The 72,089-nt window shown below is 39.2% G+C and overlaps 3 protein-coding genes and 1 pseudogene across 3 annotated transcripts; 3 read left to right on the top strand and 1 right to left on the bottom strand.

The window, feature by feature from the left end:
- LOC104728282 lies at positions 13,135–13,656 on the bottom strand (annotated as a pseudogene).
- Positions 28,588–29,461, top strand: LOC104724159. The gene is made up of 2 exons (XM_010442610.2): positions 28,588–28,868; positions 28,996–29,461. Exons 1-2 carry the CDS (start codon positions 28,619–28,621, stop codon positions 29,148–29,150), a joined length of 405 nt encoding a protein of 134 aa, XP_010440912.1. The 5' UTR covers positions 28,588–28,618; the 3' UTR covers positions 29,151–29,461.
- Positions 29,169–31,035, top strand: LOC104724158. Its single transcript, XM_010442605.2, has 8 exons — positions 29,169–29,285; positions 29,517–29,754; positions 29,849–29,920; positions 30,009–30,076; positions 30,166–30,298; positions 30,386–30,466; positions 30,544–30,633; positions 30,732–31,035. The coding sequence occupies exons 1-8, from the start codon at positions 29,179–29,181 to the stop codon at positions 30,831–30,833; spliced, it is 891 nt and encodes a 296-aa protein (XP_010440907.2). The 5' UTR covers positions 29,169–29,178; the 3' UTR covers positions 30,834–31,035.
- On the top strand, positions 56,531–57,541 carry LOC104728283. The gene has a single exon (XM_010447283.1). It carries the CDS (start codon positions 56,531–56,533, stop codon positions 57,539–57,541), a length of 1,011 nt encoding a protein of 336 aa, XP_010445585.1.

A 72,089-nucleotide genomic window follows, 5' to 3' on the forward strand; every position in this document is an offset into this window, starting at 1 on the left:
AAGTAATAATGTTGTTAATCCACAAGATCAGGTGTACCCGCCTCAACAACAACAGCATGGTCAACAAAAACCTTTTGTGCCTTACAATCCGGGATTCGCCCCAAAGCAGCAGTTCCAGCAGGGATACCAAGCTCTTTCAGGACCACCACCAGGATTCCGCCCTCAACAAGTTCAACCTACTACCGCCTAGATCAAGAAATGAAGCAAATGATGCAACAACTTCTTCAGGGTCAAGCTAGGGGTTCCATGGACACTGCTAAGAAGTTTGCTGACCTTAGTCAGAGGATGGAATGTTCCTACAATGATCTGAACGTCAAATTTGAAGCTCTGAATTCGAAGATACGGTACATGGAAGGCCAATCCGCTTCTACTTCTGCACCAAAGCCTGGCCAATTCCCAGGTAAGGCTGTTCAGAACCCCAAGGAGTTTGCCAATGCCATTACGCTGAGAAATGGGAAAACATTGCCTCCCAGGCAAGGAGTTCCAGACGTCACTAAGGACAGCGAAGAATTAGATGGGGAGGATTTTGGTCAGGATGACGCCCAGATGGAGAACCCAGTCGAAGGAGTCAAAGACCCGGTTGAACCAGTGAAGCAGTCCAAACCTGAAGCTGTTAAGGAGCCTGTTGTTTCTGAAGACAGACCTGCAAGGTTCATCCCTCCACCGTACAAGCCTCCCCTACCATTTCCAGTGAGGTTCAAGAAGCAGCTTACTGAGAAGTACAAAGCCTTGTTCGAAAAACAAGTCAAGGAGATTGAGCTGAGGATGCCATTGCTGGATGCATTCGCACTTGTCCCTCACTACCAGAAATTCCTCAAAGACTTAGTGATGGAGAGATCAAAAGAAGTTCAAGGCATGGTGGTACTAAGTCTTGAGTGCAGTGCAATCATCCAGAAGAAGGTTGTACCCAAGAAGCTCAAAGATCCTGGATCATTCACTCTACCCTGCTCCATTGGACCCATGTCTTTTGAGAGGTGTTTATGTGATCTTGGCGCTTCAGTTAATCTGATGCCATTCTCTGTGGCTAAGAGGTTGGGTTTCACAAGGTTTAAGGGTTGCGACATCTCCCTCATCCTTGCAGATAGATCAGTGAGACTTCCACATGGTATTTTAGAAGACTTACCTGTCAGGATCAGAGACGTGGAAGTGCCAACCGACTTTGTGGTTCTGGAGATGGATGAAGAACCAAAAGATCCTCTGATCTTAGGAAGACCATTCCTGGCGACTGCTGGAGCCATCATTGATGTCAGAAATGGTAGGATTGATTTTAATCCGGGCGATGACTTCATCATGAAGTTTGACATCAAGGATACTTTGAAGAAGCCAACAATAGGAGGACAAGTCTTCTATATTGAAGAGATGGATAAGTTGGCTGATGAGTTGTTGGAGGAACTAGCTGAGGAGGATCATCTCAAAACTGCTCTAACTAAGGATGGAGAAGAAGGGTTCCTGCATGAGGAGACCACTTGTTACAAGAATTTGCTAGAGTCCCACAGAGAAACGGATGGATTAGAGGAATTCGATCAGCTATCTGACGCAGAGGAGGTACGTGCAGTTGAGACAGAGAGTTCAGAACTTGATACCTCCCACTCGACCGTGATCATTCCAGACTCCCATGCTGACGACTGGTCGGAACTGAAAGCTCCAAAGGTAGAACTCAAAACTCTCCCTTTCGGGCTCAGGTACGTTTTTCTGGGAACCAATTCTACTTATCCTGTCATAGTGAATTCTAAGTTGAGTGATGATGAATTGGGGATGCTAGTAACTGAGCTTAAGAAGTTTAGAAAGGCTATATGTTATTCTTTAGACGATATCAAAGGAATCTCACCTAGTCTTTGCACACATAGGATCAATCTTGAAAATGAGTCTTATGCTAGTATTGAACCCCAAAGGAGATTGAATCCTAACCTGAAGGAAGTAGTAAAGAAAGAAATTTTAAAACTGTTTGATGCTGGAGTTATCTATCCTATCTCTGATAGTACTTGGGTATCTCCAGTGCACTGTGTACCTAAAAAGGGAGGAATTACTGTCATCAAAAATGAAAAAAATGAGCTAATCCCAACTAGGACCATCACAGGACATAGGATGTGCATTGATTATAGGAAGTTGAATGCTGTTTCTAGGAAAGATCATTTCCCTTTGCCTTTCATTGATCAAATGTTAGAAAGATTAGCCAGTCATCCCTACTACTGTTTCTTTGATGGGTATAGTGGATTCTTCCAAATCCCTATCCACCCAAATGATCAGGAAAAGACAACGTTTACTTGTCCCTATGGCACTTTTGCCTACAGACGCATGCCATTTGGTTTATGCAATGCTCCTGCCACCTTTCAAAGGTGCATGACATCAATTTTCTCGGATTTCATTGAGGAGTCAGTGGAAGTGTTTATGGATGATTTCTCTGTCTACGGTTCCACTTTCTCCTCTTGTTTGTTAAATCTGTGCAGGGTATTGACGCGATGTGAGGAGATGAACTTGGTGCTGAACTGGGAGAAGTGCCACTTCATGGTTAAAGAAGGGATTGTTCTGGGACACAAGATTTCTGAGAAAGGAATTGAGGTTGACAAAGCTAAGATTGAGGTCATGGTTCAGCTTCAACCGCCTAAGACAGTGAAGGACATCAGAAGCTTTCTGGGACATGCTGGGTTTTACAGGAGATTCATTAAGGACTTCTCAAAAATTGCAAGACCTTTGACAAGGTTGCTGTGCAAGGAGGTTGAGTTCAAATTTGATGCAGCATGCTTGGAAGCTTTCAGCAAGATCAAGGAGGCCTTGGTTTCGGCACCTATAGTACAAGCTCCGAATTGGGATCATCCTTTTGAGATCATGTGTGATGCTTCAGATTTCGCAGTTGGAGCAGTTCTGGGACAGCGAATAGACAAGAAGCTTCATGTCATCTACTACGCCAGTCGCACCTTGGACGAGACTCAAGGAAGATATGCAACCACAGAGAAGGAACTCCTAGCCGTTGTGTTTGCATTTGAAAAATTCAGGAGTTACCTTGTGGGTTCGAAGGTAATAGTGTATACCGACCATGCTGCTTTGAGACACATCTACTCGAAGAAGGATACCAAACCAAGACTGTTGAGATGGATCCTGCTTCTTCAGGAGTTTGACATGGAGATAGTTGACAAGAAAGGCATAGAAAACGGAGTTGCAGATCATTTGTCTAGAATGAGGATTGAAGATTCAGTTACCATAGATGATTCAATGCCTGAGGAACAGCTTCTGGTCGCCCAGGTTTGTGAGCGGATGCATGAAACAGGGGTTGAGAACCTCAAAATCATATGCATGGCGATCACTTCTGAGACTGCACCATGGTATGCAGATGTCGTGAATTACAAGGTTTGTGGAGAAGTTCCTGATGACATGGATCCCTACAGGAAGAAGAAATTTTTCAGGGAGGTCAACTACTACTTCTGGGATGAGCCCTATCTGTACAAAAGAGGTTCTGACGGTCTGTTCCGAAGATGTATAGCAGAAGGGGAAGTGCAGGGAGTGCTTGAGCATTGTCACAGCTCCACCTATGGAGGTCACTTCACCACATTCAAGACAGCTCAGAAAGTTCTTCAGGCAAGTCTCTGGTGGCCAACCTTGTTCAAGGACGCTCACAGTTTCATCACCAAATGTGATGCTTGACAAAGGATGGGCATCATCACAAGGAGGAACGAGATGCCCCAGAATCCGATCCTGGAAGTGGAGATATTTGACGTTTGGGGGATAGACTTCATGGGACCATTCAACCCCCCATCTAATGGGAATGTCTATATTTTGGTGGCAGTTGATTATGTTTCTAAGTGGGTCGAAGCCATTGCCAGTCCTACCAATGATCACAAGGTTGTTCTGAAGCTGTTCAAAAGTATAATTTTTCCAAGGTATGGGATACCCAGAGCAGTGATCAGTGATGGTGGAACTCACTTCGTCAACAAAGTTTTTGAGAGCATGCTGAGAAAGTATGGGGTCAAGCACAAGGTGTCTACTGCGTATCACCCTCAGACCAGCGGACAGGTTGAAGTTTCGAACAAGCAGATCAAGGGTATCTTGTCAAGGATTGTTGGATTTTCGAAGAAAGATTGGTCTGTCAAGTTGGACGAGACTCTCTGGGCATACAGAACAGCGTTCAAGACGCCAATAGGACGAACACCTTTTCAGTTGATCTATGGCAAAGCATGTCATCTCCCTGTAGAGGTTGAGGATAAGGCACTTTGGGCTATCAAGTTGCTGAACTTGGACATTGATACAGCTCAGGCTAAGAGGACTCTTGATCTACATGAGTTGGAAGAAATCAGACTTGATGCCTATGAGAGCTCAAAGATTTACAAAGAGAGAACCAAAAATTTTCATGATAAGAAAATTGTTGTCAAAGAGCTCAAGGCTGGAGATCAGGTTTTGCTTTTCAACTCCAAACTTAAGTTATTTCCTGGAAAGCTTAAGTCTAGGTGGTCTGGACCGTTTGAAGTCAAGGACGTTCTGCCATTCGGAGCCATCACTCTTCTGAACAAGGATGGTAGCGAATTCACTGTAAATGGTCAGAGAGTCAAGAAATATTTAGCTAATAAAGTCCGACCAGAGGTGTTTTCTGTGCTCCTCTATGAACCGAAAAAAGCATAAAAAGCTGAAAAGTCAAGCTAGAGACTTAAAACAAGCTCACTTGGGAATGAGTCCCAAAGGTATCACTGTAAATATATTTTTTAGGACCTTTTGGTTTAAAATTTTTGCTTTTGGTTTTCTTGTGTTCAGGAATCTACAGAAGGGAGTACAGGCAACAGAAAAAATATATAGCAGTTAAAAAGGTGAGTTCAGAATCAAGTCAAGTATGAGGAGTTCTACAGAAAAGAGACAGAGGACACAGAGAAGACAAAAGCAGAGTGAAAAGAAGATTGAGGTGAAAAAAAAAAAAAAAAAATGGTCCGACTGAAGACACCCACGTGAACCTTTCCTCTTCACTCACTCCCTTACTTTTCCTTCCCACGTGAAAGCTTCCCCATTTCTTTCTTGTTCCCTCCCATCAAACACATCACTTTATGTCTCCTTTCTTCCCATCCCTCCACTACTCTTCCTTCTTTCCTGCCCTTTAAATTAAACTCTCACCTCCCTTCACTCTTCACCCCTACCAAACAAACACTCCTCTCACGACCATTATTATCCTAACTTCACTCTTCCTTTAATTATTTAGACTCTTCCATATCTCTTTCCTCACACTCTCACATCACACTCCCTCATCACTCTTTGTTTTTTTTGTTCTCACTTTGTTTCGTTTACCTCTCCTCAATCGAGCCGTCTCACTGCACACCAATCGAGCCATTTTCATTGTTGTCCCTCTTTCCGTCAACCGAGTCCTCAATCGAGTCGCCTTCCCTTCGCTGCAACACACGACTCGTCCTGCACGACACACCCTTGCTCGATTCACCGCACATCGACACGCCCGAACCGTTCGCACAGCTCAATCGAGTCAATCTCGTGACCACTCAACGTATCCGCTGCTGAATTCATCAATCGAGCCGTCTCCCTCGTTGCCTCAATCGAGCCGGTTCCACTGCACACGCTCGTCTGGTTTATCCTCCCTTTGCACTTTCAAGTTTAAAACTTCATGATTGCTTTTGTCACTTGTGCACTAACATATTGACGCTTAGCTTTGAGTTTATGATGTCTCAGCGGAGCAGAAAGAGTACTGAGCTAATAAAGGAAATGCGAGAAGCCTATGGTTGTAAGGCAGGAGAGCGCTCATCGCCTAAATCTATGATGAAGCGTTTCTTAGCAATGAAAAACATGGTCGGCGGAGTTGTTGGGGATTCAGGCCAAACAGCAAGATCAAGCAGACCAGCCAATTCGCTCACAAAGAGCAAGAGTCGCGGGAAGAGACCGGCGCAAGCTTCTAACTCAAGAGAAAAGGGCAGTGATTAGGAACAGGAGGAACCTGAGTTGCGCTCAGACCAAGCTCCCAGGAAATCTGTCAGACGGAAATCTACTGAGACGAAGGTGACTCCCAAAGAGTACTACGAACTATTCCAGCAGTGCGAATTTAGTGGAACAAGATATCCGCATCCTGAGACGATGGAGCTACTAGGGATTGGGGAGGATGTTCAGTATTTATTTCGGCGGTGCCATTTGGAGAGAATCATGAACACCCCCAAGAGTGGATACAAAGAGGAGACAATCCAGTTTCTTTCTACTTTGGAGATGCACTTGTATGCGGATGAGCCAGGCATGATGCCCGATGGAGGCCTGGGCTATCTTACATTCCGCGTTCATGGCCAGTTCTACACGCTTACTTTTAGAACCATCGAAGAGATTTTTGGATTTCCCAGTGGAACGGGGACTACACCACAGTTCGATAGGGACGAAATATCAGCACTCTGGGCGACGATTGGAAGCACGCCTACATTCACTTCGTCAAAAACAAAGGCGCTGAACCTGAGAAGCCCAATGTTGCGTTACTTCCAGAAGGCGGTGGTCAATGCATTCTATGCCAAGGAGATTAAGGGATACATCACGAATGGCGAGCTTGAAATGATTGATCTCGCGCTCAAGGGACTCTCATTCACGGCGATGGATGGCACCAAGCTGCAAGGTGACACGTCTAATACTTTCGTCTCGCTCTACCTCATCAACTACATGATGTCATACAGGACTTGGGTCTCGCCACTCAACAGCAACCACTCTCCCGGAGTGATGTGTATGGGCGGCGTGGTGACTTGGTTTCTTGAGGCAGCTGGTGTTCTGTTATCTTCCGAGCCACACCCACCACGCTGGATCGACGTGAACAACCTGCGACAGTTGCGCACTCTGGAGAGGGGTTTGAGGCAAGGACGATTGATTTACAAGTTTGTGCATCCGGAGGTCGGTTCGTCAAGATTACTCCTGCCTTACGTCGAGCTCACTACAATCTTGAGGGGTGAACATGTCGAGTTCATACCTCCCACGGATACTCTCTACAAATCTGGGGATGAGGTGCAGCGAGTAGAGGTTGCAGAAGCAGGGACAGACCCGATGGAGGAGGATACAGAAGAGTACCGCCCAGAGCAGTTCTACTTCGAGGAGTACACAGAAACAAGAATGGCTAAAGGGGTCAGAGCAGCTCATCAACGCCTCAACAAGCTTCAGCGATGGGGGAAGGCCAGAGACAAGGCTTTCAGCAGCTTCACCAAGACTATGACGAACTTTATGCGTATGTTTAGCTGCTCGACTTCCACTACCACCGTCCCCAGGTCTATCCCCGAGGACGCCAGACCCATACCAGGACGCGCCTCCACGACACTCGAGCGAACACCACCGATTCCCTCTCCAGCACGTCAATCTTCATACATGCCACGGGAGCGTCAACCTTCACCCACTCCTTCACGCCACTCGTCACACGAGTCTAGGGAGAGACAGAGATGCGGTTCGCGAGGTTCCAGAGCCTCCTCTAGTCGGTGATCCGCGCGTCGTTCTGCAGCTCGAGATGAGCATGAGGTTGAGATTGAGGTTGAGCAGCGAGTTGAACATCAGGGTGATTATCAGCCTACGGAGGTAGTTGTCTTGGCATCGGACCATGGCGAGTCCAGAGTCGATGACATGCAGTATGACGAGCAGTCGAACATGTATCAGAACACGCAAGCGGTTGAGCAGCAAGTCGACCAACCAGTTGATGTCACACCCACGGATCCCGAACAAGGCGAAGGACAGAGTCAGTTTCACGCCCCTCCTTGGGCGAGCTTGGACTCCTTCTACTACTGAGGTACTCCTACGNCCACCCTTGTCAATCCAAGTAGCTGATTCTCATCTTTGGAACAGTTCCCCGCACCCTTAACCAACCGTTCTTTCAAGCCAACTGTATTCTTGAGTGTCAGGCCTTTTCCGAGTTGAGCTTGTTAGAAAGTGTTAGGTTCTAACCGACAAGAGTAGGATCCTGTGTAGTTCTAGTTCGCGTTATCCGGACTAGTAGGACTAGGTGAGAACTCGATTTTGGGTATTGGGTATGGATTTGTGCAGAAAAGTAAAGAGGTAGAAAGTCTTTAGGAGGGGGATGTGTTTACATAGTTTACAAGTCTAGTGAAGGATTTGGGTTAAGCAAAGTAAAAAGAGTTATTGGTTCTGGGCATAAAATAAAAAGATTAGACAAAGAAAAGAAAAAAAAATGCTTAAGATGTCTAGAGTCCCTAGAAGAAAAGAAAACGAACCATAGGGATAATAAAGATTTCTNATCCTTCTGCAAATTTTTCTTACACAGGAGACTGTGTAATTTAAGTTTGCGGGAGAGTTTGAGATGATGGATCTGATCTTGTGTTCTGTGATTCTTATTTCATATTTTTGTATAATATCATGTTTGAGTCTGCATTCATTTATTTGCATAAAAAAAAAAATTGAAAAAACTTGAAAATTTCCACAAAAACAGAGTGTTCATGTAGCTTGCACTTGCATATTAGAATTGGGTCTAGTGTCATTCATATAGGGTTGTTGCATTTAGCATAGGGGTTGATGATGATTGTAACCTTGTTAGCATGTTGAATTCAATAGGATAGGATCAAGGCCCTTGTTATTAGTTCTTTGATGCTTGTTGATCGAACTTGAAAATGTAAGATTGAATCATGTTTTGAATTGATATCATTCCCTATCTACCTGAACCTAATCCTGACTTGCAATTATCATGTGATGCATTGAAGTTGAACTCATGGATACCATACACATACTTGGATTGTCTTTCACATTTTTACCACCCTTGTCAATCCAAGTAGCTGATTCCCATCTTTGGAACAGTTCCCCGCACCCTTAACCAACCGTTCTTTCAAGCCAATTGTATTCTTGAGTGTCAGGCCTTTTCCGAGTTGAGCTTGTTAGAAAGTGTTAGGTTCTAACCGACAAGAGTAGGATCCTGTGTAGTTCTAGTTCGCGTTATCCGGACTAGTAGGACTAGGTGAGAACTCGATTTTGGGTATTGGGTATGGATTTGTGCAGAAAAGTAAAGAGGTAGAAAGTCTTTAGGAGGGGGATGTGTTTACATAGTTTACAAGTCTAGTAAAGGATTTGGGTTGAGCAAAGTAAAAAGAGTTATTGGTTCTGGGCATAAAATAAAAAGATTAGACAAAGAAGAAAAAAAAGTTTAAGTTGTCTAGAGTCCCTAGAAGAAAAGAAAACGAACCATAGTGATAATAAAGATTTCCCAATCCGCTAGAATGAAAAGAAGTGAACTCCTCCTAAGACTAAGTGTAAAAAGTTAGAGATGAAGTTTCTGATGAAGGGTAGAGATAGGACCAACTTCGGTTTGGAGTGTTCTTTGGGTAGACAGGGTGCTGCTCTTGTATGTATCAGTTGGTTTCAACCTTTAGCCTTCTCTTAAGCTCAACTCCTTTTCGTGAGAGAACCTTGTTCTGTATTGATAAAACCACTTGATGAGGAGATCATCTATGTCTCTAACCTTTACCCTAGCCAAATGAGTTCAAAGACATTGCTTAGCTTGATTCACGGTTCTTTGTTAATGAATGTTAAAGGGGATGATTGATAGGATTGCATGTGTAGATTTGAAATAGAGTTCCTTCACCATGCATCATAGAACTAAAAACAAGGACCTTGATTATAACTACTCTATTCAGCATGTTTTAGGTTCTGAGACTCCATCTTCACATCTCTCTTCCATACTTTGTTCTTGATAGTTTGCTTGAGGGCAAGCAAATAATAATTTTGGGGGAGTTGATATGTCTATATTTTGCATCTCCTTAGCCTGTATTTGTCATGCATTTAGCTAGGACAACTAGTCGTTTTGCATCATTTTAGAACCTCTATTATACACTTTGCATATTTAGGAAGTTTATGCATCATCCTTGCATACATTGTACATTTCGAAGTATTTCAGGTGTTTAGGAGACGTCGGAGACGCAGACAATAGAGCCACTCTCAGCTGCACCAATCGAGCCACTCTCAGCTGCACCAATCGAGTCACTCTCGAGGCACCACTCGAGTCGCCACTCGATCCATCACTCGAGCCACCGGTAGAGGGATTCATTTTTTGACATCTTCATCAAAGTTATAGAGAGTTGAGTCATCTTTCCAATGCCGTTTATTTCAGGTCAATCGGAGGTGTGGTTCAAGAGTTATCACCGGTTTAGTGGATACATATACACCCAGCTCGAGTCGTATTACCTCCACTCGATTGCACCCCAGGGAGAGACGACACGCGACTCGGTCCGTTCCACTCGATTGCAACCCAGGGAGAGACGACATGCGACTCAATCCGCTCCACTCGATTGCACCCCAGGGAGAGACGACACGCGACTCGACCGCACATGTTTGGTTTCACACGCTTCAGGAGACTCCCGAACCGACGCTCTATCTTGTCGTTTTAAGTTTTAGGGATTCACACGTTTTTACTATATATACATTTTGTTAAGTCTTGTTGAGGACATCTTATATTTTATTCTCGTTTTGTTCTTAAGGTTCTACCTAGCCACCTAAAACGTTTGAGACTTTGTGTCCAGATATCTTTTAATCTGTTTAGTTTTTGCATTTGATTTCTTCTACAAAGTTGTTCATCTCATTCTTGTCTATCTTATTATGCTTTGTTCAATATTTTCTGGACTTATGTCTTTAGTGATGATTTCCGGATCTGAGTAGTGCTAGAGTTCTTGGGGATGGGATAGACTAGGTGGAGGATCTTACGATGTAGAGTGTTTAAGCTTTGATTTTTATGATTCCCTTCTGGACTAGTGTTAGAAATGCTAGTTTCTCTCTGATCAATTGGAACTAGGTCTTAGACATTTCCGCACCCAAAAGGTGTTCGATGAAATGTCTGACCAACTAGTGCCAGAGACTTACGTTCCTAGCCTAAGAGATTAGTTGTCTAGGACGTTTGTTGACGTGAATGAACTTGTTTGTCATGCCACGCTTGATCATGTTTCTCTAGCGAGAGCTAGGTTTGGAAGTGGTTGAGTCTGAGTAGCTTCTGTCAAGAGATTGGATTAGCTAAGTTGTGATGTTCATTGTTTAGGGATAGTTTGCTTGTGGCATGTTAAACACTCTGTAGACTAGGATACTCCACCGAAATCAATTACTCCCATCCTTAGGACTTTTATCTTTTTGATTGATATTGCATTCCTGAGACTGTTTCTTATCTTGCGGTTTTGTTCATGCTTAGACTCGTTTTCGTTTTTACTCTTGTTTACTTCTTGTCATACATTTTCGTTTCTAATTCTGTAGTTCATTTCTGTTTTTGCATTTTCATCATTCTAGGACTGTTAGACAAACACTCTTTTTATATTGGCTTGACTTGTGATTTCTTGATTGCATCTTGATTGTTAGCAACATCCCACTTGGATTGACACCTTAAGTACTATAACTGCATAATGTTAATTGAACCTGCTAGGATAGACACACAAAAATCCTAGTATTAGTGCTTAAACAAAAGAAAGGCGAAAAAAAAAAGGGGATAATAGACGTTATATGGAAACTTGTCTTTTGAAGAAAAAAGAAGTCATATCCAATAAGGAAATTTCCTGATTCAATCCTTATCCCCTATATAATAAAACGGAAGTACACAACATTTTTTTGTAAACTATATAATATGGGTTATAAGACTAATTATTTGATTATTTGATAGGTTATAGGTTATATGAGTGGTAACCATTAGTTAAATCTCAATTTCAAATCCTCTTAAAAAAGATATTCCAAAAAAAAAAAAAAAAAAATCTCTACAGAATATTTAATTAACCATATATAAACAACAAAATCTCAAAAATTAATCACTCTTCCACGGATTAAGAGCGATTTTCGATTATACTAGCAATTATATATCAAAATAACAGAAATAATTTTTATTATGATTGATTTGATAAATTTCAAAAAATTTAGGCTAATCCGCGGAATAATCATAAGAAATCTCAAAAAAAAATTCAAGTCCTCATATTTAGCATATGATTTTATTACATAATGTTTTATTCACAACAATTTTTAAAAACAACCAAATAAATTATATTTTATATAAAAATCCCCTATATAATAAAACGGAAGTACACAACATTTTTTGTATACTATATAATATGGGTTATAAGACTAATTATTTGATTATTTGATAGGTTATAGGTTATATGAGTGGTAACCATTAGTTAAATCTCTACAGAATATTTAATTAACCATATATAGACAACAAAATCTCAAAAATTAATCACTCTTCCGCGGATTAAGAGTGATTTTCGATTATACTAGCAATTATATATCAAAATAATAGAAATATTGTTTATTATGATTGATTTGATAAATTTCAAAAAAATTAGGCTAATCCGCGGAGCAATCATAAGAAATCTCAAAAAAAAAATTCAAGTCCTCATATTTAGCATATGATTTTATTGCATAATGTTTTATTCACAACAATTTTTAAAAACAACTAAATAAATTATATTTGATATAAAAATTACAATATAAATAAAAGAAAATTCAACACATGCTCTAGCACGGGTCCTAATCTAGTTATTACTAATAAAATGGACAATTTGAGCGCTCTAAGAATGTCCACATGAGCACTTCTAAAACACTTTCTCCATATGCCACATTTCCTAAAGCAAGTTTTTTTTCTTCAAAAATTGTCCAGAATAAGAAGAAACTCACTCAGCAAAGAATGCAAAAATAATAATATTTTAGGTCCAAAAATCTAATATTTATTCAGCCAAAAATCAATCCAAAAAGTTACTACTAATGAAAGAGACAAACAAAGGGGAAAGATGATGATAAACCCAGAACGAACTACATTTGAAGAGGATTAGAGTTAAGGGATGACAAAGGGTTATTTCATGGGTCATTAATTGCTTCCCATATAACTGCTTTAGTAATTTGTGCTATCAACTATGTTAATGTGAGATTTTGATGATTTATTAGTCTTCTCAAGTACTATGTGTTGCTTTGGTTTTCTTTTCTCTATCTAGTTCACGATAATATATGGTGTTGTGAGTTTGGTCAATATGTGCCATGCACATCCCATTAACGATTCTTAAATTAGTTGGTAAATAGTGCAAATGGAAAAAAGCTTCCTTCGTATTCGTGAACAAAAGTGTAAAAATCAAATTATTTAGTCTCAGTATTTAGTAATTGATTGATAAGTCATTTAGTGTAATACACATATTTTCCCAATATTTCTTCAGCTTATTCCCAATACAAGTTTTACGATTTGTCTTAGAATACTTCTTCAGCTTCTTCTTCTTTTAACTATTTAAGAAAATTTATAACTATTTAAGTTAGTATTTCTTAAATGCACGTCACAGGTGACCCAGAATACGCCATTGACAACCTTAATCTTAGCATTCTTCACATCGTAAATCGCTGGGTCAAACTTTACGAAGCCGACGTATTTGCGTCCGGAGTGGTCGTTCTGGTCCATGGCTTCTTTTGTTATGCTAAATCCAACGGGGTATCTTGGAAGTCGTAGGTGCTGGGTGAAGGAAATTCTGAACAACCCGGAATATCTACCCTGGCAATGCACGAATCCTCCTTAAAAGTCCACCGGACTGGTCCCTTGCCGCCACCGTATTCTTCGATCTCCAGTTTGTAGTTTCCTGTTGTTATTAGATAAAACGAACAAGATTAATTAATGAAACAAACAAAGATTGGTTACTGGTTAAAAGCGAAAACAAATTATAAAGAAAAGGTACCATTACTGGAGGCGGAGTTGGATGCTCTTGAGGAAGATCCACTCATTCTCGAATTAAGATGTTTTTGGAATCTGTTGATGAGTTTAAGAGTGAGTTGATTGATCTGAATATCTGACGCTAATGGCGATCATCTAGTTGCTATTTATAGACTGAAGAAGATAGATTGTGTCTCTAAAAGGGTCTAGGCTACATTATACTAGGCCAACTTGATAGGCCCATCGTGTCGAAATGTCGATCAACATAGAAGTAACAAACTAAGGAACAAAGTATGAATATTTATAATGTTTGATGACAAACGTCTCACTCACTTATCCAAAATTCTTCGGTAACTTTATCAAATCCAATGAGACTAGTTGATTACTCCCCACATTTTGACACTCGGTCAATCAAATTCTTATATATGAAATCTGGAGTAAGTAAATTGTAAGCAATTAACTATATGAATACAATATAAACTATGAAATCTCTATGACATGGAGCTATATAATATAAACTAATATATATATATATATATATATATTATGAAAATTAAGCTAGATTTTTGTTTCTTAATTTAGTTAAAACATAACCTTAGATTATTTCAATTAAGAAAAAAAACCAATATTCCTTTTTTTTATAGTTAATCTATATGTCAATCACATTAAAGTAGCTATATTATTTCAATTTTACATTAATTGCTAAAACTATATTATGAAGATGTAAGATATATATTATGTCTTATCTTGGAGAAGGTAAATCTAGCTTGATTTGTAAGATGTAAGCTTATATTCTTTAATTAAAAATCTTTTTTTTTTTTCTCTAGTTAACTTTTTTTCTTTAGAATTTATATATGGATTTAATTCTGGTGTGTCCCTATCCCAAAAATTATTTTCTATATTATCCACCTTAATTCTACATACCTCTGTATTTTCACAATAATTATAATTCTCAGTTTTTCCCTTTCTTTAGTTTCGCATTATTTAAATAAAATAGAGATATTGAATATATTTTAAAAAAAACAAAAAAACAAACCAATCACAATTCATCTCTTTCCCAACTCGACATCATCCCACGAAAAACAAAATTTCCACCATTGAAGCTCCATTGAAACTCGTTTTAGGTAATTTCTTGGTGTATTCAACTATTTTTGTTCAATTTCAACATATTTGAAACTTGTTTATAGTGTAGGTAGTGTTGATGTGTTAGGATTGTAATGTGTTCTAATTTGGGGACATTCTTAGATTTCTTATAAATACGTTTTTTATGTAAATCTTGTTAATTCTCATTTGTTCAAGTTTATTAGAGTCAGAGTACGTTTATTATTTATGGAGCTAGTGGTTGAAGAGAGCTAGATAGAAATTGGATTAGGTTTTCTCGTTTCTGCAGATTTAGGTACAACAAATATTAACTGATACAACTGGTAAAACTGAAAGAAAGCGAAAACTATTCTAATGTTAGTTTCTATTATATTTGCAGGGAGTAATGAATAATAATCTCCACACATTCATTCATTTTGATTATGGGGGAATTATTTAAACAATGAAGATGAAATACAATGGATTTCAAGAAAAGATGTTCGACATGCTCTTTTGATGAAAACACCTATTGAGCAGGTTACTTATTCTGCATTGGTTGATAAAATATGCAAAAAGATGATGGTAGCTGCAGGGACGAAGATGAAGTTTAGCTACATTCCAGTTTCATTGAATCCTAAAAATCCAATATATATCCTTGATGGTGATGGTATCATGACTCTTTATGTATGTGAAAGTGTGAACATAACGAGCTGCTCTGAAAGCTTGTATGACATTTTCTGTGATTAGTTTCTATGTAGGTGATGTTTTGTAACAGTTTTTGTTTTGGTTGTAAGACTCGATTGTTCTGTTTTTGGTTGCAAGACTGGTTTCTGCAGTTACGGTACAACTGACTGTAGCATGTACAACTAGGATACACCTAAGTTTAATTTAAAACTCGACAATTTTCATACTCGTGGTACAACTATGGTACAACTTTGAACTTTATAAGTACTAAAATTTAAAATTCAACTAAATCCATCTATTTCTATGTTAGTGAATACAAACATACACAAAACAACTATAGAGCAAATATTATGGTCACTTTGACCATGTAAATTTTATGGTCACTTTGATGGTCCTACATAAAGCAAATATTTCTAATACTTTGATGGTCACTTTGTTATTTTCATCCAAGTAATTATGTCAAAACATGTAAATCAGTTATTTTAGACATATTATCTTCTGAAATTGTATAAAATGTATTATAATTACCTAATATGAAAAGTACAACTATAAAAATTTAATTTATTGTAAGGTACTACTAGTAATAAGGTAAAAATAGTAATGTACAACTATGTTCAACCTTGTACAACTATAAGTTTGAAGTACAATTACATAAAAAATTTGGCAAAATTTTATTATTTTTCAAAACATGTGTAAAATGAGATTCATTTTATTATTTTTCACTTACCATTTAAAACATATGGTAAATGAGTTAAACGAGATTCATTTTCATCCATATTAAATTTCTTAATTTCATTTTAATTCATTTTTTACACAATTTCTTTTTAATCCATTCAAAATTCACTTTTAATACACATTTTAAATAAATATCAATAACTTATTTTTTTAAATGGTCTTAGTTGTACCTAAAATATCCCAGTTGTATCTAAAATATCTCAGTTGTACCTAAAAATCTCAGTACCAAAAACATCTAAATATCATCCATACAATACATCTAAACTAACGTCAACCAAAAAAAATACCAACATTAATCCATTACAAAAAAATACCAACAGTAATCTATCATGTGTTGCACACACAACTACAATTTACTTTGCAGGTTCACCGTTCTTCTTTCTCCTCTTTCCCTTTGTATACAGACTCTTAAGGTATTTTGAAGGTTGTCATGTTTTTCATCTTCTTAGTACAAGTCTCCAGCTTCAGCAACGTTCATCCACTGCTTATATTTTCAGTTTCCATCACATAAGTTTCTTCTCCTCTTTCTGCTTCATCTTTTTCACTAGCCACCTCATCATTTCCTGCTACTGTATTTGTTGAAGCTTCATCAGCCTCTTCCCTGGTTGCTGCTTCATCTTCTTCACCAGCCACCTCATGATGACTAGTTGTACCCATAGTTGTATCCATTGTTGTACAAGAAAACTTATTTGTACCAAAACACAAAGGTCTCTATTCCGCTCTTACACAAAAACTAACCAAAATTTCATTCTATTTAATTGTGGTAGCCATTGAGGATTCAATTGTTCTTCGTTTGATGTTGGCCGAGGATGAGAGATTTCTGATTGTGAATGAGGAGGAGTTGCTTCACCCGTTGCTATTGGCGGAGGAGATGTGATTGTTGCTAAAGGAGGAAAAGCGATTGAGGCTGGTGGAGGAGGAGCGGTTGAGGCTGTTGGAGGAGGAGCTATTGAGGCTGGCGAAGGAGGAGCTTTTTCTGTTGAAGGATTGTTCTTTCTCCTTTTCTGATAATTCACACTGTTTCTCGTTTTGGATGGCATTGACATAGCTGGGATTAACAAATGAAACATAGAAATTTTTAGAGATTTTGACTCTAATTTTGAATTTAAATCCTAGTTTACAAACCCTAATTTCAGATGAGATTTACCTTTGAAAGAGAATAAAATGAAGAAATAGATCAGATCTGATTAAGATTGTGAGAAAACAGATGAGATTTTGACTGGAGAAGAAAGAATAGATTGTTCAAAAAAGTTTTGGTTCACCGGAGAAGAAGAAAGAATCGAGAGAAAGAAAATTAAAAGATAAAGTTCAGATCCGATTTTAATGGGTAACAGGTGGATAATCCGAATTAAACTTGGTTGGATCAGTAATTAAAGATATTTGTACAAGTTTTATAGTCTTTCACCAATTTTTTCATTAAAATAAAATAAAAAATAAATCAGTTATTATAGGAAGGAGAAACCAGAAAAAAAAATTTGGGATAGGAGCACACGAGAATTAAATCCATTTATATATTGCATATTATGTTGTTACCTTCATGGTTACAGCGAAAACCAAATGATGCATGTACAACTTCCATGGGAATTGGTACAAGAATACTCTGTCGTGTTCCTGTTCCATCTCTAATCCGATTCAAAATCGTTTGCAAACAATGGTACACACTTTTCAAAAGCAAATCATTCATCAATTACAACCACTCAGTTCATGTACGTCCTCAATTTTTCATATGGACGGATTCCAAGATGTATTTGGTAAGCGTCAATCTCAGCAATGATCCAAAGATAAGGATCCATGAGTTACCTTTAGATATCCCTTATTTTAATAATGCCTTGCGTGCAAACTTCCTTCCTTGTGATGGCTTATTGTTTTGTGACTCGTGGTCATGGAAAAATAAAGCTGTGATTTGGAACCCGTGGTTAAGACAAACTAGATGGATCGAGGGTAAATACAAAGATTTCTTGTTTCGTGGCATAGGATATGATAGTGGTAAACCTAAAAATGTTTATAAAAACATAATATTGTTAAAATTGATAACACATGACAAAATCTTTAATTGTTAAAATTGACACATGTTTCAATCACATGAGTTACTAACTTTAAAAACTAAGGTTTATAAAAACATAATATTGAATACGTTATCAAATCATTAACCGATTGAAAAAATTAAGAAAGTTACATTAGTTTCTTATTTTGATTATATTATTTTCTTATATTATGTTAAACACTAATTTTAACACATTAAACCTTTTTATACTTTAATCATTTTTCTGTATACATTTATTTTTACTTTATGATTATAATAAATAACAATTGCATTTAAATTGCAAATATTTCCTTATTAATTGCACATATTTTTCTTTGAAATTATTAATTTAATAGATAATTTTGCTATTAGAATTAGTGATATAATAGATTATTTTTAATTTTATATACTTTCAACAATATTAATTTTAATCTTTTTATTTTTAGGATTTTTTAATTTTCTTATAATTATTAAACGAAATTTATTTTTACACACATAAAAATTATTTTTACACATGTGAAAATATTTCGATATACTTGACATATGTTGCAATTACATGAATTACTAACTTTGCAAACTAAAGTTTATATAATAAGATTAGTTAACAATTGTTGATGAACTAATTAAACAAAATTTCCCACGAATTAATCACCCGTAGAGATGGCCGCAGTAGTCAAGGATGACCTGGCTCCACTAGTGGCAGAAATGGCTGCAGTAGTCAAGGTTGAGCTGGTCACTCGAGGCAGAAATGGCCGCAGCCGAGGAGGAGCTGGCTTCTTTCGGTGATGATCCACTTATTGTCAATTTTTTTTTTTGTGGAGTATTGAAAACAGAGAGACAGAGGAACCAATTTTTATTTTTCTTTTTTCTTGTGTGTTCATTCCATTTGTCTTACGGGCTGTGTAAATACAGAAAATCTGGTGGGTTTGGCTCCATTTAGGGTAAGGGGAGAGATCAGTTGTAATTTAATGTATGTAATTTAATTTCTTCTTTTTTTCACTCTAATTTTTCAACATCGTTTTTTATCATAGCTTCACTGTTAAATGGAAGACCAAATGACGCATGTAATACTTCCATGGGAATATTGGTAGAAGAGATATACTCTACCGTGTTCCACCTCTATATCTTATAAGATTTAGCACCTTCTACAAACAATGGAACATTACTAGTCAAATCATAACTTCAACATTTAGGTCCAAGAGCTACAATGCGTGTACCCGAGTTAGGCAAATCTTCAGAAATTTCATAATAGCATTGGTGTAAAATATCTCAAAATAAAACTATGTCAATTTATGTAAGATACAATATACAATTCACAACAACAATCAGAAGGACGTAAAATGACTAGTAAAGAACTGTAGCGCTTAGATTAAGAACAAGGAGGCGAGCGCAAGCCCATGGAAATTCACAAAGTCAGTCAGTCAGCCCGCTAACTATATGATGGACCACACTGGTAATGGGCATGTGTTGGAGCGAAAATTTGGTCGTATAGGTTGTCTTCTGCTCTTTTTTTTCTCTTTATATGTATTCTCCTTTTCCATTTTTGTTCATCAGGCCACATTTTTCAACATAGTATGTAAATATATTCTTAGAAATATACCACTATTAAATTGGAACAGATTGAATACTCTTCAAAATTGGCGGTTGCAAAGGCAACACGAACGTGATATGTACAGTGTGTTCATATTTTCAAGACAAAATAGATATAAGTCATGATAGTTGATGATGATTTGTAGAAGGAGTAACCAAGGAGAATGTTTAAAATCTGTAAGCATGTTAAATTCAGAGATTCGATGTCGTGATTAGGAACAAATAACTAATGTATGTAACGTAAATTTTGATAAAGAATAAACCCACCAACACTTCAGTTCAAATCGTAACCGTAACCAATCGAGCTGACGTTCATAAAACGCAAGCCGATATCTCAATTGACGAAGATCTTACGGAGAGATCTCAATCAAGATGAGTACAAACACCATTGTCACAAACGAAGAAGAAACAAAGAAGAAGAAGTTACAACTAACAATTCTCAGATTTTTCTTGTTATCTTTTCACAATTGATCTTTGCTTCTCTTTATAGCTTCAGGTCTCCTTTCTGCTCCTAGCCAATCATCGGCATCCAACACACAACTCACATCTCCACCAATCATATTCTAGCAAACGTCCACGTCACCCCAGCTCATCACTTTCCTGTAACAAATCCTTCCCCTTGACCTCAAGATTGGAAAGAAAAAGAATTCATCTGGTTTGCAAGAGTTCCCCTCAGATTGTTGCACCAAGATCCCATTCATTTAAATGATTACTTGCTGCAGTTTTTAGAACCAGTCTTCTCCAAAAAGAATTTGTTGCGGTGTTTGCAACAAGTTTTAGACCTCTTCATAAGCTTGGTGAGTTGTGTATCATAATCCATACCAAGAGAAGTATCAAATTTAGTACTTCTTTGCATAGTCCACTAAATTTCCTGAAAATTTGAACCTCCAGGATGCAAACATGTCCCGTGTGATTGACTTGCAGCTAACAAGTCCATTGGAACTTCTGCTTGAGCGAAAAAATTCTGGAAATGGAACCTCCGGGATCCCAAACTCGGTTAGTTCCAAGTGAAAGANACTCTTCAAAATTGGCGGTTGCAAAGGCAACACGAACGTGATATGTACAGTGTGTTCATATTTTCAAGACAAAATAGATATAAGTCATGATAGTTGATGATGATTTGTAGAAGGAGTAACCAAGGAGAATGTTTAAAATCTGTAAGCATGTTAAATTCAGAGATTCGATGTCGTGATTAGGAACAAATAACTAATGTATGTAACGTAAATTTTGATAAAGAATAAACCCACCAACACTTCAGTTCAAATCGTAACCGTAACCAATCGAGCTGACGTTCATAAAACGCAAGCCGATATCTCAATTGACGAAGATCTTACGGAGAGATCTCAATCAAGATGAGTACAAACACCATTGTCACAAACGAAGAAGAAACAAAGAAGAAGAAGTTACAACTAACAATTCTCAGATTTTTCTTGTTATCTTTTCACAATTGATCTTTGCTTCTCTTTATAGCTTCAGGTCTCCTTTCTGCTCCTAGCCAATCATCGGCATCCAACACACAACTCACATCTCCACCAATCATATTCTAGCAAACGTCCACGTCACCCCAGCTCATCACTTTCCTGTAACAAATCCTTCCCCTTGACCTCAAGATTGGAAAGAAAAAGAATTCATCTGGTTTGCAAGAGTTCCCCTCAGATTGTTGCACCAAGATCCCATTCATTTAAATGATTACTTGCTGCAGTTTTTAGAACCAGTCTTCTCCAAAAAGAATTTGTTGCGGTGTTTGCAACAAGTTTTAGACCTCTTCATAAGCTTGGTGAGTTGTGTATCATAATCCATACCAAGAGAAGTATCAAATTTAGTACTTCTTTGCATAGTCCACTAAATTTCCTGAAAATTTGAACCTCCAGGATGCAAACATGTCCCGTGTGATTGACTTGCAGCTAACAAGTCCATTGGAACTTCTGCTTGAGCGAAAAAATTCTGGAAATGGAACCTCCGGGATCCCAAACTCGGTTAGTTCCAAGTGAAAGATAAGACTGTTTCTAAACCATACCGACTCCAACCAAAAGATGATTGGCATATGTAACAAGTGTAAGAAGCCAAACCATGTACTGATGATGAAGAGGCTGCTTAACCCACATAGAGAACCTCAATGGAAGCTGGTCGTTTTCTGAGTCACAATCATCACTAGCAGACCCTATATTCTTTATGTATTGAGACCTTTGATAACAATGCCTCTCAGCCTCCATATTTGCATGTTCTAACTTATGACACTGCTCATATTCTTTTACCATTATAAACCATCGCCAAGACCCTGAGATTACCAAACTATTTTTGAGCAACAACTTCACTCTGCTCAGGTTATATCCCCTCAAGTCCCTGTTCTTAAACTTGAATCTCCAAGATTTGGAATACTTCAGTTTCTTCATCTTCCACTGTAAGTTTAGACCTCTACGAATCTCTTGTGAATCAGGTCGAAGCAATACACACAGTGTTATTCTTCTGATCCAACTTTTAAACCACTCTCCAACTTCATCATGTAGCATTTTCTCATAATTCAGTGCTAAAACACTCTTCGCATCATTCAAATGTTTCCCCCATTTATATTCAAACATCCAAGACTTTGGAGATAGTCTTTGCTTCCCCTTTTGAGACTTGATACATGTTGACTGTTCGCAAAGCTCAACTACTGCCAATTGGAAATCATCAAGAGGTGTAGTCACAACTTCTTCTACGACCGGACTTTGATCCTTAATAACTGTATCATTGCTTGAACCCTGCAACAATCTTTCTACCATAGCTTTATACTTGAACCACCACCTCTTGGAGAACTTGCTCTTTTTGCTACTTATGACTCTTTGAATAACAAATCTGATTTGATTTAGCCACTCATTCGCCATTATAATCTTCTCATAAACTGTTTTTTCTTCATGTCCTGGATCACTCTCTGTTATCCCAAGCAGTGTACCAAGCAAACAACATCTCAGGTTAACAGCCCTGGCCACTTTGAACTTGAACCAAAGTCTTTGAAAACCTTTTCTTTCTCATAATTTGCAACAGATTCGTTTTTAGTGGCTTTGAATCAAACACTTGACGTGCCATACTAGCAGCATATGCAAGATCAAACTCTGACTTAGATCGATGTGTTATCGCAATTGCAGATGGCGAATCATTAGCAACATCCACAAATTTAATTGGCAAATCATCATCAACATCTTGAGATTCTATGGGAGACATATGGCTAAGTTCCAAGTGAGAGATTGATGATACCTGCTGATTAAGAACGGAGTATGTCGAATGATTCAGATTGTTTTCCACTGTTCGATCCTCGCTTTCAATCAATTTCGTTGGAACCTCCATTTCAATCGATTCTTTATCATTAGGAGATTGATCTTCATCACACTCTTCCGATTAAGAACTCAAACAATACAATTGAATGTTTATGGAGGAACAAAGATTCACTTCTCAACTAGCTAGGGTATAGAATGAAGAAACAACCCTAGTTCAATACTGAGGAAGACACCAAACTCTCACAGAAACACACCAAGAAGAAGAAGATGATGCAAACACACAATTTCTGATTATTCGCATAAACTTCACAATGAAATCTTCCTTCTCTATATTTCTCTATCATCCTCTTTTCTAACAAACCCTTCCAGCCACTAAGCTTCTGCCAACACATCATTCACCTCTTGGCCAATCTTCTTTCACAATTTCTCCACGTCAGCTACTCTTCATTTTCCCTACAACAAATCTCCCCTCTTTGAGACACCTTGACCACAAGGTTCATGAAATCTTCTTTTCCAAATCATAGAGTAAATCCCATGTAGCCTCTTCCACAAAACCATAGCTTCCTTCTTTAACCACATTTCCAAGTTCTGTTTTTTTTTTTTTTTTAATAGCCTCTAACAGAGAGCTTATACGCATTATTAGGTAGCCATTGAGAATTTCTTGTATCTAAACCACCAGTCTTTGCCCACTAACTATTTCCCAGAGTTAAACACAACTGTTGCTACCAAACAAGGGCCTATAGATATGCATTTCCTTAGAGTTGTTCTGCAGCCACAAGGGAGGTTCTTCTGCAGGCCCATCATTGCTTAATTCCTGCATCAGACCTTCTGATTCAATTGATTCCAGAACACTCACAGCTTTATACTTAAACCACCACCTCTTGGGAAACTTGTTCTTTTTGTTTCTCATCACTTGGAGAACAGACTGAAGCTCATAGCTTTGCGGTCTCTTCCTCCAATCCTTTTCCAAAACCATTCTCAGAACTGATTCCCCCATCACTACCTGAGGTAACATACAAGCCCCAATCTCCAAATTTGCATCGTGATTCTTCTCCAGCACATATTTGCAAGCAAAAGCCGAGACTTGAAGTCCCACACTATAACTATTTGATGATTTGCTCCGACTTTTATCTCTTGCATCTTCTGTCCAAGTGGGATTGTCACGTTTCTTATTTCTCAACTTTGTCCAAGTACTTTTGTTCCCCAAATGAGTACTAATCAGATTAGAACAAACCATTGATCACTCTTCTGTTTTCTGAATTTAAACATCCATTGCTTAATCCCTTTTGTTTTCTTTATGCTGAGAAAATTGACAGAACAGTTGGTGTGCATAGATACTTTGCACCATACTTAACTCCCTTTGTGCCCTCTCAACATCACCACCAACCTCAAATCTCTCATCACTCTTCTTTTGAACCCATATTTGCTCCAGATTCTTGTTCACCACCATATGTTTTAGAGTTTCCAATCTTAAGTTTACTTTGCTAGGTTCGATATTCCTCAAAATCTCAAGATTAAAAGCTAGTACCTGAGATTGCAGAATCGTTTCTTCCTCCAATATTTCCAAAACCGTGTTTGCATCTGCTATTGTCACTGTGTGATGCTCAGTTTCAATCGATTCTGTTGCAACCCCAAGTTCAACCAATGCTTTTTCAGCTTCGTCCCTTTCTATCCTGCAAATTCCTGATTTCTTGTGTCGCAAATGGTGATTTGGAGTTTCTAACTCCTCGTAGAAGATACAAATTGCCTTCGACCTTCGCTCTTCAATCTCTTCAAGTGATATCATCCGATGAAACTTGTTTGCGCGAGTAAACAACGGTGATTGCGATTTTGTTAGATCTAAGTAGCGTTGATCACATAATTTGGTTTTGGCTGAGGACGAATAAAATCCTCTGAAAGTTGCGGCGAGGCAGGACAAGCATCGACGTGTAGATTCTCCTCCACCGCGTTCTCTGCTCGCAACAACAACAGCAGAGCACTAATTCGTTCGCCGATCTCTACATTTTGGTCTGCGATTGTCTCTTTCAATTTCTCTAATCCCGATCCCAAAGCTCCGTTGTTTACACAAACTGTAGCTGCCATGGATTTCGAGGTCGTTTGGCTCTGATACCTTTGATAAAGATAAACGCACCAACACTTCAATTCTAATCGTAACCGTAACCAATCGAGCTGACGTTCATAAAACCCAAGCCAATATCTCAAATGACGAAGATCTTACGGAGAGATCTCAATCAAGATGAGTACAAACACCATTGTCACAAACGAAGAAGAAACAAAGAAGAAGAAGTTACAACTAACAATTCTCAGATTTTTCTTGTTATCTTTTCACAATTGATCTTTGCTTCTCTTTGTAGCTTCAGGTCTCCTTTCTGCTCCTAGCCAATCATCGGCATCCAACACACAACTCACATCTCCACCAATCATATTCTAGCAAACCTCCACGTCACCCCAACTCATCACTTTCCTGTAACGTATTTCCAGAAGATGATCAATTAATTCATTTTTAGTCAACAATATATCACGCAAAAAAAGAAACAAAATCATTGTTGCCAAACATTTTGTACTGAAATAAAAATAGAGAATCTTGAGTTTTTTTCTTTTTTTACAAAAAAAAATATGAAAACATTACGGCTTCAATTGGTGACCATATTTTAAGTAAAGAACGAGAAGGAATGTGATGCTTTGTATTCTTCTTAGCATTGTGTATTGAAAGAAAGCGGTTTCTTCTTTTCTCTCTCGTGAGCGATATCAACGAGGCAAAGCAACTGTTCATTTTTCTGGTTATTTCTGTACAATTTTGGGTTGAGTACGCTTCTGAACAAAGCAACGGACTTCTTGTGACGTTAACATTTTCCAATGGTGATGTTTTCCCATTACCATGTTTGGAGTATTTCATCTTATCGATCGATTGTATGGGCTGCGGAGTATATGGTTTTAAAGTTAAGATGAAGAACTTTTATGATGATGGTGACAAAATTCCTTGGGCGGAAGCTTTCTTTTCACCGGAACGAGTTCATCGTTATATTCATGGGAGTAGCTTTTGGTATAATCTACCACAAGTCATGGTCGTGATGGGAAGGATAACGGCGGCTAGCGGTGATGGTGTTGTTCTCTCTTTTCTTTGGTCGAGAAATTCTGCTTCTATGATAAGGAAAATTGTGGCAACTAACCGACTTCAATGCATTTGGCGTTTCAAGCATGTTATATTGAGTTTTCAAAGACAAGAATCAGAATCACTTCAACCAATATTTCAGATTTTTCATTTAACAAAAGTAATGCGAAAAACATTTTGGAGTTTCATCTTATAGCCAATTACGAGTATGTGAAGAGGGGACGTAACAGATTTTTTCTGTTAGCCTGTAAGGTTTTCGATTGCAAAGCATAGTCACTTCCACTTCTTCATCGAAATTGTGTTCAATTTCCTTTATTTGTGTCATTAGTTGTAAAAACTCTTTATGATATAATATATTTGATTTGCCAAAAAAAAAGAATGAGAAGGAATGTGATATTCCTCATCATTTCACAATTTTTTTACCATTTGATAGTAATAATTTTTCCTTTACATTCCTCTACATTCTCAAAAAAATAAAGAATAATAGAACAAAAGTGTTACTCCCCAAAATTGATGAGGAACAAATGGAACAAAAAAAAAATATTAAAATTCGTTTTTATATTTTAAAATAAATAAATAATAATTTTATTAATAATATTCAATTTTCTAATATAATAATTTTCATATTTTCATAATGTATTGATAGAAAAAATAATTTTGATATGAATTTCATGTTAAACTAATCTTAAGGCTATTTGAAAACCATATATGAATAGTAAAATAAATTTAAGAGAGTCATGTTTATATCGTAAATAAAAATTAAAAATATTTTAAATTACCTTTAAAATTGTATTGTAGGTTAATATTTAATATGACATATCTAAAATTTAATTTACAATTTTTAAAAAAAAACAAATGTAAAATTCATTGTATATACATTAGAAGTAGTATTAGTATTATTATTGAATTTGATATATTTAATATTTAATATATAATATATATCAAAAGATATTTTTATTGTTTGGTTACCATTTACTATTTAGTTCATTCTCTCCAGATTTTCTTTTCATTACTTAAAAACTGTTTATTCCATTCCACATTGTTCTTTTTGTTCCTTTTCTTTTTGTTCTTCTAATAGTTACGAGCAGGAGCCTACGTACATTTATAGTTAATAGTTTCCTTTAATTTATTCATAAAGGAGTTGCCCAATTATTCCACCCTGAAGATATAACTGTAAATACATTTTATTTTACATGCGTTTAACAAGATTTTGAAAGTAAAATCAAGGGTTGTAATATATAGAAAATGGTGTTAAAAGTTTAAATTTTTAGATAAATGTAGAATATTTTAAATATTAATAAATGATTTATACATAATTTAAATATAAATAAATACATAAAAACTTTTGAAGTAGTATTTTAATATAGTATTTTTTTACTTGGGAGATTCTTAAAAATAACACCAAGATAAGTTTTTTTTCCAAACTTAGTACAACATCTCTAAATTCCAAAATAGCACCAATTAATCTTTTAAAATTAAATCCTAAATTCAAAATACTAAACTCTACCCCTCAAAACTATACTCTAAATGTGAAATTGAGAACCCAAATCTAAAAAAAAAATTTAAAAATTAATTATAATGTGTTAAATAGTGCTATTTTTGGTAATTTATGGAATATGTGCTATAGTTATCTATAAAATTTTAGTGCTATTTTAGAATGTTTCTCTACTTTTATAATCACATCAATTACGATGATAATTTAATAACAAAAGTTGATTTTCTTTAACACTTTAATAATCAAATAAACCAGGCGTAGCCCGGATGTTTCCTAGTTGTTATGTAAATTAATAATTTAATGGGCTAGTTGACACATCATCACTTAAGTGACAAATTGATCAAAACATTTAACGATTGACTAACATTGTATGAGTCAATGTATGAATATGGGTAACGATTCGAAGTCTAGGTAGTAAATTTGAATTATGTAAGGGTTTAGGTTGAAAAACACACATATATGTTGTTTGGGTAGGAATTTACACTTTCGAAATAGTACGGGTTTAAATTTACCTTTTTCCCATACTCAATACAATCATCCCTTTAACACCGGGAAAATGGTATATTTCTACCTGTACTATTTGTAAAGTGTATATTTCTACCTGAACAAAAGAGAAGTGTATTATCCAACCTGAACTCTAATAAAATTCAAAATTACTACCGAGACTTTGAAGCGTTATCGATAATACTACATTGACACAAACACTGTTAGTCAACTGTTAAATATGAGTGATTCATATGACACATAAGCAATGATGTGACAAGAGTTTTTGAAATGAAACTCAAACGACGTCGTTTTGATTTGGAGAAAAAACTTTAATTAGGGTTCTTTTTTTGTTTTTTGATTTCACGATTCGTTTCTCTCTTTCTCTTTCTCTTCCTGCAGGAGAAAATTGCCCTAGATACAGAGAAAGAGAAAGAGAAAGAGAGAAACGAATCGTGAAATCAAAAAAAAAAAAGAACCCTAATTAAAGTTTTTTCCCCAAATCAAAACGACGTCGTTTGAGTTCCATTCCAAAAACTCTTGCCACATCATTGCTTATGTGTCATATGAATCACTCATGTTTGGGGGGAACACGATGGCTCAATCTCTATTGAATTTCTCAATCCCCAAAACTCTAATCCAGTCTCACTCCCTCCATAGCTTCAAGACACCGAAACTAAACCCTCGACGATGCTTCTTCTTACGTTGCGCAGCTTCTTCTCCCGACGGAAGCAAAACCTTAAGAACTTGCAAAAACTGCAAAACCCAATTCGATCCTCTCCTCAATCACCCACGCGCTTGTAGATTCCACACTGCTCATTTCGCTGGTACAATTTAGGGTTTTTTTAATTTCTTGAATTTGTGAAATTTGCTCTGTAATCTGGGAATTAGGGTTAATTATAATAAGTCAAGGGTTTTGAAGAAATTTTGAATTTTGGGGGTGTTTTGATTTAGGGGAGACGAAGAGGAAGTTTGAGAGTGTATACACTGGTGGAACAATGGATACACCAAATTCTGGGAAAGTGTTACAGTATTGGCATTGTTGTGGATCTGAAGATCCTTTTGATTCTGGTTGTACTGCATCTCCTCATGCAACATATGATGATTGATACAAGTTTCTTTATTAATGAAATTGACATGAAGAAGAAGAAGGAGAAAGGAAAAGGATATGGTGGAAAGTTACCTTTTTTTATGTATTCGTTTCTTGCACAGAATCAGAATCTTTTTGTATCCTTGGATTTAAGGTCTCCTCCGTAATCACATTATCTCCATGTACAAAACAACCTTTTTCGGGATATGATTCTAATTCTTGTTTTGTTTCGTCCTCCCAACTTGTAACTTTGCTTCTCAAGTTTTCTGTTTAGTTTGCTTGATTGTTATGTCTCTTCTTTTTTCCTTAATGTTTTTTGTTCATCTCTGATGTTCTCGTTGCAGATTGATTTTTCTGACATTTGGTTTCAATCATTGTTGGTAAGAATTAGGATGGGAGAACATTTAGTGTTGGTGGTTGATCGATTATTAAGCGATTCTGGTCTTGGGGCGGTAGACAAAGCAGAGCTTAAAACTGACTTGGTTAACAAAGACGGTACATCTGAATCTGTATCTGCAGGAGCAGATTTATGTGAGAGTAGATTCGAACAATGTAGGATTTGTCATGACGAAGATGAAGATTCTAACATGGATACGCCTTGTTCTTGCTCTGGAACATTAAAGGTGATGTCTTTGTTTTCCGGTTGTTTTCCGTGAACAGGATACTGTCCGAACCTGAATTCATAACCTCAATAATTCTTTCATCAACTCTTTGCAGTTTGCTCATCGTCATTGCGTCCAAAGATGGTGCAATGAGAAAGGTGATACTATATGTGAAATATGTCGTCAGGTATAAATTCTATAAAGCAACCTAATCATATAGTCTCTTGATTTGATGAAGATGAAATTTTTCTCACCAAACTTTGTTCAAATTGCAGCAATATAAACCCGGTTACACAGCTCCTCGACAACTGTTTCACTACACAGGCTTATCTATGAACTTCAGGTGTTTTTTTTATTCATCTTGCTTTGATAACCTTCTTTGTTCCTCTGCACAATGTAGTAATACCATTCTTGTTGTTGAAAACGTCCCAGGAACGATTGGGGAATCGAGGGACTAGATCTTCGTAATCCTTATTTTATAACCTGGGATGTAGCTGGTGATCATGAGCTTTACTCATTTCATAGTCCCACAAGCTTGATATGTTGCCGCATAATTGCCTTGCTAGTATGTTTCTTTCTCTCTGTCCTTGAGAACATATAGATCCAAAGTTCTGATCGATCACGCAATAATTTTTTCATCTTCATGGTGCAGTTTGTCCTTCTGCTCTTCTTGCGCCATTCTCTTCCAGTTTTACTAGGTGGAGTCGATGATTTCTCGTTAACCATGCTCATGGTAAGCTCGATAAAGGACTTCTCAAACATGCATATTACCTCTGTTTTCCTGATTTAAGATTTTGCTGTATTTTGCAGTTACCATTAGTGAGAACATTAGCAATCTTGTTGATTGTATATCTATTTGTTAAGGCATTCATTGTTATACAACGTTGCACACAAGAGAGGGTGAGAAACAACATTCTTTGAATTCTAACATATGATTCTTGGCGAGTTGAGATATCGAATATAACTTGTTCCTTTATTCTCTCGTTGTTGCAAATTAGGATACGAGACTCTCTGGTTTCTCGTCTGATGAAGAAACTGCACCGCCGCGGATATTGATGGCATTGCCGGAAAGACCCGAACTTCATGTTCCCGTAAACTAAGATGATCACTGATCAGTATTCAATATAAGTATATAACCATCTCGTTATATATATGTTTGATTTGTATGTCATGAACACACATAAATTATTTATACCCATAGAATAAATGTTGATAACCCGAGTTTGATCAGATAGATGTTATACGAGAAAATGTGATTGTAAGGAGAACTGATGCAAAAATAGTAAAAGAGTTCTTCACTTATCTTGCAGTTCAGTTATGCGTTATGTTGCTTGTTGATGGTTTGGCTTGCTTTGGAACAAGATTTGAGCGAAGTTTTTCCTGCATCAAGATTTGGATTTATTTCCCTTTCTTCCGATGATGGTTAACTTTTAATTGATTTCTTTATTACAATAAATCATCTATAAACATAAAATAAAATTACATTCGTATCTCAAACTTATAATCCCGCCACTAGAATTATTTAAAAGTCAATCCATCTTTTCCACTGGATGATTTGGATTGGATTGTTTGGATTGGTTGTGTGTGCGATTGATATCTGTATATTTTACACTCTTTCATCATGCATTTCTCATTCATTATGTTCTCTTAACTCATTGTTTTGCATTGTTTTTCGTCTCTTTTGCATAATAGCATATTTAGGTAGTATTCACATTAGTCTTGCATGCATCTTGCATATTGGAGTTGTTTGAGGTATTTTAGGAGATGTCCAAACCATCAAAAGCAAACAGGGAGCAAGAGCAGTCCAGCGACTTGATCTACACTACCCAGTGCGACCCAACCTTCCACGTCCTTGATCGAGTCGAATGAAGATTTTACTTTGGGATTCAACTCTTGAAGTCTTCATTAAAATTGTAGAGGATTGATTCATCTTTCCAATTCCATTGATTTCAAGCCAATCGGAGGCGTGGTTCAAACGTTATCACCGTTTTGGTGGATGCACGTACATTCTGAATTCCGACTCGACCGACACGCGAAGGAGAGCTCCACTCGATCAGACATGTTAGCAGCGACTCGACCAAGACGTCCCAGGAGGACTCCTGAGCACCCTCAAGACGTGACTCGATCAGCAGCTCCCAGACGACCCTTTTCGAGCTGCCACTCGATCGACGTTCTCAATCTGCCATTCGATCAAACTTCCTAGACTCCCACTCGATCGACACACTCATGACGCGACTCGATCGACGCTCTTAAACCAAAGTCCTGGATTTGTTTTGAAGACGCGTCCGAGAAGGGTTCCTGAACCGCCTTTCTATTTTGTTGTTTTATGTTTTAGGGCTTTCCATGTTTTGCTATAAATACTCTTTTAAGTCTTTACTCAAGAGATATAACTTTTATCCTAGGGTTTTTAGGTAGCCACCAAAATGTTTATGAGTTTGTAATCAAGATATCTCTTAATCCTTTTTGTTTTTGCAGTTGATTTCTTCTGCAAAATTGTTTATCTCATCTTTATCTATCTAGTCATGCTTGATTTATTGTTTTCTGGGTTTTCTATGTTTTCTGGGTTTTTGATGATGATTGTTCTTGAAGATGGGATAAATTAGGGGGGGAATCTTAGTCTAATAGGATGCCTAAGCTTAGATTGTTTGATTTTCCTTCTGGATTTGTGTTCTTACTGCTAATTTCTTACTGATCATTTGGGATTAGATCTTAAGCATCTCAGCACCCAAAAAGTGTTCCATGAGATACTTGAACAAACTAATACAAGAGATTTACATTCCTAGCCCAAGATATTGGATTTCTAGGGTGTTTATTGACGTGAATGAACTGGTTTGTCATGCTTGCTTAATCATGTTCCTCTAGCGAGAGTTAGGTTTGGAAGTGATTGAGTCTGAGTAGCTTCGGTCAAGGGATTGGATTAGCTAAGCTGTGATGTTCATTGTCTAGGGATAGCTTGATTGAGTTCTGTTAGGCATTCTAGGTAGATTAAGAGACTTCCACCGAAATTGATAACCCCATCCTTAAGGCCTCTACTTATCTGATTGTTTCTACATCTTTAAACTTGTTCTTTGTTTTTGTTGCAATAGCCTTCTCTTTTGTCTCTGCTCGTTTAGCTTGTTTTTGCTCTCTCTCGTTATTGCATTTTAGCTCTTGTTCTACACACTCGTTTTGTTCTTGCATCTCGTTCACTCTAGGTTGTTAGGCAAAAACTCATTTTGAATCTGCCTTAACTTGTGACTACTTGAATGCATCTTGATTTTTAGTAAAGTTCCCAAATTGGATTGACACCTTCTGTACTACAATTGCATTAGGTTAATTGAGACCTACTGAGAGACACACAAAAATCTTAGTATCAACTTTGCGCTGTTGCCATTTGGGATTCGTTTTGCTACATTTGAGATTTCAAATTTCGCAAGATTAAGTTCTGTTACATTTATCATTCTAACTGACTTGTTTTGGTTCTCTGCTTGTTTGTTTTGCATCTCAGGTACCTATTGATTGCAACCTTGCATGCACAACAGATCAAGAGGACATGAGAATCTCCTTCCTGCTATTGACGAAGTCAATCGGCTGCAAAGACCACGACCAGCCACTATGGAAGCTCCTCAAGGACAAAATCAGAGGCCGCGACACATTGGTGCTGGAGATGCACCAAACACTCATACTCAGCATGGTGGAATCATCCCTCCAAGGAAATCAAAAGTGGTATGATCTCCATGATACAAGGAAACAAGTTTGACGGGTTACCTATGGAGGATCCGCTCGACCATTTAGACGAGTTCGACAATCTGTGCAGTCTCACTAAGATCAACGGAGTGAGTGAAGATGGTTACAAGCTGCGCCTCTTCCCGTTCTCCCTAGGAGACAAAGCTCATCAATGGGAGAAAAACATTCCCAAGGGATCAATCACCACTTGGGATGACTGCAAGAAAGTCTTCTTGGACAAGTTTTTCTCCAATGCCAGAACAACACGTCTCAGGAATGACATCTCTGGCTTTGCTCAAAAGAACTGAGAATCATTCGGTGAAGCCTGGGAGCGTTTCAAAGGTTACCAGAGCCAGTGTCCACATCACGATTTCAGCAACAAGTCATTGCTGAGCACTCTCTACCGTGGTGTGCTACCAAAGATACATATGCTACTTGAACACTGCATCAAACGACAACTTCCTGAACAAGGACGTCGATGAAGGATGGGAACTCGTTCAAAACCTCAGCCATTCTGATGGCAATTACAACGAAGACTATGATCGCACAGTTAGAGGCGACATAGGTTCTGAGGAGAGGTATACGAAGGACTTTAAGAATGTCAATGAGAAGCTTGACCGCATCTTTAGATGGATTAGTGAGACTTCCACATGGTATGTTAGAAGACTTACCTGTTAGGATTAGAGACGTGGAAGTGCCAACCGACTTTGTGGTTCTGGAGATGGATGAAGAACCAAAAGATCCTCTTATATTAGGACGACCATTCTTGGCGACTGCTGGAGCCATCATTGATGTCAAAAATTGCAAGATTGATCTTAATATGGGCGACGACTTCACTATGAAGTTTGACATCAAGGATACCTTGAAGAAACCAACAATAGGAGGACAAGTCTTCTACATTGAAGAAATGGATCAGTTGGCTGACGAGCTGTTGGAAGAACTAGCTGAGGAAGACCATCTCAAGACTGCTTTAACCAAGGATGGAGAAGATGGGTTCCTGCATGAAGAGACCACTTGTTGCAAGAATTTGCTAGACTCCCATAGAGAAACGGATGGACCAGAGGAGTTCGAGCAGCTGCCTGATGCAGAAGAGGTATGTGCAGTTGAGACAGAAACTTCTGGTCGTGTGAACTCCCACTCGACCGGCGTCAAGACCCGACTCGTGTCACCATCGTCCCACTCGACCATGACCGCATCAGACTCCCACGCTGACGACTGGTCAGAATTCAAAGCTCCAAAGGTAGACCTCAAAACTCTCCCTTTTGGACTCATGTACGTTTTTCTGGGAATCAATTCCACTTTCTTGTCATATTGAATACTAAGTTGAGTAATGAGGAATTGGAATTGCTAGTAACTGAGCTTAAAAAGTATAGAAATCTTGAAAATGAATCTTATGCTAATATTGAACCCCAAAGAAGACTGAACCCTAACCTGAAAGAGGTAGTGAAGAAAGAAATCCTAAAACTGCTTGATGCTGGAGTTATCTATCATATCTCTGATAGTACTTGGGTATCTCCAGTGCATTGTGTACCTAAGAAGGGAGGGACAGTGTAGTCAAGAACGAAAAAAATGAGTTAATCCCAACTAGGACCATCACAGGACATAAAATGTGTATTGATTAAAGGAAGTTGAATGCTGCATCTAGGAAAGATCATTTTCCTTTGCCTTTCATTTATCAAATGTTGGAAAGATTAGCTAGTCATCCCTATTACTGTTTCCATGATGGGTATAGTGGATTCTTCCAAATCCCTATCCACCCAAATGATCAGGAAAAGACAACCTTTACTTGTCCTTATGGCAGTTTTGCCTACAGACGTATGCCATTTGGTTTGTGCAATGCTCCAACTACCTTTCAAAGGTGCATGACATCAATTTTTTCGGATTTAATTGAGGAGTCAGTGGAAGTGTTTATGGACGAATTCTCTGTATACGGTTTCACTTTCTCCTCCTGTTTGCTAAACCTGTGCAGGGTATTATCAAGATGTGAGGAGACTAATCTCGTACTCAACTGGGAGAAATGCCACTTCATGGTGGAAGAAGGGATTGTCCTGGGACACAAGATTTCAGAGAAGGGTATTGAGGTTGAGAAAGCAAAGATAGAGGTCATGGTTCAGCTTCAGCCGCCCAAGACAGTGAATGACATCAGAAGTTTTCTTGGACATGCTGGGTTTTACAGAAGATTTATCAAGGACTTCTCAAAAATTGCAAGACCATTAACAAGGTTGCTGTGCAAGGAGGTGGAGTTCGAGTTTGATGCTGCATGTCTAGAGGCTTTCAACAAGATCAAAGAGGCCTTGGTTTCAGCACCCATAGTTCAAGCCCCGAATTGGGATCACCCATTTGAGATTATGTGTGATGCTTTAGACTTTGCAGTTGGAGCAGTTCTGGGACAGCGAATTGACAAAAAGCTTCATGTCATCTACTACGCAAGTCGCACCTTAGACGAGACTCAAGGAAAGTATGCAACCACAGAGAAGGAACTCGTAGCAGTTGTGTTTGCATTCGAAAAATTCAGGAGTTACCTTGTGGGTTCGAAGGTCATAGTGTATACCGACCATGCTGCTCTGAGACACATCTATTCAAAGAAGGATACCAAGCTAAGACTGTTGAGATGGATTCTGTTACTTCAGGAATTTTGACATGGAGATAGTTAACAAGAAAGGTATAGAAAGCGAAGTTGCAGACCACTTGTCAAGAATGAGGGTTGAAGATGCTGCTCCGATAGATGATTCAATGCCTGAGGAACAACTTCTGGTCGCCCAGGTTTGTGAGCAGATGCATGACACAAAGCTTGACAACCTCAGAATCAAATGCATGGTGATCACTTCCGAGACTGCACCATGGTATGCGGATTTCGTGAATTACAAGGTTTGTGGAGAAGTTTCTGATGACATGGATCCCTACAGGAAGAAAATTTTTTTCAGGGAAGTCGACCAATACTTCTGGGATGAGCCCTATCTGTACAAAAGAGGTTCTGATGGTCTGTTCAGAAGATGCATAGGAGAAGGGGAGTGCAGGAGTGCTTGAGCACTGTCACGGCTCCACCTATGGAGGTCATTTCTCCACATTCAAGACAACTAAGAAGGTTCTTCAAGCAGGTCTCTGGTGGACAACCTTGTTCAAAGACGCTCACAGTTTCATTACCAAGTGTGACGCTTGTCAACAGATGGGCAACATCACAAGAAGAAATGAAATGCCCCAGAATCCGATCCTAGAAGTAGAGTTATTCAATGTGTAGGGAATAGACATCATGAGACCTTTCAACCCTCCATCTAATGGTAATGTCTATATTCTGGTAGCAGTGGACTACGTTTCTAAGTGGGTTGAAGCTATTGCCAGTCCTACCAACGATCGCAAGGTTGTTCTGAAGAAGCTCAAGAGTATAATCTTTCCAAGGTATGAGATACCTAGAGCAGTGATCAGTGATGGCGGAATTCACTTCATCAACAAGGTGTTTGAAAGTATGCTGAAAAATTATGGTGTGAAGCACAAGGTGTCTACTGCGTATCATCCCCAGAAAAGCGGACAAGTTGAAGTTTCAAATAAACAGATCAAAGGTATCCTGTCACAGATAGTTGGAGTTTTGAAGAAGGACTGGTTTACCAAGTTGGACGAGACTCTCTGGGCGTACAGGACAGCCTTCAAAACACCAATAGGCAGAACACCATTTCAGTTGATATATGGTAAGCATGTCATCTCCCTGTAGAGGTTGAGTACAAGGCGCTTTGGGCTATCAAGTTGCTGAACTTGGATATTGATACAGCTCAAGCTAAGAGGGCTCTTGACATTCATGAGTTAGAAGAAATCAGACTTGATGCATATGAGAGCTCAAAGATTTACAAAGAGCGACCAAAAAGTTTTATGACAAGAAAATTGTTGTAAAAGAGCTCAAGGCTGGAAATCAAATTCTGCTCTTCAATTCTAGGTAATAACAAGTTTTTCACCCAGGGTATCAATTCCCTATGCAGTTGTAGTACAAAGGGTTATCAATCCAAATGGTTGATATGCTAGCAGATAAGATATGATCAGAACAATGCAAGTCAAGCCAATCAATAATGGGGGTTTTATCTATCAACCTAAGGTGAACAAAAATAAGAAATAGAACAAGAACCACACGACCTAAGCACTCGATGCAAGCATTCGGATACAGGATCGGGTGGGATGATCAGATCAAGAAGACAAGTATGAACAGCTCGAAGGTATACACGAAGCTGGTGATCGTGTACCAGTTCGGGTAAGGAGTCGAGTTATGAATAAAAAGCTAAACAATGAAGATTCGAAAGCTCCTAAGGATAGGATAATCGACTACTAAGTGCTCTTGACCAATTTGGGATGTCCTACATGCCTCAAGCAAATATTTCCTAGACAATGAATCTCTTAAATCTTGCTAAAACACTCTCATGATAGAAACAATCAACCTTGGTCACTCCCCTACCCAACTCTTGTTGGAGAAACATGACCAATCAGGCATTATGAACCAATTCATTATTTTCAATAAACTCCTTACACATCTAATCTCTTAGGTTAAGTGAGTAAATCTCTAGCATTGATTGATTCAAGTATTTCAAAAACATCTCTCGATGGCAAAACACTTTAGATCTAGTCTCAACCTCTCGATCTGAAAATAGCATTATGAACATCAATCTAGAAGGAAATTTATCTAAAAATAATCATTCAATCTAAGACATCCTAATCGATCAAGAACACATATTTGTCTATCCCATCGCTAGAAACTTTGTTTCACTACTCAGATCTCATGGTAGAAAGCATAAAAACACCGATGAATGAAAATTGCACTGTATTGAAAATAAGATAAAAGTAGTAGAGTGAAGAATTAAAACTAAAAAGAATAGCAAGAGAAATGAAATCGAATCCTAACAAAGTAGAAAAAGTGTTTGAGTCGCTCAATCTCTCTCTCAGAAGCTCTCGCTCTCTGGTTTGAGTGTCTACGGCGTGCTAGGGCGAGAGGAAGAAGAGGGGGGTTTAAATATGGGAACCCTTTTAACCTAGCTGCTCAGTCCTGCCCGAGGGTCTACTCGAGGTGGTGCACGAGGTTCAAGTCGGGTAGTTCCTCGGATAGGTCTTTGATCGGGTTGAGGTTTGGACTGTTCTTCTTGCACAATTGCTCCTTCGGGTATATGCCCGGGTTTGACCTTGTTTTCCCCCATTTTAGGCTCTAATGCACCTGTTTTCATCCAAAATGTACAATTGCAACAATGCAGCACCCTAAATGGCCTAAATGCAAATTCTTACAGTAAAGGACTAAAAAATATTGAGGTTAGGGTATATATAATGCAAAATATGGACAAAAAAGGGTGTCTAAAACATGCAAATTAGAGACTTATCACTAGGCTTAAGTTATTTCCTGGAAAACTTAAGTCTAGGTGGTCTGGACCTTTTACGTCAAAGAAGTTCTGTCATTCAGAGATATCACTCCTCTGAACAAGGATGGTAGTGAATTCACTGTAAATGGTCAGAGAGTCAAAAAATATTTATCTAATCAAATCCAACCAGAGGGGTCTTCTGTGCTCCTCTATGAACCCCCAAGAGCATAAAAAGCTGAAAAGTCAAGCTAAAGACTTTAAACTAGCTCATTTGGGAGGAAGTCCCAAAGGTATCTATGTAAATATTTTTTTTAGGATCCTTGTGTTTTTGTTTTTTGTTTTTAGTTTTCTGGTGTTTAGAAATCTGCATAAAGAAGTATGGGAACAAAAAAAGAAAGTGAAAATAGCTGTCGAAAGAGTGCGTTCAGAGTCAAGCCGGGTATAATGGGTTCTACAGAAGAGATAGAAGATACAGAAAAAATCAAAAAAAAAGTTTTTTACCAAAAAAAAATCTCTCTCCCCCATCATTTCAACTCAACTCTCCTTTCTCACCCATCTTTTCACTCTCTCCTTCACGTGAATTCCCCCACCCTCTCTTGTCTCCTCTCACCAGACACATCACCTTTGTGTCTTCTCTTCCTACATCACCCCACTACCATTCTCCCTTACACGACAACTTCACTTCTTATTTATTAAACACCTTCACTCATACTCCCACTAACCCAAAAAATCGATTACTCCTTCATACACACTTCTCACTTTCTACTCTCACCCAACAACCTCCACTGTCATCTCATTGTCTCACCATTCAACCGGAGTACCATCTCACTCAGTCGTCATTCACGCTGTGTTTCATCGATTCGACCAGTGCAGAAAAACCGACGTCTCTCCAAAACGGCGCGGACCGACAATGCAAGTTTCTCCACAAGGACGGTGAAGTCGTCACGCTCGAGCCAGCAACCGTCGAATCGATCGTAGACACCATCTCACTCTCTCCGCTCGAAATCATCATCTCACTTCACCCCTCTCTCCTTGCTTGCTTTCACGCTGTGTTCCCCTCACGTCACACCGTTGCCACTCGATCGCCCTCATTTGAGACAACGTTTCTCCACCCGACTCGATCGACAACGAAGTAGTCTCTCAACCTGCTTGACTCGATCTATGTTGCTGTTGCTATTCACGCATCCTCACAAACGACGTCCCTAGAAGCACTGCTGTGTCGATTCTCTCACCCGAACAAACAAGATCCGACTTGATCGACGACGACTTAGAGCTGCTCTTGGAACCAACATTCTCTCCGACTCGATCCATCCTCCTAGAGCACCCGCTGAAGCAGCCTCCTTATTCCACTTGATCGAGAAACAAGATTTCGACTCGACCAACTGCCGTTGCAACACCGCTTCGCCTTGGTGCCGACTCTATCTGTTTACACTTTAACACTCTTCTTTTGACGTTGAGTTTTGCGATTAGTGTTGTTATTTGATCTAACCTACTAATATTTGGTTTTGGGTTTGAATTTTCTCAGCTTAACAATGTCTGACAATTTATGGGATAAGATGTATGAGAAGTATGGTTGTGAAGTACCAAGACGTGTTGTTACTTCTAAGCCGCCTTCGCAAGGCGCTGAGTCAAGGAGGGCAATGAAATGATCTAGTAAGGACAAGGCTAGAGGCAAGAAACAAGTGCAACAGAAGGATGAAGGTAGTGATTATGAGATGGAGCAAGCTCGCGAGAGTGCAACGTCAAGGAAATCTGTTAAGAAGAAGTCCGAGTCGAAATTATCTGCCCAGGAGTATTACGATTTGTTTCAGCAACATGAGTTTATGGGAACAAGATATCCCCACAGTCAAACCATGATGGACCTTGGTATAGTAGAGGATGTTCAATATCTTTTCGGCCAATGCAGCCTCAACAAGCTTATGAACACGTCGAAGAACACTTATAGAGAGGAAACCATCCAGCTTCTAAGCTCCTTGCAAGTTCACCTGTTCGCGGACGCGCCTGAGATGGAGTCGGATGGCAGTTTAGGCTATTTCACGTTTATGATACATGATCAGAATTATATCCTTACTGTGAAGCAGCTTGAGGATGTGTTTGGATTCACTAGTGGGATAGGCACTGCACCAGAAATCGACAGGGAAAAAGCATCGTCATTATGGGCTACAATTAGCACAGAGCAACGCTTCAACGCCTCAAGGTCGAAAGGGATGCTAATAAGAAGCCCAGTCTTGAGATACTTCCACAGGGCTATTTCTAACGTCTTCTACGCGAAGGAGATCACTGGACTCGTCACCAAAGCAGAGATCGACATGTTGGACTTGGCACTCTAGTACCCGTTGAAGAAGACTACAAAGGGTGTTATGCTTAAAGGTGACACATCAGACACATCATTCACCTTCTTCTTGTTGAACCATCTCCAGACTTACAAGACGTGGGTGGTGAGACTGAACAAAACTCATTCGCCGGGAGTTATGTGTATGGGAGGGATTGTGACATGGATCTTAGCAGCAGCAGGTGTTCCTCTCCCTTCGAACTCGTTTCCACCGCGTTGGATAGATATGAACCACTTGAAATAGATTGACACTTTAGAGTGGGAGCACAAGGTTGGAAAGTTTGTATACAGATTTGTTCACCCAAAGGTTGATGAAGCAAGGATTCTTCTTCCTTGTGTGACTCTAACAACGATCCTTAACGGTGAGAACATTGAGTTTGTTCCTGATAGAAGCATTTTGTATGTTGAGGGTGAGGATCAGCGAATGGAGATCTCTACGGAAGAAGACACCCGGATGGAGGAGGGTCCAGAAGACTATCGCCCTGAAAGATATCACTTTGATGAGTATACAACACCTAGACTAGGAAGGGTTGTTAAGTAGGCTCATGAGCGGCTCAACAAGCTCCAACGCCGGGGCAAGGAAAGGGACAAGGCATACAAGTCCCTCAAGACAACTATTACACATTTCATGAGGAAGTTTAGTTGCACTTCTCACAGCACTGCTATCCCAATGCCCTCCCAAAATGTCATGCCAATACAGGGACATTTGTCTACACGTCTTAAGCCAACTCGCCGAGCACTTCACTCTCTAGCACGCCGGTCTGCTTACACGCCATGGACGCAACAACCCTCTCTAGCTCGACCTCGACACTCGTCTCATGAGCCCCAGGAGAAAGCAAAAAGGTCGTTAAAGAAAGCCAAGAAGGGAACTTTATCAAGTCGCCCATTCGAGCATCAACAAGGAGGTCCTTCTGAGCACCTACCTGAACCAGTGGTTGAGTAGCAGCATGAGTCTCAGATCGAATATTAGACCATACCAGCGACTAAGGAGTAGAATGAGAATCAAGGTGACTATCAGCCTACTGGGGTTATTGTGCTAGTATCGGACCATGGTGAGTCTCGGGTAGACGACATGCAGTGCGACGACCAGCAAAATGTTGATCAGAACACGCAAGCGGTTGAGCAGCAAGTCGACCAAGCAGCTCAGGCCACGCCTGCGGATCCTGAACAAGGCGAGGGACAAAGTCAGTACCATGCTCCTCCTTGGGCGAGCACCGACTCCTTCTTTTACTATTGAGGTACTCCTACCTGTCCTTTGTAAATACCATCTCATCCTTGCATTTTTTATTTTTGTTGTGATTCTCAAATCCTTCTTCAAATTTCTCTTACAAAAGGGACTGTGTAATTTAAGTTTGGAGGAGGGTTTGAGATGATGTATCTGATGATGTTTTCTGTGATTATTATTTCAAATTTTTGTATCATATCATATTTGAGTCTGCATTCATCTATTTGCATAGAAAAACCATAAATATTTGATTTTTTTTCAAAAGGTTCCACAAAAAAAGAGTGTTCATGTAGTTTACATTTGCATATTAGGATTGAGTCTAGTGTTATTCATATAGGGATGTTGCATTTAGCATAGGGGTTGATGATGAATGTAACCTTGTTAGAATGCTGAATATAATAGGATAAGATCAAGGCCCTTGTTATTAGTTCTTTGATGCATGTTGATTGAACTTGAAATGTATGACTGAACCAGGTTTTGAATTCTCGAAATTGCATTCTAGTCTTGATTGAAGCATGTTTTGAATTGACATCATTCCCTATGTACCTGAACCTAATCCTGACTTGCAATTATCTTGTTATGCATTGAAGTTGAACTCATGGATACCATATACATACTTGGATTATCTTTCTCTTTTTTACCACTCTTGTTAATCCAAGTAGTTGATTCCCATCTTTGGAACAGTTTCCCGCACCCTTAACCAACCGTTCGTTCAAGCCAATTGTATTCTTGAGTGTGAGGCCATTTCCAAGTTGAGCTTGTTAGAAAGTGTTAGGTTTTAGCTGACAAGAGTAGGATCCTGTGTAGTTCTAGTTTGCACTTTACGGACTAGTAGGACTAGGTGAGAACTCGATTTTGGGATTGGATTTGTACTGAAAAGAGGAGTAAAAGAGAAAGAAAAGGGTAAAGAGTCTTTAGGAGGGGAATGTGTTTTCAAGTTTTACAAGTCTAGTAACGGATGTGGGTTGTGCAATGTAAAAGTGTTATTGGTTCTAGGCATAGAAAGAAAAATTTAGACAAAGAAGAGAAAGCAAAACGCGTAAGAAGTCTAGAGTTCTAAGAAGAAAAGAAAAAGAACCATAGTGATAAAAAGTTTCCCATCCGCTAGATTGATATGAAGTAACCTTCTCCTAAGGCTAAGTAAAAAGAATGAGAGAATGGGTTTAAAAAGAGAGATCGATGAAGGGTAGAGATAGGACAACCTTCTGGGTTAGAATGTTAGAGCTAAGTTTTCTTGGGACCTTTGGGTAGACGGGACACTGCTCTTGTATGTATCAGCTGGTTTTAACCTTTAGCCTTCTCTTAAGCTCAACTCATTTTCGCGAGAGAACCCTATTCTATATTGTTAAAACCACTTGCAGAGGAGACCGTTTTTGTCTCTACCCTTTCACCCCAGCCAAATGAGTTTGATGATATTACATAGCTTGATTCATGGTTCTTTGTTAATGAATGTTAAAGGGAATGATAGAAATGATAGCATGTGTAGATTAAGGTTTGGAATCGTTTCAGGTTTTGATGAGCTTGACTAAAGTTTTTAAATAGAGTTGCTTCACCATGCTTCATAGAACTAAAAACAAGGACCTTGATTCTAACTACTCTATTCATCATGTTTTAGGTTCTGAGACCCCATCTTCAAACCTCTCTTCCTTACTTTGTTCTTGATCGTTTGCTTTAGGGCAATCAAAATATAAGTTTGGGGGAGTTGATATGTGTATATTTTACACTCTTTCATCATGCATTTCTCATTCATTATATTCTCTTAAGTCATTGTTTTTGCATTTTTTTTCGTCTCTTTTGCATAATTGCATATTTAGGTAGTCTTCGCATTGGGCTTGCATGCATCTTACATATTGGAGTTGTTTCAGGTATTTTAGGAGATGTCCAAACCATCAAAAGCAAACAGGGAGCATGAGAGCAGTCCAGCGACTCGATCTACACTACCCAGTGCGACCCAATCTTCCACGTCCTTGATCGAGTCGAGTGAAGATTTTACGTTGAGATTCATCTCTTGACGTCTTAATCAAAAGTGTATAGAATTGAGTCATCTTTCCAATTCCGTTGATTTCAAGCCAATCGGAGTTCTGGTTCAAAAGTTATCACCATTTTGGTGAATGCACATACATTCTGAATTCCGACTCGACCGGCATGCGAAGGAGAGCTCCACTCAATCGGACATTTTAGCAGCGACCCGACCAAGACGTCCCAGGAGGGCTCCTGAGCACCCTCAAGATGCGACTCGATCAGCAGCTCCCAGACGACATTTTTCTAGCTGACACTCGATCGACATTCTCAAGCCGCCATTCGATCAAACTTCCTAGACTCCCACTCGATCAACACTCTCGCGACGCGACTCGATCGACGCTCTTATACCGACGTCCTGGATTTGTTCTGAAGACGCGTCCGAGAAGGGTTCCTAAACCGCCTTTCTATTTTGTCGTTTTATGTTTTAGGGCTTTTCATGTTTTGCTATAAATACTCTTTTAAGTCTTTACGCAAGAGATATAACTTTTATCCTAGGATTTTTAGGTAGCCACCAAAATGTTTCTGAGTTTGTAATCAAGACACTCTTAATCCTTTTTGTTTTTGCATTTGATTTCTTCTCCAAAGTTGTTTATCTCATCTTTATCTATCTAGTCATGCTTGATTTAGTGTTTTCTGGGTTTTTGATGATGATTGTTCTTGAGTAGTGAAATAGGGTTCTTGAGGATGGGATAGATTATGTGGAGAATCTTAGTCTAATAGGATGCCTAAGCTTAGATTGTTTGATTTCCCTTCTGGATTAGTGTTCTTACTGCTAATTTCTTACTGATCATTTGGGATTAGATCTTAAGCATCTCAGCACCCAAAACATGTTCCATGAGATACTTGAACAAACTAATACCAGAGATTTACATTCCTAGCCCAAGTGATTGGATGTCTAGGGTGTTTATTGACGTGAATGAACTTGTTTGTCATGCCTGCTTAATCATGTTCCTCTAGCGAGAGTTAGGTTTGGAAGTGATTGAGTCTGAGTAGCTTCTGTCAAGAGATTCGATTAGCTAAGCTGTGATGTTCGTTGTCTAGGGATAGCTTGATTGAGTTCTGTTAGGCATTCTAGGTAGATTAAGATACTTCCACCGAAATCAATAACCCATCCTTAAGGCCTCTACTTATCTGATTGTTTATACATCTTTAAACTTGTTCTTTGTTTTTGTTGCAATAGCCTGCTCTTTTTTCTCTGCTCGTTTAGCTTGTTTTTGCTCTCTCCCGTTATTGCATTTTAGCTCTTGTTCTACAAACTCGTTTTGTTCTTGCATCTTGTTCACTCTAGGTTGTTAGGCAAAAACTCATTTTGAATCTGGCTTAACTTGTGACTACTTGAATGCATCTTGATTGTTAGTAAAGTTCCCCAATTGGATTGAAACCTTCTGTACTACAACTGCATTAGGTTAATTGAGACCTACTGAGAGACACACAAAAATCTTAGTATCAGCGATCCAGGTGGTTTGTGAAAGTTCAAGGAAGTCGGTTAGGAACTTACTTTCTTGAGTATAAGAAGCAAATGGGGCTGGTCGTAGATCATGGTTTAGAATTGCAAGGCTGGCCTTGTTTGTGGAAACAAGGATTGTTATGACAAGATGATATATTGAGAGCACTAAAAAGACTTATGAACGACTTAGTATGAGTCTGATACTAGGATTTTTGTATGTCCTAGCAGGTTCAATTACCCTTATGTAGTTGTAATACTTAAGGTGTCAATCAAGTTGGGAAACTTTACTAACAATTGAGATGCAATCAAGGAATCACAAGTCAAGCCAATTCAAAGAGAATGTTTTTATCTAACAATCATAGAATGATCAGAATGCAAAACGAAAATGAGCTACAGGACTAGTAACGAGAATGTATGACAAGAAGCGAAAATGAATGAAAACTAGAAAACGAGTCTAAGTAAGAATGAGATAGCAAGATCAGAAACGGTTTCAGGATGTAATAAAAATCAGAAAGATAGAAGTCCTAAGGATGGGAGTAATTGATGGCGATGGAGTATCCTAGTGTACAGAGTGTTTAACATGCCACAAACAAAATCTCCCTAAACAATGAACATCACGACTTAGCTAATCCAATATCTAGACAGAAGCTACTCAGACTCAACCACTTACAAACCTAGCTTTCGCTAGAGAAACATTATCAAGCATGGCATGACAAACAAGTTCATTCACGTCAACAAACATCCTAGACAACTAATCTCTTAGGCTAGGAATGTAAGTCTCTGGTACTAGTTGGTCAGACATTTCATCAAACACCTTTTGGGTGTAGAAATGTCTAAGACCTAGTTCCAATTGATGAGAGAGAAAATAGTATTTCTAACTCTAGTCCATAAGGGAATCATACAAATCAAAGCTTAAACACCCTACATCCTAAGATCCTCCACCTAATCTATCATATCCTCAAGAACTCTAACACTACTCGGATCTAGAAATCATCATCAATGATACAAACTCAAAAAACATTGAATCAAGCATCATTAGATAGATAAAAATGTGAAGAACAACTTTGTAGAAGAAATCAAATGCAAAAACTGAATAAATTAAAAGATATTGGGATACAAAGTCTGAGAACGTTTTAGGTGGCTAGGTAAAACCTTAAGAACAAAATGAGGAACAGATGTCCCAAGCCAAGACTTAACAAAATGTATTTATAGTAAAAACATGTAAATCCCTAAAACTTAAAACGACAAGGTAAAGAGTCGATTTGGGAATCTCCTGAAGCGTGTAAGACGGAGCGTCTTCCTCACATGTGTGATCGAGTCGGTGTGCGTCCAGTGGGCATTTGGTATATGAAAGTGGCTTGAATGGTGTAAGTAGGAGTGGCTCGAGCGGTGTGAGTGAAACATGCTTGAGCGTGGTCGGCTCGAAGGAGGTGCAGGGAGGTTGGCTCGAGCTAGGTGTATACGCATCCACTAAAATGATGATAACTCTTGAACCACACCTCTGCTTGGCTTGAAATAAACGGCATAGGAAAGATAACTCAATTCGCTACAACTTTGATGAAGACGTCAAAAGCTGAATCCCTCGACCGGTGGCTCGAGTGATGGCTCGAGTGGTGGCTCGAGTGGTGGCTCGAGTGGTGGCTCGAGTGGTGGCTCGTTTGGGCGACTCGAGACGTGGCTCGATTGGGTAACTCGAGACGTGGCTCAATTGGGTGACTCGAGACGTGGCTCGATTGAATTGTTTCATTCTCCAAGGCCACCAGAGATATCAGTTTGCAAAGTAGAGTCCTGGTTTTCGTATATAACAGGCTTGCTGGTGCCAAGTAGACGTAGTCAAAGAAGAGTGATGTGGGAAGGTTTAAATGAAGCCAAAGAAGATCAAAAGTGGCTTGCTCTTATACAATTTTGGGTGAGAACATACTTTGTTAGCTTAGAATTTTTGTTGCAGGTTTGTGGAGGATTCTTGAGCAACCATTGAATCACTAGAGGTAGAATATCGTTATCAAAAGATGATGACAAAGTATTAGACTCAAGAGAGATGATCAAGAAGCAGTGAACAAATCTGATACAACCATGGGTATAGATACAGAAGCAATGAACAAGACATTTACATATACAAAGAAAGTCACAAACAATATGTAGCGTACAAGATGCTGAGAACACATGCAGACAAAGACGCAATGATTTCCAATATAGAAAATCAGAGAATGTACCACAGAAGAACAAGCTAAAGCTGGTTTATTATCTGACTTTGCCTCTACGTTTGACTTTGCTATAAACCTCGGATTTGTGCATTGAAAGATGTTTTGGAATCTTGAAAGCAAGATCTTTCCAATGATATAAAGGTCTTATTATGATTCTGTGTCATTTGATGGGAAACTGTTCCCAAATTTAGCTGTTGGCAGGTTTATAGCATTTTCGATATGCTTTGGAAATTTGGTCTTAACTTTCAATCAGTAAACCCAAATTGTGATCTGCTTTCTCATGTGGCTTCATTTTGCTGTCCTTGATCATCTCACAACATTTTGGATTTTTTGGGATTTTCTGTTATCTTGTTTATGCTCTGCATCAAGGGAGGAAAAGAAGCTCAATTCAAGTCCTCATGTTTGGAAACAGAAACAAAAGTTCTTAATGTTCCTAGGTCAGGAAATCACAATCAACTTGGTGTCAAGACTCAACATTGAGTAAAATAAAGTTGATTGTGTAGAAGTGTGGAAAGAAGACTTATTTGAAGTTGTGGTGATGAATGTGAAATTTTCGTCGTGATGGAAAATGATTGTAAAGAAATTAATCTCTGTTGGGAGTTAGTGCCGCGAGACAAGTGTCTTTTGTGGAGATGTGAACCAGAAATATTTTTCTTGTTGAAAATATTTTTCTTGGAGGTAATTAGTGAGGAATGTCCTTGAAAGTCCTAAGAGATGATAATGGTTTTGCTCTCAGTTGTGCCTTGTATTGGTTCACACTGTTTACAAGTTAGTTGCTGCATAATAATCAAGAAGACCTCTGGGTGTTGGAGGAAAAGAGTAAGAGCGCTAGATTATTAAATTTCAAGAGAAGGATTCAATTTCACTAGTATTATAAGATGGTCGGGATACATAGTAATGGATGTCAATCGTGACAATGTCAGTGGATGTTTCAGTCTTGTCATTTTGAAGGTAAATCCATACACTCCGTGAAGCGTCGGTCGAGTGGAGTGGCGTTGACTCGACCTGCATGTTGGTGCTTCTTCCCAGGAGCGTCGGCCGAGTCGAAAATCTGGATGCATATGCATCCACTAAAACAATGATCACTCTTGAACCGCGCCTCTGATTGGCTTGATATAAACAGCATTGGAAAGATGACTCAATTATTTACAACTTTTATGAAGACGTCAAAAGGTGAATCGCTCAACCGGTGGCTCGAGTGATGGCTCAAGTGGTGGCTCGATTGGGCGACTCGAGACGTAGCTCGATTGGGTGACTCGAGACGTGGCTCGATTGGGTGACTCGAGACATGACTCGATTGGTCCCTCTCGGGGATGGCTCGACCGGTTACGTTTCCAACAACTCCTAGATACCTGAAATACTCCAAAATGCACAATGTACGCAAGGATGATGCAAGAACTACGTGGACATGCAAGATGTATAGAAAAGACTAGAAAGTGATGCAAAACAATGATAAATATATGCTAAGGAGAGACAAAATATAGATATATCAACTCCCCTAAACTTATCCTTTGTTTTCCCTTTGCTTGCCCTCAAGCAAACAATAAGAACAAAGTATGGAAGAGAGGTTTGAAGATGGGGTCTCAGAACCTAAAACATGCTGAATAAAATAGTTAAAATCAAAGTCCTTGTTTTTAGTTCTATGATGCATGGTGAAGGAACTTTACTTCTTTAATCTACACATACAATCCTATCAATCACCCCCTTCAACATTCATTAACAGAGAATCGTTAATCAAGCTATACAAAGTCGTCAAACTCATTTGGCTAAGGTAAAAGGTTAGAGACAAATGTGGTCTCCTTCTCAAGTGGTTTCATCAATGCATAACAAGCTTTTCTCATGAAAAGGAGTTCAGCTTAAGAGAAGGCTAAAGGTTGAAACCAATTCATATATACAAGAGCAGTACCCTGTTTACCCAAAGGTCCCAAGGAGACTTAGCTCTAACATTCTAATCCCAGAGTTGGCCCTATCTCTACCCTTCATCAATATCTCTTCTCAAACCCATTCTCTTATTCTTTGCACTTAGTCTTAGGAGGGGATCACTTCTTATCATTCTAGCGGATTGGGAAATCTTTATTATCACTATGGTTCCTTTTCTTTTCGTCCAAGGACTCTAGACATCTTAAGCATTTTTACTTTATTTTCTTTGTCTAATCTTTTTATTTTATGCCCAGAACCAATAACTCTTTTTACTTTGCTCAACCCAAATCCTTTTCTAGACTTGTAGACTTTGAAAACACATCCCCTTCCTAAAGACTTTCTACCCTTTACTTTTCTGCACCAGTCCATACCCAATACCCAAAATCGAGTTCTCACCTAGTCCTACTAGTCAAAATAACGTGAACTAGAACTACACAGGATCCTACTCTTGTCGGTTAGAACCTAACACTTTCTAACAAGCTCAGCTCGGAAAAGGTCTGACACTCAAGAATACAATTGGCTTGTAGGATAGGATCAAGGCCCTTGTTATTAGTTCTTTGATGCTTGTTGATTGAACTTGAAATGTAAGACTGAACTAGGTTTTGAATTCTCGAAATTGCATTCTAGTCTTGATTAAAGCATGTTTTGAATTGACGTCATTCCCTATCTATCTGAACCTAATCCTGATTTGCAATTATCTTGTTATGTATTGAAGTTAAACTCATGGATACCATATACATACTTGGATTTTCTTTCACATATTTACCACCCTTGTCAATCCAAGTAGCTGATTCCCATCTATGGAACAGTTCCCCGCACCCTTAACCAATTGAATCTAGCATGCTAACAAGGTTACAATCATCATCAACCCCTATGCTAAATGCAATAATCCTATATGAATAACCTAGACTCAATCTTAATATGCAAGTGCAAACTACATGAATACTCTGTGTTTGTGGAAATATTCTAGTTTTTTTTTTTCAAATTTTTTTTTGGTTTTTCTATGCAAATAGATGGATGCAAGCAAACTCAAACATGATATGATGCAAAAATTTGAAATAAGAATCACAAAACACAACATCAGATACATCATCTTAAACCCTCCCCCAAACTTAAATTACACAGTCTCGTGTGTAAGAAAAATTTGCAGAAAGATTTGAGAATCACAACAAAAACAATGCATGAATGAAATGGTATGTACAAAGGAAAGGTAGGAGTACCTCAGTAGTAGAAGAAGGAGTCGGTGCTCTCCCAAGGTGGAGCGTGATACTGACTTTGTCCTTCGCCTTGGTCTGGATCCGCAGGGGTGACCTCAGTGGTTTGGTAACCCTACTGCTCAACCGCTTGCGTGTACACGTTTGGTTGCTTGTCGCACTGCATGTCGTCGACTCTGGACTCGCCATGATCCGATACTAGCACAACCACCTCTGTGAGCTGATAATCCCCTTGATGTTCTATCTGCTGCTCAACTCCGTGCATGCCCTGATGTGGGCTCAAGCGGGTGTCGTGAGTGGCTCGAGAGATGTAGTCGGAACGTGGCTTGATTGAGGCAGCCGGACCGTGGCTCGATTGTTGCAGTTGGGACGGCGAGAATAGCGGGTTGAGTGAGACGCAGCTCGATTGAGGCAGTCGGACCGTGGCTCGATTAAGGCAGTCGACTGTGGCTTGAGAGACGCGGTGAGGAACGAGTAAGAGGTCGTTGGCTCGAGTGTGCGATGAGAGTGGACAAAACTTTTTTTTCTCTGTATCCCCTATCTCTGTTGCCCATACTCCCTTCTGAAGACTCTTGAACAAAAGAAAACTAAAAACAAAAATTAAAAACACAAGGATCCTAATAAAACATTTACAATGATACCTTTGGGACTTCCTCCCAAGTGAGCTTGTTTAAAGTCCCTACCTTGACTTTTCAGCTTTTTATGCTTTTTGGAGTTCATAGAGGAGCATAAAAGACCCCTCTGGTCGGACTTGATCAGCTAGATATTTCTTGATTCTCTGACCATTTACAGTGAATTCACTACCATCATTGTTCAGAAGAGTGATTGCTCCGAATGGCAGAACTTCCTTGACTTCAAAAGGTCCAGACCACCTAGACTTAAACTTTCCAGGAAATAACTTAAGTTTGGAGTTGAAAAGCAATACCTGATCTCCAGCCTTAAGCTCCTTGACAACAATCTTCTTATCATGGAAATGCTTGGTTCTTTCTTTGTAAATCTTTGAGCTCTCATAGGCATCAAGTCTGATTTCTTCTAACTCATGTATATCAAGAGTCCTCTTAGCCTGAGCTGTATCAATATCCAAGTTCAGCAACATGATAGGCCAAAGCGCCTTGTTCAACTGAAATGACATGCTTTACCATATATCAACTGAAATGGTGTTCTGCCTATCAGCGTTTTGAACGCTGTTCTGTACGCCCAAAGAGTCTCGACCAACTTGAAAGACCAGTCTTTTTTCGAAACTCCAACGATCCTTGTCAGAATACCCTTGATTTGTTTGTTCAAAACTTCAACCTGTCCGCTGGTCTGAGGATGATACGCAGTGGACACTTTGTGCTTGACACCATACTTTCTCAGCATACTCTCGAACACCTTGCTGACAAAGTGAGTTCCACCATCACTTATCACACTGCTCTGGGTATCCCATACCTTGGAAAGATTATATTCTTTAACAACTTCAGAAAAAACTTGTGATCATTGGTAGGACTGGCAATGGCTTCAACCCACTTAGAAATGTAATCAACTGCCACCAGAATATAGACATTCCCATTAGATGGAGGGTTGAATGGTCCCATGAAGTCTATCCCCCAAACGTCAAATATTTCCACTTCCAGGATCGGATTCTGTGGCATCTCGTTCCTCCTTGTGATGTCGCCCATCCTTTGACAAGCATCACTTGGTGATGAAGCTGTGAGCGTCTTTGAACATGGTTGGCCACCAAAGACCTGCATGAAGAACCTTCTGAGCTGTCTTGAATGTGGCAAAGTGACCTTCGTAGGTGGAGTCGTGACAGTGCTCAAGCACTCCCTGCACTTCCCCTTCTGCTATGCATCTTCTGAACAGACAATCAGAACTTCTTTTGTACAGATAGGGTTCATCCCATAAGTAGTGGTTGACCTCTCTGAAAAACTTTTTCCTCCTGTAGGGATCCATGTCATCAGGAACTTCTCCACAAACCTTGTAATTCACGAAATCAGCATACCATGGTGCAATGTCTGAAGTGATCACCATAAAATTGAGTCTGAGGTTTTCAACCCTTATGTCACAAACCTGGGCGGCCATAAGTTGTTCCTCAGGTATTGAGTCATCTATTGGAACAGCATCTTCAATCCTCATTCTTGACAAGTGGTCCGCAACTCCGTTTTCTATGCTTTTCTTGTCAACAATCTCCATGTCAAACTCCTGAAGAAGCAGAATCCATCTCAACAGTCTTGGCTTGGTATCCTTTTTCGAGTAGATGTGTCTCAGAGCAGCATGGTCGGTATACACTATGACCTTCGAACCCACAAGGTAACTCCTGAATTTTTCGAATGCAAACACAGCTGCTAGGAGTTCTTTCTCTGTGGTTGCATACCTTCCTTGAGTCTCGTCCAAGGAGCGACTTGCGTAGTAGATGACATGGAACTTCTTGTCAATTCACTGTCCCAGAACTGCTCCAACTACAAAATCTGAAGCATCACACATAATCTTAAACGGATGATCCCAATTCGGAGCTTGTACTATGGGTGCTGAAACCAAGGCCTCCTTGATCTTGCTGAAAGCTTCTAAACATGCTGCATCGAATTCGAACTCAACCTCCTTGCACAACAACCTTGTTAATGGTCTTGCAATTTTAGAGAAGTCCTTGATGAATCTTCTGTAAAACCCAACATGTCCTAGAAAACTTCTGATGTCCTTCACTGTCTTAGGCGGTTGAAGCTGAACCATGACCTCAATCTTAGCTTTGTTAACCTTAATTCCTTTCTCAGAAATCTTGTGTCCCAGAACGATCCCTTCTTCAACCATGAAGTGACATTTCTCCCAGTTCAGGACCAGGTTTGTCTCCTCACATCGCATCAATACCCTGCACAAATTTAACAAACAAGAGGAGAAAGTGGAACCGTATACAGAGAAGTCGTCCATAAACACTTCCACTGACTCCTCAATCAAATCCGAAAAAAATTGATTTCATGCACCTTTGAAAGGTGGTAGGAGCATTGCACAAAGCAAATGGCATGTGTCTGTAGGCAAAAGTGCCATAAGGACAAGTGAAGGTTGTCTTTTCCTGATAATTTGGGTGGATAGGAATTTGGAAAAATCCACTATATCCATCAAGGAAACAGTAGTAGGGATGACTAGCTAATCTTTCCGGACCAGCGGCCAGAAGGTGACCGGTGGACACCATCGACCTTGCCAATCGGCCAAACGGTGGCCGATGCCGCCTAAGTCCATACTTGTTTTAGTTTTAATCCGGGTTTGACCCATTTTGTTTTGGTTGACCCGGGTACTTTTCTATTTTCCTATAAATACTCTAACCCTATTAAGGGGAGACTTATCTCTTATCTTATCTCTTGTTTTAGCAGCCACTTAGGGTTCTTAAGCTTGTTTACTCTTGGTTTGTTGAATGATTGAGTACTTCTAAGTTTTTAATAGCAATTTCTATTCAAATCTCCTATTCTATAATCTCTAATTATGATTTCACAAAGATCAAACCTCTACCTTTGTGTGATCATAACCATGAGTGAGTAGACCTTTTAGAACTTTGGGCTAGGTAGATTAGGGAGATAGATGATTGATCTTTGATGGCTAAGGCTTTATTTATGTATTTCCTATATTGATTAGTGTTAATAATGCTAGATGGCCTTGATCAAGCTTGAATCTAGACATTAGGATTTCCATGCCCATAAGGTGTTTGATGAAATTCCTAAACCAAATTAATCAAGAGCTTTGCATTCTTAGCCAATGGAAATTGATGATTAGGGTGCTTAGTGGTTTTTAGACTTGTTCTTATTGCATGCTTGCCTTGTGATTGCCTTTGGAAATTGTAGATTATCACTTGATTAGCATAGGAATCTCTATCATGCAAATGGAATGGTTTGCATAAGTGTTCTTAGCCATAGGATTGTTCTTGATTGTTGCTTAGACATCTAGAATTGGTTAGCTATCTCCCAAGTCAATAACCTTGCCTAAGGTTCACTTGTTTAATCTTGATTTTAAAGCTCGTTGCTAGTTGTGTTCTGTTTCTTTGAGTTTGCATTGTTTCAATTGTCTTGTTTCTTTATTTGAATCAGTTTGTTAGTTAAGATTGTTACAAAAAAACCTTTCTCTGTTTAAGAATAGATTAAGCATCTTCGTGTATTCTTAGTGAGTTGATTAATGCAAATTGTGGATTGATAATTTAATTGATAGAAAAATACTACATCAACTTGGCGCTGTTGCCCATTTGCATTCAATTTGACCATTAGGATTTCAACTTTGCTTGAGCCTATTCATTTACTTTACATTGTTACTTACTTGGTTTGCTTTGGTGTTTTGAATTCTCTTTTGCAAGGTGTATGAACTTAAGAAGTCAAGGCCAAACCAATTTATTTGAGCCTGTTGAAGACATTCACCGGTTTGAAAGAGAGAACAGCAGATTAGCCCGCCAAGCTATGGAGAACAACCCTCCTCCTGCTCCTGGTCGTAATGGAAATGACCAGCCCAATGATAACAGAGTTCCAAACCATATACCAAGACAAGCCCCTCTCATTGGAGCCTATGATGCACCAAATGTCAGTGGACATAGAACTGGTGTTAGAGCTCCACCAGTTGAGAACAATCACTTTGAGATAAAGGCCAGTCTTATCAACATGGTGCAAGGATCAAAATTACATGGTTTGGCAATGGAAGACCCTCTTGATCACTTGGACCAATTTGTTAGGTTTTGTGGGACTGTTAAGATCAATGGTATCTCTGAAGATGCCTTCAAGCTTCGCCTCTTCCCATTCTCTCTTGGTGATAAGGCTCACATTTGGGAAAAGAATCTGCCTCACAACACCATTAACTCTTGGGATCAATGTAAGAAGGCTTTCCTTTCAAAATTCTTCTCTACTACAAGAACAACAAGGTTGAGAAATGAGATATCAAGCTTGTCTCAAAAGGGAAACGAAAGTTTTTGTGAAGCATGGGAAAGATTCAAGGGGTACATCTCTCAATGTCCACATCATGGTTTCTCCATGGAGTCACAATTGAGTACACTCTATAGAGGAGTTCTGCCTAAGTATAGAATGCTACTTGATACAACAAGCAATGGTAACTTCTTGGGTCAAAATGCTGCACAAGGAATGTTGTTGGTTGAGAATCTTGCTCAAAGTGATGGAAACTATGGGGAAGATTATGATAGAACTCCAAGAGATTATACTGATATGAATGAGTAGCACCGCAAGGAGATCAAAGCTTTGAATGACAAGATGGATAAGATGCTTAGTGCCAACCAAAAACAAGTTCCCTTTGTCAATGATTGTGAACTTTATCAAGACGGCATGGAAGCTTGTGTTGAGGGACAAGAAGAGGTCAACTATGTAGGTGGCCAAGGGTATAACAAGTTCAATCCCAATTACCGCAAACACAAGTCCAAGGAGAAGCTTCCTCATCATCAACAAGACAAATGGGTTCATTACCAGGGAAACCTGAACCAAACCCAAAGGAATTCATCAATGTCATAATGCTGAGAAGTGGTAAGCAACTACCTACTAATGAGCGCAAGAGGGACATTGAGCCTAAAGGAAGGGGGGAAGTGGTTGAGATTGAGGATGAGGATGAGTTGATATTGAAATATTTAGGTAAAGACATTGAAGCTGAAGATGTTGTGGTTGACAAAGGAAAGAGTAAAGTGGTTGAGGAACCAAAGCAAGACAAGGCCATTGATGAAGATTACAAGAAAAGTAAAGGTGTTGCCAAAGAAACTCTATTTGTGCCTCCACCATATGAACCAAGATTGTCATTTCCTGGTAGGTTTAAGAAGCAACAAGTGGACAAGTATAGAGATATGTTTGATGCAAAAATGAAAGATGTTGCTATTACAATGCCTATCATAGATGAATTCTTGCCGAACCCATCATACAACAAGTTCCTCAAGGATGCAGTTTTGGAGAAGAAGGAAGCTCTACAAGGAATGATTATCTTAACTCATGAGTGCAGTGCTATTATTCAAAACAAGTTAGTAGCAAAAAAGCTTGAAGATCCTGGTAGCTTCACTCTCCCTTGTACATTGGGACCTCTATCTTTTAGCCATTGTTTATGTGATCTGGGGTCTAGTGTGAGCTTGATGCCTCTCTCAGTTGCCAAAGGACTAGGTTTCTCTCACTACAAGAAGTGTTTGATCACCCTTGTTCTTGCTGATAGGTCAGTTAGAACACCAGTTGGAGTGCTTGAAGATCTACCAGTCATGATTGGCCATTTTGAGATCCCAACTGACTTTGTTGTGCTTGAAATGGATGAAGAACCAAAAGATCCACTCATCTTGGGGAGACCATTCCTAAGAACTGCAGGAACAATGATTGATGTGAAAGGTGGGAAGATTCAATTGAATTTGGGCAAGGAAGCCTTGACTTTTGACATCAACAAAGTGATGAGGAAGCCTACAATCGATGGTCAAGTGGGTGGAAGCCATTGCTAGTCCTACCATTGAAGTTGTTCAAGACAATCATTTTTCCAAGGTTTGGTATTATTCCAAGAGTGGTCTTTAGTGATGGAGGAAAACACTTTGTAAACAAGGTCTTTGAGAGCCTTCTTAAGAAACATGGAGTGAAGCATAAGGTTGCTACACCTTACCATCCCCAAACTAGTGGTCAGGTTGAGATTTCAAACAGGGAAATCAAATCAATTCTTGAGAAAACAGTTGGTATCACTCTCATTACTCAATCGTTTTCAAAGATTTTTGGTGTGTTGGTTTCGGTTTTGAAAGATCTTTCCATTACTTATAATCTCATCTTCTAGCTTTGCATCATTCCTCGTCGAAAACAAGGTAAGAAACCAACCCTCTCTTCTAAAGTTTGAATCCAATAAGTGTGTGATTGGACTTCCCAGCTATTTATGTCTTGATTTTAGGTTGTTTAGCTTAATATTGATGCTAGCTAACTCCAACTTGGGTAGAATTTCTGGTCTTGCTGTTTAATTTCAAAAATTTTGATTTTTGGACACTTAGGGTTCTTAAGAATTGTTAAAATCTAAAATTTGGGGGAATTTGAGTTTTATTGTTTCTTTACCTTGTCTATTGTACTATGAATTATTCTGTAGGAGACTAGCAATTTTGGAGAACAATTGATCATGTTTGATGGTTTATTGAGTTCTTAAAATTTCTAAGAAGAAGTAATGTTGAGTTTGCTTATGGGGTTTATGCTTAAGTTGGTTCTCATTTGTTCATTGGATTACTATGATTGATTTTCCCCAAAGATGCTTAGCACTTGCTGGTTGTGAATTCAAATTGTGGCTCCTAGTGAGCCTTAGTAGTATTTTTCTAAGTGTTTTTGTATTTTTGATAGGAACAATGGGTAGAACCAACTTGAGACCTGGAGAAAAGAAAACAAAGGCAAAGGAGGTAGTGGAAAGAGATGTTGACAAGAAGAAGAAGAAGACAACTCAGTCTAAGTCTTCACTTGGTAAACAAAAAGCTACAACAAGCAAGAAGAAGAATAAAGAGGTTGTGATTGAGGAATCTGGTTCAGAAAAAGATATTAGTGAGAGTGAGCCTGAATCTCCACCACCTCTAGCTGTCAAGGAAAAACAGCTTAAGCCAAGCAAGAAGAAGCCTACTTACTCCCAACTGCTGCAACGCCTTAAGAAGATCAATTTTGCTCCAACTAGATACCCAAATCATGAATTCCTTCACAATGCTGGACTCCTTGAAGATATGCAAACCATCTTCACAACTTTGGGATTAGGACAGTTCTTCAATATGGCTTTCCCCACATATGTTGAGCCAACTAGAGAGTTCCTTGCATTATTGTCAGTGACTTATTATGAAGATAAGATGGTGGTGGAGGCCAAAGATCTTGGACATTTTGAGTTTAAAGTTCAATGGAAGCACTACAAGATGACTTTTGGAGAGTTAGAAGCTATTTATGGTTTTCAACCAGGAACAAGGCTAGAATACAACATTAACCCAAGGGAGTATGATTCTTTTTGGCAATCTATTGGTGTGGGCAATTATGCAGCTGGTCAAATGAAGAACTCAGGCATCCAGCATCCAACAGTGAGATATGCTCACAAGGTCCTCTCTCACACTCTTTTTGCAAGAAGAGAAGCTGGAGGAGTTCAAGCAAATGAATTTGGTTTACTTTTAGCAGGGTTGCAACCTTTCATAAGAACCTACCAGGAAAGGAATCCTCCATTGTCTAATGCTGAAGATACATGTGTTGCTGCTTTCTTCCTTCACCAAATGCTTCACTACCAAGGTTGGGTTTGGACAACAACAGATAAGACTCATGTTCTAAGTATGGGTGGACTTGTCACTCCCATTTTGCAAGCAAAAGGAGTTGAGCTTGGTGAGTTTGACCATGGAATTGCAAGGCTTGATCCAGTCTACCTCAAGAAGACTACTTATTTGGATAGCCAAACTGAGAAGGGTTTATATGCATACTATGGTTACATTTTCAAGAGCATGCAGAAGAAAAGGCTACTACTCCCTCAACAACAGGTCACATCCCTTTATTACAGGTTTGGAATATGCTGCCACATTAAGGATGATCATCTCTACTCATTCAAGGATGATGGGCCAGTGATTCCAATAACAACTTCAAGGAAAGGGAGAAATCAAGCTGAAGACATTTCACAAGCAGCTCCTACCAGTCCAGTTTATGGGAGTGCTAGGTATGACTTCCAACCATTTGAAGAGGCCACTACAAACAAGTCTCTCAGAGAAGCACACACCCACATCCACCTTCTCCAGCGTTTGGTTAAATGGCAAGGGAAGAACATCAAAAAGCTAGTCAAGGGAGTGAAAGGTCTTCACAAAAGATTGAAGCATGTGGAAGCAAAACTTGACATTGCAAGTACCTCAAACCTAGATCCTGAAGTTGTTGTGGACTCAAGAGAAGAGCAAGCAAATGTGGCTGAGGATGAGCTGGAGAGACACTCATTCCATGGTGAAGCTAGCACTGCACTTGGTTTTTATGATCCACCAAGAGCTTCAGCATGTGAGAGGAGACAAAGGAGGAAGAAAAGAGCAGAGAAATCTCCAACACCATGCACCAGTAACTCCTCCTACTCTCTTGACTCCTCCATGAACTAGCCCTTGTACATATAGTCTTTTCTTATTTTCATATTTATTTTTCTTGTTAGTCTTTTTCCCACCTTTTCTCACACAGTGACTGTGTGAATTAAGTTTGGGGGAGGGACTAACCATCTAGCATTGTGTTTTGCTTTGATCTTAATTTGTTAATAGCATGTAGCTTTTGTTTTGAAAAAAAAAAAAAAAAAACAATTTTGAAAAATTTAAAAACCAAAAAATGCATGTAGCTTTGCAGATTCATTTTCGTGTTTAGGATTGAGTCTAGAAGCATTTAGTATGCATTTGCATTTGGGGATAATGATGAAGTTGCCTTGTAAAGGTAGAGACTTAGGATTGAACCCACAGCCCTCATTTATAGTTCATTGGTGCATGTTTAATCTTTGGAAAAAAATGAAGAGTCTAAGCTTAAGCAATTTGTCACTTGAAAGCACTTTCTTCTAGTGTAAAGCTTGCATGATCATTATTGCATCTCTATATTATTTGGACCTTAATTTGATCTTAAAATTATCTAGCATATGGACTATTAATACTAACTCATGGAAATTTCATATTGGGTTAACAATCTCTTTTTGCCACTCTATTTTGATTAACCAAATCTCTTGCCATACCTTTGAACACCAACCCTTTTCTTTCAGCCTTGTGTTGATTTGTTGAGTGAGGTTTTTTTGTTGACAATGCTATAGGTTTTGAAGCCTTGAGAGTATTGAAAATGACAAAGAACTGGCTCTTGTTTTAGCTAGGTTTGGAATCTTTAGAACTAGCTGATAGGACTGGTTTTGAAAGAAATAGATGGTTAGAATTTTGATTTGGGTAAAGGTTTGGAAACAAGAGAGATTAAAGGGGGAAAAAGGAAGAGTTACTTGGTCAAAAGAAAAGAAAATATCTATCTCTAAGGTTAAGTGTTAAAAGCTCTAAGTCTCTAAGAATGAAAAGAGAAGGAAAAGTCTAGTTGTTGTCTCCTAGAAAAGTTTTATTAAAAAAAAAAAAAAAAGAATGCTAAAGCATAGTTTAATAAGAATGGGAGTTCAACAATAGAAGTTCAAAGAAGTAATAAAAAAAAGAGAGCTTGTGTTTAAAGTGAAGCCTTAGAGATATTCTAAAGTTTAAGGCCATAAGTAAAGAAGAGAAGGGGTTTGAGTTGAACCAAGTTGAGTTTTTGGGTTTGAAAAAAAGAAAAAAAGGATGAGAAAAAGGGTAAAAAAGCTTTTAGGTGGGTAGAACATCAAGAGCTAAGCTTTGTATGCCTAAATTATTCTCAGTCTTAGATAGGTTTCATTAATGTCTAGCATTTCTCTTTGTTTGAGAGTAAACCACCCAAAAGCACCATTTCCAACCACTTTATAAAAAGCCTTTCCCTTAAACCAATTGAGCTTGATTTATTTTCCATTTGCAAGATCAAACCAAACACTTTAATGAATGTGAAAGAGATGTTCAATAGGATTGCAAGTCTTTACCAATAGATAGAAGGTGAACTAGAGTGGTGCCTTGTGACAAGCATTAGAAAAATGTTTGTAAGCACTTTGATTGTTTTTAGCACCACTGCATTGCATTGAATCCTTTGTTGATACTTTTTGGTTCTGAATCCCTTTTACAAACCTCTCTCTCTCAATTTTTGTTTGGTTCATGCTTGAGGACTAGCAAGAGATAAGTTTGGGGGAGTTGATATCTTGTGTTTTTGTTGGGTTTTAAGCTTTGCTTTTGCATAGTTTTGTTGCATAATCTTGTCATTCTAGGTTGTTTTAGGAGCATTTGCATCTAGTGTCTTATTTCTCAGGTTCTTGGAGTAATCCCACTACATTTTGAGCATTTGGACTTATTTTGGTGTAAAGAAGCAAGAAGATTGTAGTTGGAGAAGTGACAAGGGATCATGAGGTATGAGCGATTAGACCAAGCGGCCAAACCATGGCCGTTTGTCACAATCGGCCACCATCAGCGGCCAGAGCATAGTAGATGCCACTCATGGACGTCTACGATCAGGAACCACCAGTGGCCACCACCAGCGGCCAAGAGTAGACCGATTGGACTGTCCACGCCACGATCAGGAACCACCAGCGGCCACCAGCAGCGGCCAAGTGTAGGCCGATTGAACTGTCCACGCCAAAGTCAGGAGCTACTCGCGGCCCGGACCAGCGGCCAGAAGGTGACCGATGGACACCATCGACCTCGCCAATCGGCCAAACGGTGGCCGATGCCGCCTAAGTCCATCGGTTAATCCGGGTTTGACCCATTTTGTTTTGGTTGACCCGGGTACTTTTCTATTTTCCTATAAATACTCTAACCCTATTAAGGGGAGACTTATCTCTTATCTTATCTCTTGTTTTAGCAGCCACTTAGGGTTCTTAAGCTTGTTTACTCTTGGTTTGTTGAATGATTGAGTACTTCTAAGTTTTTAATAGCAATTTCTATTCAAATCTCCTATTCTATAATCTCTAATTATGATTTCACAAAGATCAAACCTCTACCTTTGTGTGATCATAACCATGAGTGAGTAGACCTTTTAGAACTTTGGGCTAGGTAGATTAGGGAGACAGATGATTGATATTTGATGGCTAAGGCTTTATTTATGTATTTCCTATCTTGATTAGTGTTAATAATGCTAGATAGCCTTGATCAAGCTTGAATCTAGACATTAGGATTTCCATGCCCATAAGGTGTTTGATGAAATTCCTGAACCAAATTAATCAAGAGCTTTGCATTCCTAGCCAATGGAAATTGATGATTAGGGTGCTTAGTGGTTTTTAGACTTGTTCTTAATGCATGCTTGCCTTGTGATTGCCTTTGGAAATTTTTGATTATCACTTGATTAGCATAGGAATATCTATCATGTAAATGGAATGGTTTGCATAAGTGTTCTTAGCCATAGGATTGTTATTGATTGTTGCTTAGACATCTAGGATTGGTTAGCTATCTCCCAAGTCAATAACCTTGCACAAGGTTCACTTGTTTAATCTTGATTTTAAAGCTTGTTGGTAGTTGTGTTATGTTTCTTTGAGTTTGCATTGTTTGAATTGTCTTGTTTTCTTTATTTGAATCAGTTTGTTAGTTAAGATTGTTACAAAACAACCTTTTTCTGTTTAAGAATAGATTAAGCATCTTTGTGTATTCATAGTGAGTTGATTAATGCAAATTGTGGATTGATAATTTAATTGATAGAAAAATACTACATCAACAAGCAGCCCCAATTCATCATCACTCAACCTAGCATTCAATATGACAGGATAAGTAGAATTGGTTCCCAGAAAATTATACCTGAGTCCGGAAGTGAGAGTTTTGAGTTCTACCTTTGGAGCTTCAGTTCTGACCAGTCGTCAGCGAAGGAGTCCAGAGAGGTGACGGTCGAGTGGCGGGGGTGCGGCTCGAGTGGTGGCTCGATTGAGTGGGACGTTGGTGATTCGAGTCGGGTCTTGACGTTGGTCGAGTGGGAGATCTCACGTTCTGAAGTCTCTGCCTCGACTGCACATACCTCCTCTGCGTCAGATAGCTGCTCGAACTCCTCTGGTCCATCCGTTTCTTTGTGGGAGTCTAGCAGATTCTTGTAACAAGTGGTCTCCTCATGCAGGAACCCTTCTTCCCCATCCTTGATCAAAGCAGCCTTGAGATGGTCCTCCTCAGCTAATTCCTCCAACAACTCATCAGTCAACTGATCCATCTCTTCAGTGTAGAAGACTTGTCCTCCTATGGTTGGCTTCTTCAAAGTATCCTTGATGTCAAACTTCATAATGAAATCGTCGCCCAGATTAAGATCAATCTAGCCATTTATGACATCAATGATGGCTCCAGCAGTCGCCAAGAATGGTCTTCCTAATGTCAAAGGATCTTTTGGTTCTTCATCCATCTCCAGAACCACAAAGTCGGTTGGCACTTCCACGTCTCTGATCCGGACAGGTAAGTCTTCTAAAATACCCTCTGGAAGTCTCACTATTCTATCTGCAAGGATGATGGAGATGTCGCAACCCTTAAACCTTGTAAAACCCAACTTTTGGCCACAGAGAGTGGCATCAGATTAACTGAAGAGCCAAGATCACATAGACACCTATCAAAAGACATAGGGCCAAGGGAGCAAGGTAGAGTGAATGATCCAGGATCTTTGAACTTCTCGGGTACAATCTTCTTCTGGATGATTGCACTACACTCAAGACTTAGTACCACCATGACTTGAACTTCTTTAGATCTCTCCATCACTAAGTCCTTGAGGAATTTCTGGTAGTGAGGAACTAGGGCGAATGCATCCAACAATGGCATCGTCAACTCAATCTCCTTGACTTGTAGTTCGAACAGAGCTTTATCTTCTCAATAAGCTGCTTCTGGAACCTCACGGGAAATGGTAAAGGAGGCTTGTACGGTGGAGGGATGAATCTCACAGGTTTGACAACAGGAACAACAGGTTCTGGGGCTGGAGTAGGCTGAACTGGTTGAGGGCAGAATCCTGGCGGTGGTCCTGAGGGAGCTTGGTAACCTTGCTGGAATTGTTTTTTGGGTACGAATACTTGAATGTAAGGCACAAAAGGTTTTTGTTGACCTTGTTGGTGCTGCTGAGGAGGGTACACCTGATCCTGTGGATTTGCAACGTTGGTGCTCCGGTAAGACAAATTGGGGTTCGTCTTATAGGGGTTGTAGCCCTTGTTGTAACCACCTTGATTCTAGACGTATTTGATCTACTCAGACTACTCACCCTCCCCATCTTAAACTTGGAAAGGGTCATCCTCAGCTACGAAATGGACGGTCTTCTGTTGGCTTCGCCTCTAACTGTGCGGTCATAGTCGTCATGGTAGTTGCCGTCAGACTGGGCAAGATTTTCAACCAGTTGCCATCCTTCATCAATGTCTTTGTTCAAGAAATTACCGTTAAAAGCAGTGTCAAGCAGCATACGGATTTTCGGAAGGACACCACGGTATAGAGTGCTCAACATTGACTTGTTGCTGAAATCATGGTTGGACACTGGCTCTGGTAACCGTTAAAACGCTCTCAGGCTTCACAGAATGATTCTGAGTGTTTCTGAGTGAAGCTGGATATTTCATTCCTAAGACGTGCTGTTTTGGAGTTGGAGAAAAACTTAGCCAGGAAGGCTTTCTTGCAGTCGTCCCAAGTTGTTATGGATCCTTGGGGAATGTTCTTCTCCCATTGATGAGCTTTGTCTCCCAGGGAGAATGGGAATAGTCGCAACTTGTAACCATCCTCATTTACTCCATTGATCTTCGTGAGGCTGCAAAGACGGTTGAACTCGTCCAGGTGATCGAGTGGATCCTCCATAGGAAATCCGTTAAACTTGTTCCCTTGGATCATGGAGATCAGACCACTTTTGATCTCGAACTTATTGTTTTGCACCGCAGGGGGGACAATTCCGGCATGTTGAGTATGAGTGTTTGGTGCATCTTCAACACCAATGTTTTGCGGTCTCGGATTTGGTTCATTCTGTTGCTCCATAGTGACTGGTGCAGGATGATCAGTGAGATGACGATCTTGTCGTGGTCTTTGTAACCGATTGATGTCATCGATAGCAGGAAGGAGGTTCTGATGTCCTCTTGATCTGGTGTGCATGCAATGTTGAAATCAACAGGTTCCTGAGATGGAAAACAATTAAGCAGACAACCAAAACAAGTCACTACTCAGAATGATAAGTGTAATAGAACTTAATCTTGCAAAACTTAAAATCTTAAATGTAGCCAAACGAGTCCCAAATGGCAACGGCACCAAATTGATACTAGGATTTTTGTATGTCCTAGCACGTTCAATTACCCTTTGATATGATCATAAGACCATCCAAGAAGATTCTTGAGTTTTATTCAACACGAATGAAGTCAAAGATTAACTCTTCCAGCCAAAATGCTATTTGGGATACATTCTTACCGCATCTAGAACATATCTCGAAGTTGAATCACTCCAATCAGAGTTTAGGTGAAGGAGTTATTCATTTTACAAATCAGGTGAACTCATGGCTACGCGACTTAGACCTAAAACCATTCAAAGGAGGATTACGATCAAAACTGTTATGAAATCTTGATCCATCATAGAACCACTGAGAATTGGAAGCACGTTAAAATCAGTTCATACTTGAACGATATGGATATTTCAAGTCAGTGGATCTGTCCTAGTTCCATTTTCGCGTCTGAACCAAAGATCGTGTTACACAGACCAACTCAGCATCAATTTCGACACAAAATCAATTTGAAGATGTCAATGGATCTATTATGTTTCTAACAAGATCAAGAACACAAGATTTAGCCAACAAACCACAGAGTTACATCCCATTTGCCAAAGGAGGTGAATCTAGTTCTTAACTTGATAAGTTTCAGGTCCAGTTGGTTTACGAGCTTCCAGAATTATATTTGGCAACCAAGAGCTGTTTCTACTAAGTCCAAGATGAAGAAAAGATACAATCCATGTTGTTTCTCATTAGCAAATTGGATCAAGGAGTTAAAGTCAAAGAAGAGCAAGGAAACACTTAATGGGCTAATTCAAGAGCTTATGGCCAAAGAGAGAATGAGAAATTATATTGGGGATGATACCTATCAAGTCTAGTCCACTTTGAGCCTAATTCAAGTCCAAGAAAGCCCAAAATAATCACTTTATTTTGTGGTCAAAGAAGAGTGACGAAAATTGAGATACATCCACCGAGAGTTACTTTGGAGGAAGGGATACATGCATAAGAATTGAGTCTTCATTCAACCATCTATCTTAAATGTTTTTTTAGTTTCAAGACTAGTTTATACTTGGCTTTGTTACCAAGTTTTCTTTCCTATAAACTCATGTAAGAGAAAACAAATAATCAATCCAATTTTTTTATAAAACCTTTTCTTTTTAAGAGTGATTCTCTTCTGTTCTTTGTGAACAAAACTGATTGCTTGGTGTGATTCCAACAATCAAAACCGACTGTTTGGTGTAATTCCAACAGTCAAAACCCGATCTCCTTGGTGCGAGGCTTAGAGATCCGATCTTTTTGGTGCGAGGCTGAAAGATCAAACTGGTATATCAAGAGTCTTTCCGCAACTCTTGTGCGACCATTCATTCCACCATCCTTATTCTTGAGGCTTCATCGTCTTTAGAATCAAGGTGTCTCTATCTACCAACTCGAAGGTACCGATTCCTTGGGAGGATCATATCACCCTTATGCAGTTGTAATACTTAAGGTGTCAATCCAGTTGGGAAACTTTACTAACAATTGAGATGCAATCAAGGAATCACAAGTCAAGCCAATTCAAAGAGAGTGTTTTTATCTAACAATCATAGAATAATCAGAATGCAAAACGAAAATGAGCTACAGGACTAGTAATGAGAATGTATGACAAGAAGCGAAAATGAATGAAAACAGAAAACGAGTCTAAGAAAGAATTAAATAGTAAGATCAGAAATGGTTTCAGGATGTAATAAAAATCAGAAAGATAGAAGACCTAAGGATGGGAGTAATTGATGTCGATGGAGTATCCTAGTGTATAGAGTGTTTAACATGCCAAAAGAAAACTATCCCTAAACAATGAACATCACGACTTAGCTAATCCAATCTCTTGACATAAGCTACTCAGGCTCAACCACTTCCAAACCTAGCTCTCACTAGAGAAACATGATCAAGCATGGCATGACAAACAAGTTCAATCACGTCAACAAATATCCTAGACAACTAATCTCTTAGGCTAGGAATGTAAGTCTCTGGTACTAGTTGGTCAGACATTTCATCAAACACCTTTTGGGTGTGGAAATGTCTAAGACCTAGTTCCAATTTATGAGAGAGAAACTAGTATTTCTAACTCTAGTCCAGAAGGGAATCATACAAATCAAACCTTAAACACCCTACATCCTAAGATCCTCCACCTAATCTATCCCATCCTCAAGAACTCTAACACTACTCGGATCTAGAAATCATCATCAATGATACAAACTTATAAAACATTGAATCAAGCATCATTAGATGGATAAAAATGTGAAGAACAACTTTGTAGAAGAAATCAAATGCAAAAACTGAATAAATTAAATGATATCGGGATACAAAGTCTGAGAACGTTTTAGGTGGCTAGGTAAAACCTTAAGAAAAAAACGAGAAAAAGATGTCCCAAGCCAAGACTTAACAAAATGTATTTATAGTAAAAACATGTAAATCCCTAAAACTTAAAAAGACAAGGTAAAGAGTCGATTTGGGAATCTCCTGACATGTGTGATCGAGTCGGTGTGCGTCCAGTGGGTCGATTGGTATATGAAAGTGACTTGAATGGTGTGAGTATGAGTGGCTTGGGCAGTGTGAGTGAAACTGGCTCGAGCGTGGTCGGCTCGAAGGAGGTGCGGGGAGGTTGGCTCGAGCTGGGTGTATATGCATCCACTACAACGATGATAACTCTTGAACCACACCTCCGATTGGCTGGAAATAAACGACATTGGAAAGATGATTCAGTTCTCTACAACTTTAATGAAGCCGTCAAAAGCTGAATCTCTCAACCAGTGGCTCGAGTGATGGCTAGAGTTGTGGCTCGAGTGGTGGTGGCTTGATTGGGCGACTTGAGACGTGGCTCGATTGGGTGACTCGAGACATGGCTCGATTGGATGACTCGAGACGTGGCTCGATTGAATTGTTTCATTCTCCAAGGCCACCAGAGATATCAGTTTGCAAACTAGAGTCCTGGTTTTTGTATATAACAGGCTTGCTGGTACAAGGTAGACGTAGTCCAAGAAGATTGATGTGGGAAGGTTTAAATGAAGCCAAAGAAGATCAAAAGTGGCTTGCTCTTATACAATTTTGGGTGAGCACTGATGTTCATATATTTTACCCTGTTTTCCCTTAATATATTCACATCTTTTGCATCTTTTGCTATTCATTTTGACCATTATTGCATAGCTTTAGGACTGTTCTTGCATTAGAGTTTAGTTGCATTGCATTTGCATCTTTTCATGCATAAACAGGTGATTTTGGAGCTTAAGGAGCATGGAAGCAATGCTGAGGAGAAATGAAGCAATCATGAGGAGAAAGCAAGAGAGCTAAGGCTGAAGAACCAAGGTCCGGAGTCCAACTCGACTGCCCACTCGACCAGACACTCGACCGTGTGCTGAGAGGGACTCGACCGAGTGGGAGGAGCACAAGAGGAGCCAACTCGACCGGTCACTCGACCGAGCACCAGGTCGAGTTGGTCGAGCCGCCTGGCTATTTTGTCTTCTAGCGTTTTTAGGGCTTCCACTACATTTTCTATATAAGGGCTTGTACCTGCAGCCACCAAAAGAGTCCAGCTTTTTAGAGAGTCTAAAACCTAGTTTTTACCTTTTTTAGAATTATTCCTTTTGCACTTTTATTTTCTTAGATCTTGTACTTCTTTTAAAAGGAGAAAAAGACTAAATTCTTCAATATTGTTGGTTTCATAACTTTCTTAATATTGAGAATTTGAGTTTGGTTCTTTCTTCAATATTGTAGATCTTTGATTTATCTTTCTAATGATGCAAGTTTCAGTATTTTTTGGGTTTATGATTTTGATGTTCATCATGTATGCTTGTGAGTAGTGGCAACTCCAAAGGACAATCTCCCTCTTCAAGAGTTGACTGGTATGGTTAAGGATCTCCAAGTCAAGCTAAACAAGAGGTCTTTGAGGAAAGCAAGACCAAGGCTCAAAATCAAGAAGAAATATGGTTTGTGTGTTAAGGGTGAGGTGATCAAGGATCAGACTCACAATGATCAAGAAGTGCCAGGGAGGATTTCATCACCTCCTTGGTATCTAAACAAAGCCTAAGAAGGTAGCCAAAGTCAAGATTAGTGACTCTAAACAAGCTCACTAGGGAGGAAGTCCCTAAGGTATCCTTTGTAAATATGCTTTATTTTCTTAGTAGTTTTGATGTGTTTTGTTTTATGTTTGTGTTGGGCAGGACTTTCAATGAAAGTGTAGATGGGTATGGAGAGATTTGGACTTAGGGAAGGAGATTCTCAAGCCCACTCGACCAGCCCACGAGAGGTACTCGACCGAGTTGGCAAAGAACTAAGGCCCACTTGATTCTCATTTCTCTAGAATGATCAAGTGGAGGGAAGAACAAGAAGAAATTTTTTGAAATTTCAAACTTTGGTCAAGGAGCTCGACCACGTGCTGGTCGAGTGTGGGGTCGAGTGGCAGCAAAAAGCAGGTCAAAGATTCTCATTTCAAATTTGAATGGTATGGACGCTCCACCCTTGTCTCCTTGCCCCCTTAGCTTCTTTAAATAAAGCCTTACACGATCCAATGTCTCTCACACTCTCTCACTTGCTCAAAACAACTAAAATCAAGTTTTAAAATCTCTCTCAAAGTTCATCTTTTGCTCAAGCTCAGCTCTTATAAGTTTTTGGGTCACTAACCTATTAAACTTAAGGTTTGAGTCTATTCCCTTCAGTTCTATTCGAAAATGTCTTCAAGGATTACAAGGAAGTCTCAACAAGCGGCTGCAAGCTCCATGGAACGTTTTGATGATCGCCTACAATCAAGAGGAGAAGCTGGAAGAACCACTCGACGCCCCACTCGAGCATGCACTCGATCGAGTGGTGGTCCGAGTGGTCGATCGAGTCAGATGCCGCGTTCAAGAAATCAGTCAGTTGAGGAAGATCCTGAGAGAACTGAAAGTGAAGAAGAAAGGGAGCCAACTCTTAGTGATTTCATGAGGAGAAACAAGGCCAAAGGGAAGAGGCCAGCAGTTGAGATTGAACAGGAGGAGGTTGAGAGTGAGAGTGAAGAAGAAGGTGAAGAAGAAGAGGGAGAGGATGATGGAGAAGCAGAATCTTGTTGATTGACAAAGAGGCAACTTTATGAAGCCTTCATGAGAATGGAGTTCCTGGGAACTAGGTATTCACACAAGGAAACCATGGAGAAGCTAGCTATTGATAAAGATGTGGAGTACTTTTTTGAGAAGAGCAACCTAACCAAGTTCATGGGGCTTTGCATGGAGGGGTATAAAGAAGAAAGTTGTGAGTTTCTAGCCACAGTCAAGCTGCACACATATGCAAGGAAGGATGATGAGTTTGGAGCTGGTCATATTGCTTTCACAATCAAGGGGAAGAACTATGAGCTTTCATTGAAGAAGATAGCAAATGTGTTTGGTTTTGAAGTTGGTAGTAATAGGAGCTTGATGATACCAAGAGAGGAGCTCTATGCCATTTGGGAAACCATTGGAGACAACATCACCTATTCATCCTCCAAGACCAAGAGTTCAAAGATAAGAAGCCCAGTCCTAAGGTACTTCCACAAGGCCTTAGCAAATACATTCTTTGCTAGGAAGGAGACTGGAAATCTCAATGAGGGTGAGCTCAAGGTAATTGACATGGCTCTCAATGGAATCATCCTTGAGGCAAGAAATGGAACCATCATTCTTGGGACCACTGTGGAGACTGACCTTGCAATGGTGCTCATTGACCACATGATATATTTGAGAAGTTGGGTAGGCAAGTTACAAAACAAAGGGTCAAGAGGAGCCTTAGCCATTGGAGGCATCATCACTCCAATACTACAAGCTGCCAAGGTCCCACTTAGAGGAGAGAAGGTTTTGCCAAGATGGATTGACTCAAGCTACCTCACCTCCACTCTCATATTGGCCAAGGAAATGCATCAAGGAAATCACATCTTCAACTTTGAGCTTCCAACAGTTGGGAAAAAACAGTTGATCTTACCTAACCAAGAGCTCACCACCATTCAAGAAGGAGCAAACATTGACTTTTGGCCAGCTGATGAGTTCTTGTTTGATGGGATAGTTCAACCTAGAGTTGATGAAGCTGGAGATGTGCAAATGGCTGATGGGGAGGAGCAATTTTACTTTGAAGATTATGAGCCCAACCCAAGGGATAGTAGAGGAGTGAGAGAGACTAGCAAGAGGTTGACTCTCCTACAAAAGTGGAGCAAGTGGCATGGGAAGAGGTTTGATAAGCTTAAGAAGAAGGTGACCAATATGGCTAAGTCCATCAAGGGCCTAAAAAAGGAGATTGCTGAGCTGAAGAGTGCAAACTCATCTC

Source organism: Camelina sativa, chromosome 11, assembly GCF_000633955.1.
Source record: "Camelina sativa cultivar DH55 chromosome 11, Cs, whole genome shotgun sequence".
Taxonomy (NCBI): domain Eukaryota; kingdom Viridiplantae; phylum Streptophyta; class Magnoliopsida; order Brassicales; family Brassicaceae; genus Camelina; species Camelina sativa.

Coding starts and splice junctions, on each gene's coding strand:
- LOC104724159 (XM_010442610.2), top strand. CDS start 28,619: ATGTTTGGGGGGAACACGATGGCTCAATCTCTATTGAATTTCTCAATC. Junction 28,869..28,995: donor CCACACTGCTCATTTCGCTG/GTACAATTTAGG, acceptor GTTTTGATTTAG/GGGAGACGAAGAGGAAGTTT.
- LOC104728283 (XM_010447283.1), top strand. CDS start 56,531: ATGGGTTCATTACCAGGGAAACCTGAACCAAACCCAAAGGAATTCATC.
- LOC104724158 (XM_010442605.2), top strand. CDS start 29,179: ATGAAGAAGAAGAAGGAGAAAGGAAAAGGATATGGTGGAAAGTTACCT. Junction 29,286..29,516: donor TTTGTATCCTTGGATTTAAG/GTCTCCTCCGTA, acceptor ATTGTTGGTAAG/AATTAGGATGGGAGAACATT. Junction 30,467..30,543: donor TCTCGTTAACCATGCTCATG/GTAAGCTCGATA, acceptor TGTATTTTGCAG/TTACCATTAGTGAGAACATT.